The sequence below is a fragment of the Pisolithus orientalis genome, assembly GCF_024613125.1.
Source record: "Pisolithus orientalis strain OTSU chromosome Unknown F5J12scaffold_34, whole genome shotgun sequence".
NCBI lineage: Eukaryota > Fungi > Basidiomycota > Agaricomycetes > Boletales > Pisolithaceae > Pisolithus > Pisolithus orientalis.
The window spans coordinates 1-54,155 of record NW_026260815.1 but is presented as its reverse complement, the minus strand read 5'-3'; the positions used below and the strand labels follow the sequence as shown (position 1 = coordinate 54,155).

The 54,155-nt window shown below is 47.0% G+C and overlaps 14 protein-coding genes across 14 annotated transcripts; 5 read left to right on the top strand and 9 right to left on the bottom strand.

The window, feature by feature from the left end:
* Positions 1–1,452: 1,452 nt before the first annotated feature.
* Positions 1,453–2,044, bottom strand: F5J12DRAFT_785170 (uncharacterized protein; the record flags this gene model as incomplete). Its single annotated transcript, XM_051743188.1, has 2 exons — positions 1,453–1,515; positions 1,592–2,044. The coding sequence occupies 2 exons, from the start codon at positions 2,042–2,044 to the stop codon at positions 1,453–1,455; spliced, it is 516 nt and encodes a 171-aa protein (XP_051596846.1).
* Positions 2,045–3,484: 1,440 nt separating this feature from the next.
* Positions 3,485–4,523, bottom strand: F5J12DRAFT_851470 (uncharacterized protein). The gene has a single exon (XM_051746544.1). The coding sequence runs from the start codon at positions 4,479–4,481 to the stop codon at positions 3,714–3,716; it is 768 nt and encodes a 255-aa protein (XP_051596845.1). The 5' UTR covers positions 4,482–4,523; the 3' UTR covers positions 3,485–3,713.
* A 399-nt stretch (positions 4,524–4,922) lies between these two features.
* On the bottom strand, positions 4,923–5,852 carry F5J12DRAFT_725248 (uncharacterized protein; the record flags this gene model as incomplete). Its single annotated transcript, XM_051741618.1, has 1 exon — positions 4,923–5,852. The coding sequence occupies one exon, from the start codon at positions 5,850–5,852 to the stop codon at positions 4,923–4,925; it is 930 nt and encodes a 309-aa protein (XP_051596844.1).
* A 1,464-nt stretch (positions 5,853–7,316) lies between these two features.
* F5J12DRAFT_772346 (P-loop containing nucleoside triphosphate hydrolase protein) lies at positions 7,317–8,420 on the bottom strand (the record flags this gene model as incomplete). The annotated part of the gene is made up of 3 exons (XM_051742264.1): positions 7,317–8,088; positions 8,141–8,340; positions 8,391–8,420. The coding sequence occupies 3 exons, from the start codon at positions 8,418–8,420 to the stop codon at positions 7,317–7,319; spliced, it is 1,002 nt and encodes a 333-aa protein (XP_051596843.1).
* Positions 8,421–11,243: 2,823 nt separating this feature from the next.
* Positions 11,244–13,236, top strand: F5J12DRAFT_929012 (uncharacterized protein). The gene is made up of 8 exons (XM_051749473.1): positions 11,244–11,476; positions 11,499–11,687; positions 11,877–12,047; positions 12,134–12,189; positions 12,300–12,478; positions 12,739–12,802; positions 12,855–12,939; positions 13,029–13,236. The coding sequence occupies exons 1-8, from the start codon at positions 11,327–11,329 to the stop codon at positions 13,107–13,109; spliced, it is 975 nt and encodes a 324-aa protein (XP_051596842.1). The 5' UTR covers positions 11,244–11,326; the 3' UTR covers positions 13,110–13,236.
* A 2,098-nt stretch (positions 13,237–15,334) lies between these two features.
* Positions 15,335–15,676, bottom strand: F5J12DRAFT_705599 (uncharacterized protein; the record flags this gene model as incomplete). Its single annotated transcript, XM_051740561.1, is given in 2 exon segments — positions 15,335–15,426; positions 15,439–15,676. Coding segments are annotated over 2 exon segments (330 nt in total), but the record flags the coding sequence as incomplete, so codon positions are not given.
* An 803-nt stretch (positions 15,677–16,479) lies between these two features.
* F5J12DRAFT_725363 (uncharacterized protein) lies at positions 16,480–16,731 on the bottom strand (the record flags this gene model as incomplete). Its single annotated transcript, XM_051741632.1, has 1 exon — positions 16,480–16,731. A coding segment is annotated over one exon (252 nt), but the record flags the coding sequence as incomplete, so codon positions are not given.
* Positions 16,732–17,872: 1,141 nt separating this feature from the next.
* Positions 17,873–18,331, top strand: F5J12DRAFT_725396 (uncharacterized protein; the record flags this gene model as incomplete). The annotated part of the gene is made up of 1 exon (XM_051741633.1): positions 17,873–18,331. A coding segment is annotated over one exon (459 nt), but the record flags the coding sequence as incomplete, so codon positions are not given.
* A 1,255-nt stretch (positions 18,332–19,586) lies between these two features.
* F5J12DRAFT_895861 (uncharacterized protein) lies at positions 19,587–19,928 on the top strand (the record flags this gene model as incomplete). The annotated part of the gene is made up of 2 exons (XM_051747880.1): positions 19,587–19,830; positions 19,882–19,928. The coding sequence occupies 2 exons, from the start codon at positions 19,587–19,589 to the stop codon at positions 19,926–19,928; spliced, it is 291 nt and encodes a 96-aa protein (XP_051596838.1).
* Positions 19,929–20,134: 206 nt separating this feature from the next.
* Positions 20,135–20,337, top strand: F5J12DRAFT_895860 (uncharacterized protein; the record flags this gene model as incomplete). The annotated part of the gene is made up of 2 exons (XM_051747879.1): positions 20,135–20,203; positions 20,257–20,337. The coding sequence occupies 2 exons, from the start codon at positions 20,135–20,137 to the stop codon at positions 20,335–20,337; spliced, it is 150 nt and encodes a 49-aa protein (XP_051596837.1).
* A 976-nt stretch (positions 20,338–21,313) lies between these two features.
* Positions 21,314–25,128, bottom strand: F5J12DRAFT_929009 (uncharacterized protein; the record flags this gene model as incomplete). Its single annotated transcript, XM_051749472.1, has 7 exons — positions 24,915–25,128; positions 24,826–24,859; positions 24,565–24,761; positions 24,091–24,508; positions 22,289–24,026; positions 21,858–22,248; positions 21,314–21,650 (listed from the first exon to the last, which is right to left on the bottom strand). The coding sequence occupies exons 1-7, from the start codon at positions 24,983–24,985 to the stop codon at positions 21,314–21,316; spliced, it is 3,186 nt and encodes a 1,061-aa protein (XP_051596836.1). The 5' UTR covers positions 24,986–25,128.
* A 387-nt stretch (positions 25,129–25,515) lies between these two features.
* F5J12DRAFT_338158 (uncharacterized protein) lies at positions 25,516–28,148 on the top strand. Its single transcript, XM_051738955.1, has 4 exons — positions 25,516–25,656; positions 25,712–25,740; positions 25,810–26,006; positions 26,058–28,148. Exons 3-4 carry the CDS (start codon positions 25,915–25,917, stop codon positions 28,102–28,104), a joined length of 2,139 nt encoding a protein of 712 aa, XP_051596835.1. The 5' UTR covers positions 25,516–25,656; positions 25,712–25,740; positions 25,810–25,914; the 3' UTR covers positions 28,105–28,148.
* Positions 28,149–29,425: 1,277 nt separating this feature from the next.
* Positions 29,426–30,202, bottom strand: F5J12DRAFT_851449 (uncharacterized protein). The gene is made up of 3 exons (XM_051746543.1): positions 29,968–30,202; positions 29,512–29,899; positions 29,426–29,447 (listed from the first exon to the last, which is right to left on the bottom strand). Exons 1-2 carry the CDS (start codon positions 30,196–30,198, stop codon positions 29,798–29,800), a joined length of 333 nt encoding a protein of 110 aa, XP_051596834.1. The 5' UTR covers positions 30,199–30,202; the 3' UTR covers positions 29,426–29,447; positions 29,512–29,797.
* A 23,444-nt stretch (positions 30,203–53,646) lies between these two features.
* On the bottom strand, positions 53,647–54,061 carry F5J12DRAFT_895852 (ATPase, F0 complex, B chain/subunit B/MI25; the record flags this gene model as incomplete). The annotated part of the gene is made up of 3 exons (XM_051747878.1): positions 53,647–53,678; positions 53,750–53,972; positions 54,026–54,061. The coding sequence occupies 3 exons, from the start codon at positions 54,059–54,061 to the stop codon at positions 53,647–53,649; spliced, it is 291 nt and encodes a 96-aa protein (XP_051596833.1).
* Between the last annotated feature and the right edge of the window lie 94 nt (positions 54,062–54,155).

The window sequence follows — 54,155 nt, the reverse complement described above, 5'->3', positions numbered from 1 at the left end:
CCTCCATCAGGTGTTGGCTCTGGTGTTACCAAGTTGATCTATTGGGGGTTCCTGTAATGCAACTATGTCCCATTCCTCGGCTAACTGGCTGTTAATTAGTGAGTGTAGTGCTATATGGGAAGTATTAAGGTTTTGTTGCCATATTCATAGTTTGGTCAGTGTGTCATCTTGAGTATGGCTTTCAGACATCATTAGAGGAGGGGTTGGGGGGAGTTTTGGCTGGTGGGGTTGACATCAGGGCAGGTTGGAAATTGGGGTGGGGTGGTAGAGGATGTAGCAGTGAATGAGTATGGATGGGGGGGGCTCCTCTGCCTCCTCGTATCATGTTGTGTTGACCTCATTTGGGGACGTGGGTGCGGATGTTCATGGCCTTGCCTAGGGTCATTTGTCTTAATTGTCCCTGGGCAGCAAGTGGGTTTGGAGGGGGTCTGGTCCATTTTATGGGATCTAGAGGGCGTGGGGGTAGTTCTACTTGTGTCCACTCCTCTGAGGTGGGGAAGTATGGCATCCTGTTCTCCGGGGTATGGTTGTGTAGTGTATTGCAGCATCTAATGAAGTCGGGGCATTGTCTGTCATTGCTGGGGTGGGTGTTGTTTTGGCAATTAACACAGAATACTGTAAGGGAGGTGCATCCTTGTGCACGGTGTGGTAGGGTGCACAGGCCGCATGTGTCTTCCATTTGTTTGCAGTCCTTTGCCAGATGGCCTGTTCGTTGACATTTGAGACACCATATTGGCTCCCTTTTGTCCTTGTACAGGCAGAGCCTGTCTAGACCCCAGTAAAAGCCATCCCTCAGGAGGCAGTTGGCTGTATCAGGTGAGGTGATGAAGGTGAGGGCATGGGCTACTTTCTGGGTGGGTGAGCATTTTGCAGGGTCCTTAATCCATTTGATGCACAGTATCAACCCAGTCTGGATGTTGTTCTTGTTCTCCATCCTGCATAGAGTGTCAGGGCTGTCTAGGTCAGTGGTGATGGGAAGGAATGGGATGACTATACTATACTGTCTGTCCTTGATCATTGCTGTTCCACCTAGTTTCTCCAAGAAAGCATTTCTGTTTGGTGCATCTCTGATCCATGCTGCAGACTCCTGGCTGTTGAGTTCAAGCAAGATACAGTTGTTGCAAAGGCAGGCAATGGACTTAAGTTGGGGGCCTGGACCGTTGATGCAGTCTACCATATCGATCGCCTGTTTAATGAGGTCAATGGATGATTCTCTGCTGGTTGTTTCATTGAGGAGTGGGTGATCACTGTTGAGTTCTGGTAGTAGTTGCCTTTCTTTGATGGCTGCATGAGCCCTAGTGAGTTCTGGGGTGGGACAAGTTCCAAGCAGGATCTGGTTTGGGTTGGCTGATGTTGTTGTGAGGGCATCTCTGTAGGATATGGGGAAGGGAGCCAGGGGAGCATTGGTTTTGAGGAGGGTTTTGACTTCTTTGAGTGCTGATTTAACCAATCCTACATCGTCGGTGAGACTTTGTACTTTATCTTCCAGTTGGTTGTCGTTTGGATGGGCGGTGGCTGTGGGTGATGGATCGATGGTTTTGCTGAGCTTAGCATTGATCAACTGGACATTTTCGCTTGCTTTCTTGTTGACCTTCTCTAGGTTGTCGGCAGTTGCTAAGATCTTTCCTACATGGGGGGAGATCACGATCAGTACTGAACTTTCAAGCTTGTCTGCAACTGCCCTGGTGATGGAGTCGGCCAAAGCCGGTACCATCAGCTCCCTGATGAGGAAGGCTGTGGTGTGAATGATTGAGCGTAACATGTTGTTGACTCCCTTGGCTTGCGAAATGTAGAAGAGTGCTTGGGAGATGTGTTCTGGCGAGGCTGGCCTGCCATGGATCGTGTACGCTTGGTCCAGGAGAGTTCTTGCTGATTCTACGTCTTTGACTTCCGCATCTGGGTCGTTGATAATGTCGTCGAGTGGTATGCCACTACTTCGGGTTGTTTTGCCGGGTGGGGCCACACCAGATGTACGGGGTCCCGGCGGGGGGCCTGACGTGGCGTGGGAACCTGACCTCAAGGACGTTCGTCCTGTCGTGGTCATGGATCGTCGAATGTAGGGTAATTCTACTGATTATGGGAGTTGGGGAGATGGGAGATGTGTTTTTGGGGTTGTAATCCTAAAGAACGCTACTGTACGTCGCTAGTGCCTGCGACGGGCCTCTGCTGGGGCTGGTGTGACGAGGGCGAAAGAGTTTTTTCGGGGTCCTAGTCGGGGTGCCACGCGGAGCGGAGTTGCCCATTGCCTTGTCCCTCTCATTCTCGGGGAAGGCTGGGTGCGATGCCTAGGCTCTCGTAGCTTATTGACCTGAACATGGGGTATTATCATACGACAGTGGGATGAGCGCCGACCGTTTACTGCGCCGGAGCAGAGAATCGACGCGCAATTCGGTCGGGGTGAGCACCCTTGCGTAGTGTTCAGTGAGGTAGATCCCGTTCAGCCAAGGCCTCAAAACGCCCACGTCACAACCCAGAGCTCAGCCTGCTCATGTAGTTCAACCAAGAGCTCCTCATACCGCGCCAGCTTCATCCGAGCTCCTGCTGCTACACCAGTCCACCCGGGAGTTCCTCTTCGGACTCCAGAATACCACGTCCAGTTCTGTTTACACTGTCAGTTTAACCGAGAGCTCCCACAAACGACTTCCCAGCTGCTGATGCAACCGTGCGTCGTATCCAAACTCGGAATCAGTGTCTCGCTGCTGCCCAGTCTTCGGTAACACCACCACCGATCTCATGTACGATCCCTTATTCAGGCCGTCATGCTCTTGCCCCGCAGTATCTTCAAAGTCTGCATCTTTGACTTCGACAATTACTTCGCTGCGGCTCAGTCCTGCCGTACCTCCAAAACCTGTAGGTTTAACTAATATTAGAACTATGGGCACCGGTCCGCCCCACCTCGGAACTTCGGCACTCGAGATGATACCGGCCGCCAGCGCATAATTCACGAAGTGGCTGAACGTCTCCGTGTAGATCACGACTGTCAACAGATAAATAGGAAGTTTCGTCAAAGAAGAGGGAGAAGTGAGCATTGTCATCGTGCGTTGCCGTTGTATTTTTTTGCGAGTGTGCTGTTTGTGCAGGCGGGGAATACTACTGACTATTGTGTATTCTCTTTCCTCAATGATGGTCGTTTGCGATGTCTTCTCCTCTCCTCTCTTACTTGTCTCCCTCGATCGATTTTGGGAGCTAGAGGTGCGTTGGGTGTGAGATGCTGGTGTGTAATCAGTTTCGCCGGAACAAGCTGTAAGAGATCGTATCGGTAAGGTGCCCCCATTTTTTCTTACCAACTGGGCGACGAGAGTGTCATAAGCATGTAAAACCATGACAGGTGATTTGAGGAAAGTTCGAGGACATTGAGCAATGTCATTCGCCTAGTCTCAATCACAAGTCTTTCTCATGTCATGTTCGTTCGTACAATTAGCTATAACCCGCTTTCGACGCTGTTCCCCCACTCAAGTTCGGCTTGCGTTGCACATCGTATAGCCTTCGACGTCGCAACGAGATGAATACTAGTTGCTCATACTTGCGAACTCCATACAGATTCTGGCTACCTGGGTTGACCCTTGCATACAGAAACAGAGGGTCCGACATGCTTTGCGCGCTCGTGGTACCTACAGTACCCTCCCGTGTACAGGTATAAAATGACACACATGCTAGGACAAAACATAAAGGGGCCCTCGGTGATGCGGATAACTTTCGGTAAGAGAGACTTCCTACACAATCTTGGGTATCAGCACTTGACTATCTAGGACACTGACCAGATCCTGAGGGCAAACAGTAATCATACAGTCGCTTGCAACTCTCCTGTACTCATTGTGACGCAACTCCTTGAGTAGAAGTGCGTTGAATGGTTGCTTCAGCTGTTCCAACAGCTCCCACACAGCGTTGTCATTGCTACCGGTTCGCGTCGGGAGCGCTTCTGGATGCCAAGGACGAACAAGACTATATCTACAGGCATCCTCATCAAGGTAGACCGACTGTGTGAGCTCGAGGGGCGTAAGGCGCGATGCATGAATCTCGTATGTATAACGGTCGGAGTGTCTAGTTGAGGTCCCTTGTAGTTTGACCACAGTGACTGGGTGGGCGATGGAGGGCAACACAAGCTTATTGTTGACAAATTTGGCCCGCGGTAATCTTGCAAGGTTATTGTACAATTTTTGTGCTTTTTCCAGATCCAGGTCACTGTGTTTAGCAGGGTTACTGGGGGTCAGCTGGATGTCAGGTACCGTCTGGTACGGTACGAGATTGGCAGGGAAGCAGCTATTGAACGATGATGCCTCCCCAACCCAATCCAGAACCGAAATGTCTCCAGAACGAGAGATGATCTCTGCCAGGAGGCGTCCGAGGGCATTCTCCACAGGTTCGCCATAGAGGACTGGTAAGTGAACCTTGAAGATTCCAAAAAGTGAGTAGGCAATGTCTTCTGGTCGAGTGGTACCACGGCCTGATGCCCAGTGGAGTCTGGTTCGTGCGTCATCCATGCCCGGATAGAAATCCACAAGGTGCCGTTTTGTTATTCCCGTTGCCTTCTGGAGCTCTTCGAGCACGGTAGGGTCTGTTTTGTGGTTCGCAGTGTCACTCGTCGTGTAGAGAGACCAGTCGTACGTAAAGAAGAAGACGGTGTGTGAAGCCAACAACTCTTGAAGTGTCCATCCTCGTGTGAACCAGACACTATTGGCAAGCGAACCAGCATCGAAGACATCGGAAAGGTACACAATTGTCAGGGATGACTGGTGGTACCAAGAAAACATCGACCCAATCGCTTCCTGCAATTCGGCACTGCTATCTTTGTCAATGCAGCAAGTATCGCTCCATGCCCACTGGAAATTCTGCCCCAAAGCGAGAATGCAAAAGTGCTGGAGTTTCGCCAGACCGTCCATGCCGCCTAAGTCATAGATATTTTTCCCTTCAACGTCGCGCAGTCACGGCTCGCGAATCCCCCACTTGTGAGACAGCGTGGCAAATTCAAAGAACTCTGAGAGCACATCATCGATCTCCGTTACAAGTTGCTGGCTGTTGAGCGGAGAGGTGGACAACAGCAGTTGCTTGTACTGATGGCTGCCCTCGAAACGGGATACCTGCGCATCCCGGTTACACAAAAGGCCAGTGGGCGTGTGCAACAAACGGTGGGGAATTTTTTCAACTGTTTTGGAAACAGCCCTCTTGATTAATTGCTTGATATTAAGGGAATTGAAGCCCGAAGAGCTAGCCCCTGGTTCTTTCACATGAGCAGGAGCAGACCCTGCTCTAACCTTCGTTTTGAGATAACTCGCGAGAAGGTCTCGAGATAATACATGATCTGGGTGACCTGGGCGGTGAAGCTCCCACGCAGCTTGCGCGAGGCTAACAGCCTCACTCATGATGTTCGCTGGGCCTTGTCTTTGAAATTGTTCGTGAAGGGCACTAGCGAGGTCGAGAAGAGGTCTGCATCGATCCGGCAGAGGAGTACGTTCCAATGCAGCCCGGCGAAGAGATATGATCTCTTCCAGGTCTGCCATGGAATCCTCCCTCCTGAAGCGTTCGTGAAGGCAGTCGTCGAGTTCGAGAAGAATTCTTTGTCTATGTGGGTCGTTCGGGACCATGTATTCCGACACAACTCGTCTTATCATGATTACTTCGTCCAAATCCTCTTTCGTTCTCTTCTTCTTGGACCGTTCGGAAAGGAGGTCGGCGAGATTGATGAGGGCATAATGGCGTTGTGAGTGTTCTGGTGGCGTACATTCCAGTGCAGTTCGCCCAAGCGTGATTACCGCATCCAAATCAACGTTCCTTTCCCTTCCCCTGAATTCTTTGATAAGGTGATCGGCAAGATCTTTCAGAGCTAAGTGACCGTCTGGGAATTGCGCGGACATGCGCTTCAAGGCAGGTTCCTTCGGGAGGGGGGCGGTCACTTTTGCCTACGTATGCATGAAAATACAGTTATTTCCAAGATGGATTGAATGCGGTGCAGAGCGATGTACCTGAGTCTCAGCTATATCTTTGAGTAGCAACAGTGCCGCACTCCACGCTGTTTCTGGTTGGCCTTTGAAGACTTCAGGGAACATCGATGCATGCCATTTCCTGTTTCCGTTGCCGTTCAACGCTTCCGTCATAGTTTTGAGCTGCGACAACCGTTGGCTCTGCGTTTCGTCGGGAAGAAGCGAGTCCAAGTTGATAGTCGGCACCACATAAATGCAGGGCGGAACCGTGATCTTGCTAGAAAAACGCTTGACAAGCAACTCGAAACGCTGTAACATCAGTGTACGGAAATCTGTCGGATCCGAGTCGAGCGAGTGGAGAAAGAGAATTCCAGAATGACATTTTTCGGACAAGCTGTGGCAGTATTTAAAACGTTATAATCAAAGGGCATTTGTCACACCCAACTTTAACCAACTAATCATCGCATTCTCAGAATCGAGATCGAGATCTTCACGGTTCGAATGGAATAAGGGTATCTTGACAACTACGATATTGACTGGGCCGTTCATGAGGTTGCACCTCAATGCTTTGACATGCTCTGTAAAATGTGGACCCATCTCCGTTACTTTGATACCGTGGCATTCAAATAATCGGTTGGCGAACTAGAACTCATTTAGGAAGTTTTGCCTGTAAATCAATGCCAACATTACCAAACTCTTGCCAGCCTCAGCAGGGTCGACCACACTGCTGACGACGTTAGGCCTGACGTTTAGGGAAGTATGCCGCCACGTACAAGATTACATACACATTCTGAACAGATGAGACGAGTCGCACGAGCTTTCTGGGGATGCCGCAACTGCAAATGTCCTAGCGCATAAATGACCGTGAGAAGGCAGCCACAACACGCAAAGAAAGGGACAGAATACTTGCAATCTCCAAGCTCCGCTTTAATGCTCCCAAGTTATCATCCACGGCGCGGAGGCCCGTTCTTAAGGAGGGTGTCGACTGCAGAAGTTGTCAGTTACAAGCAAACATGAGTGTGTCATTTCACGCACGCGGAGGACATCGCATACAAGCCGCATCGAATTCGCACAGGCCGAAATAACACGAGCATCTGTCGATCGAAGGACCCGTCGTACTTCAGATTGCCTCTGTGCAACACTCTGGACGATTCCCTGCACATCACTCATATGCCTAAGAGGTAGAAGACGGTCATCCTATTTCTGTATATGATCCATTATCTTCTTACTTTGCAAAACCTTTGATTGCTGTCTTTATCTCTGCCGATAACCTCGTCAGTCTTGCTTCAGTTACTGCGTTAACCAGGAGCGTAGCAGTTTGCAAGACTTGAAGAAGTACGTGGTGCGTTCCCGTCATGGCCTGGGACAGGACGGCATGAAGTCTTTCTCGACGCGAAGTCAGCGACGAAGACTCACCTTAATTGACAGAGCAATGCTGAGAGATGGAGAAATCACGTCCTTGAGATGAGGTATACGAACAAGTTCTGCCACGCCAAGAGCAGCTTGCAGAAGAGGAATTACCCGAACCAAACCACCCCGGTAGCCCTCTGTGCTGCAAGTTCCAGAACTGCTAAGGCTTATGATGCCCGATCCAACAGACCGACTATTGGAGGAGGTATCGGAGGAGGTAGAAAATGAACTTCTCGAAAGCAACGAAGTTCTTTGGAGAAGACGCTTGCTATCCGGTGGAACCCGGCTACGAGACCTCTTTGTACTATTCTTGAGCCGCTTGAAAACTCCCTTGACACCCGACATCAGGTCAGTGAAAGTCGCCGTGACGGCTTTTCCTGCCGCTGTCCTATGAAGTGGCACATGTTTATCAACCATTTCTCGCTGGATTTGAAGTGGACGGCGCTGAAGTGGTGGCGCCACGGAAAGGCAACTAATAATTTTCCAGGAAGACTCCATTGTCCCGTCGAAGCGATGAATAGTTGATCCCAAGTTGATCATGGACTGCCAGAAGTCGGACCGCAGTTCGCTTTCGCGTGCTGAGCCAACCTCTTCAGTTACTTCATCCCACATCGTTGTAACGAGGACGATATTCTTAAAGTTCTCCTTTCCACATAGTTCCTTGAACATATTGTAGTTCCTTAACGGTGTTCCTGAAACCCTATTGTCTGAAATTCGGTGCAAATACAACACGCCGCTCAGTTTGAGGTTCTTTTTGTAGCTGAAACGTTGTCAGAATCGAGACTGCTCAACAATCAAGCTGGATAGCTTACGCTGTATTTAACCAATGTGCAATTTCCCTAAGAATCTGGGCATCTGTCATGAACGTATCGTCGAACCCAGGAGTATCAACTAAAACAATGTTGCGGATGCCATCGGAATGAGGATATCGAACCGGGCGAATTTCCTTTGTATACGACATCAAATCATGACCGGCAGTTACAGTAGGTCTTCCAACCGCGCGATCAACAAACTGGGTTCATTCAATTGGAATGAGCTTGTGAACACGCGTGGAATACTCACAGTGCTTTTTCCGGCGCCAATGGGACCCATGACACTAGCATCGAGCATTAGTATTAAACATCCATACGGGGAGTGATGCCTACACACGCGATAATGATATCATTCTCATCAATCGCAATTTCCCCGAGCTGAGACGTCGGGATTGCAGTTAGATCATTTACACTATCACCGAACTGGCATTTGAGGGAGGAGGAGCTGTTTTCCCAGGCCTGGACATCCTGGTCACCCCTTGGTGGTGTATGACGAACATTCCATTCAGGTACGTCACTTAAAGGACATGAGGAGTAGTTGACGTCCCCAAGGGCCGCAAACGGGGTAGATGAAGAGGAAGCGTCATAGGTATTCCCTAATGCAGACCGAGACAAAGAACGAGCCTGTGTCCGCTATTAGCCTAGAGAGGGTATGCAGGATTACTGGGTTACCTTGGAGAGCGACATCAAGAAAAAAGGGAACACGGAAGTCCGCTTCAAGGAGGGGAATCGGCATGGAACACACCCTGAGAACTTGACCTCGCATTTAGGAAAGCTTGATAACGAGACATGACACGAGGACGAGAGCCAAAGCGCCAATCTAGTCGTGGCGAAGACTGGGGGGAGCACAGCCGCTGAGTGCTGAGTCAGCATGGTCAGAGTCGGTTTGCGCGTGACTTGCGCGTGACGCATGTACATTAGCAGCTACATCATCCCACAGCTTGCTTCGAGCTTAGCTCATTGCTCGTGAGGCTCTCTCCCACTGCGCCATCGGCTGTTAGGCGACATGTATATGGTACGTGCTGGTACGCGTGGCTGAAACAAGCGGAAGATAAGCTTCCCTCCTCCCGATGCACAACATAGAGCCCCCCTGAAAACCTCCAAACCTCGACTGGAGAACTTCTTCTAACGGGCTGAAGATGCGGCCACAGTGCTATCGTTAGCAATGTGATTGACTGAGGTCACTGCGGTTGCACCACTTGATGCATCGCTAGCTCACGTTGCACCAAGCTTATGTGTTCTTATTAGTCACCTATCTGCGCTCGTCAAATCACTGTCGTAGCCGTGACGCTCTCGCACATCACACGGAGGTTCCTGCCTAATGTCTGAAAACAACTCCCAAAATGACGACCGTATGCGACGTAACATACGTACGTACCCTTTCCAGGCGTATATCCTTACAACCGGAAGTCCGGAATCCATAACACGTTAGAGGGAAGCATAGATATTTTCGTGTCCATTGGAGGCGTATATTCTTTTTCGGAGTGGTATTTGACCCGTTACCAAGGCACCCTTTTCTCGTGAGCAATACATAATTAAACGAAGAACTCAAGACACTTTTCATCCGGCTCGCAACCTTCGTCCTCCCTCTCCTCGCGCTGTACGCGTACTTCGCACTCGCATATTGGATTCTAGCGAGTTTTCCGCATGTGATGTTCTTTTGTCATCCGCTGAACGTGAGCATCCGTTCACATATTTGTTTCTCAAGAACTTGGCCGCCTCCTCATTGTCGATCGAATAGCCTTGCTTGAACCCATTGGACGCCTTCTGCCTTTCCTGCGAGTCCATTACTGTAAGCCACACGAAGCTGGATCCAGGTTGTTGCATTTGAGGTTTTCGTTCATCTCAAGTCCACATGCACAGGCTCGATAGCTCAATCATCGTCAAATGTCATGACCATCTTGAATAGGTACGAAAGTGTAGCTGGGGAACAGGTTTGCCAAAAACTTACATCTAAGCTCATAGTACAACGAATAATTTGTTTTGATACCGCTCGCTCGGAGACGCGCTCATATTCACTCCTTCCTGTGTTTCTGATAGTAGTGGATGAGACCCGTGGTCTATACAACACTCAAGTCAAACATCTATCGAGATGAAGAGGGTGACAGGACGTACCGAACTATCGTGGCCTTTGACATCTTCTGGCGCATTTAACTGCGCCAAGATGTTCTTCGCGAGGACCTTGCCAAGCTCAACACCCATTCGATCTGGTAGTGTTGGTATCGCCGATCAACGACCAACAACGGCAGACACGCGATACGCACCGAAGGAGTTGATACCCCAGATGACGCCCTGCGCGAGGATCTTATGCTCATACAGCAAAATCAACGCGCAGAGCGTTCTCGGCGTCAACAACGGGAATAAAATACTGTTACTCGGACGGTTCCCCTCAAACACTTTACTCTTCACGACCTCCTCCCTCGCATTGGGGCCGAGCTCATTACGAACCTCTTCTTCGGTCTTGCCAAACGCCAGCGCCTCGAGTTGCGCGAAATAGTTGAAGAGGAGGATACGGTGGTGTTTGGAATGGTCAATCGGGTTATGAGACGTGTAGGGAGCAAAGAAGTTTGCGTTGTCGAGTTTCGTTGTCAGATCGAATGGAGTCACCTGTAGCGCTACAAACTCCGTTCCCATTGGTGAGATCGTAGCAATATGCCCTGATCGCGAATAACAAACTTTTTCCGTAGACTCTTTACTCCTTGCCATCTCCTTCTCCAATCTTTCCGACAACGCACACTGTTCCGATATCCGAAAGGTGTGACGTCAAATATGTCGCGGTAAGCTTCCGAATGGGCCAACGTGGTGCTCGCTCAAGAGCCTCATCGATGAGTCCGAGCGTTTTCTCCTGTGAGTCGATGTGCCAACGTCCCCCCCATAAGTTGACAACCATTGCGGTGTGCTAACGGCAGAGAACAAGGGATCTTCGGCCTCTACAATAGTTCGCAACTATGTTGGTGAGGCTACGCATTCACGAACGCAGAGTATGGCGTGTTCTTGAAGAGACGTGACAGATTCGGGTGAGTATACTTTAGTAGCGGTGACGTCTGCGAAACAGAAATGTGCCGTCGGCTCCCCGCCACACGCACAAAGAAGATGTAATCACCTTTCCTTCACGAATTAGCTGTACCAGTACGAGTTTAATCAACGCTTCCAATTGTATAGCAGCCGGTACAGCACCAGAACTGCATGCGCAGATCTCAAAGTATTCCTCCGCTTCTGCGTCGGAAGAATGTTCTCGTGATGTCGACCAGCAATCTTGCAAAAGCGATAGGTCTATATTATGCGAAAATGCACCCACCGTCTCAAAGCGGCGTATATCATCCCACCCGCATAATGGTACACCAAATTGTCATTGTAGGTCAAATCCGGAAATGGCAAGGTCGATCGTCGTGATGGGATGTGCGAGAACAGGAAGGGCAACTGTGAACGCGCGCGAGGAGACACATATCTACGAACGTCATCAGTCTATCAGCCCGGGAAAAGAATCCCGCGTCGCAGAAAGACGAGCTTCGACACGCTTACCCTCGCGAAGATAGGATGGATGGTTGTGAGATGAGATGGCGATGGTGCATACCGAAGGAGAAGATCCTGCATAAGCAAGATGGCAACTCGGAGCTAGGGAAGGCGATCGTATCATCAGCTTCTTGCGGTTCGGGATATACTATAGAGCCCTTCGTTGCCTTCTTGTTCAGCCGCTTGAGCGATACCCGCTGCTAACTATGTGACTGAATGGCAGGCTCAGCACGGACACGACAAGACGATAGTTGATAATGAGCAGGGTCGTACCTCGATCAAAGGCAAATCGTGCTTGCTCTGCCCCGAAATTACTGCAAAAATCCTCTATGTAATTCAGGGGTGGGCGAGGTGCATTGGGAACATGGAACCGAGCAGATCTGTGAAAGAATGTGTATGTCGCGTCCATCAACATCAAAAACAAAGGTAAGATCCACGAACAAGATGTAGAGGTTGCCTAACGTATTGGCTTGTATTCAGGGGGTTTTGACCTTCGGGGAGCATACTGGCGAGAGCGACTTCTCTGACTTCCTTGGGTGCGATTTTTTTTGAGATATTGACTTAGGTGAGGCGGAGACGTGGCTGTCGTAATGAATGTGATGACGTTCATGAGGGAGATGTCATTGTCAATGCCAACAGGCATTAGGGGTACTGCTCCTGTTGAAGGTGACGGTGGTAGTGCTCCGGGCGTCATCGGGGGGACTACGACTACCGTTAGGGGTGATGTCGCCTCTGCCGCCACTATTGATGCAGAGGCGGACGTGGATGCGGCAGGAGATGTCGAAGCTGGCTCCTCGGGCTCCATCACGCGGGGTGGTTGTTCTGGTGGGCTTGGAAGGCTCTCGTTCACCGTAACGAGTGGTTACAGTGCCTAGTACGGCAAAGATCAAAATAAGAAAACAACTTATTGGTACTTTGTGTCTCGAAGGTTATAATCAGGGAGCCCCTCCACCATGATATGTCGGGGCCTGCTACGAAGGAGAGACGAACGCCATGGTAGGGGGTAGATATACCGATTCAAATGGCTTCGGGGACATTTTCTGGATCGATGATGATTGGCGTGATGAATGACACGGGACTCCTAGAATCGTGGGTCATCATCAGCATCATTATCATCAGTATGAAACATAAATCACGGAGCTCGGAAAGGTGTGTTTACTCACTGCGGCAGCGGGATAAACTGCCCTGTACCAGTTGGTAGTGCCCCCAGTGAGCGGAAGGAATGGGATGGATTATGTAATCCTACAAACTTTGTTGTCGGGCTGCAAGTTGAAGGGCTCCCTCAGGTTCGTGCAGCAGACGTCAAAAACTTATAGGACCCAGAACACCTCGGCGTCGGCCTGCGGGAACAATGTGTATACGTTCATCTTTGAAGACAACGATCGTCACCCAACTGCGGAACTCAAACGTGTGCAAATTGTCGAGGACGACACAGCGGATGGATGCATACATGTAGACAAGATCAAGGTGCCGAATGAAATTGCTGAACGTCTCCGTGTAGATCACGGTCGTCAACACCTAAATAGGAAGTTTCGTCAGGGAGGAGGGAGGAGTGAACTTGTCATCGTGTGTTGCCGTTCTGCTGTATGGCGTAAGATCTGCACATTTATTTTTCGCGGCCGCACCGCCACACCACCGCGCTCATTCGGCCGCGTCGTTACTTGTCGCGGTCGCGCAACCGCACTACCGCGCCCGCTCAACCGCGTCGCTACCTTCCGCAACCACGCCACCGCGCCCATTCGACCGCGTCATTACTTTTCGCGGTTGCACAACCGCACTACCGCGCCCTTTCAGCCGCATCGTTACCCTCCACAACCACACCACTCGACCGCATGTCGCATAACGATACTATGTGTATATTCGTATATGCCTACATAACATAACAATCCATCTCTGCACATTAATGATTGAATTTTGCATGAGGTATATAGAAACAACAATGATTGTATTGGCTAGTAAATTTACCAAGTGGTGGGTAACATGAACACAAATGTCTTCGTTTTTGATGACAAGGTGGTCTCATATCAATATTAGTTGTTTGACATGTTTGGACAGATGTTATTGCTGGAAATCACAAATCACATTGAATGAATCATTACAAACATCAGTCTACTGTTAGGGACAGACATATAGTGAGCAGGGAGGGGAGGGGAAATGGTTGGCAAGTTCACAGATCAATATTGGAGACATCATCATCCTTCAGCAACATTGTTTGATTGAATTGAGCAGACCATGGGTTGGGTGGGGTGTTGTCATCGCTGTCAGACAGGAGCTCTTTCACCATCACTGGCCCAGAAATGGGCCCTGCAGGTTGACAAGGCCAGGTGGGCAGTGCATTTGCATTAACTGTAGATATTGCTCAGTTAGCATGTTGTCATAGAGCTGGGAACACATGACTTATGATCCTTGCATTTCTTGTGGAAGGACTGCCAGGCAAGACCTCTTGCCTACTTGAAGAAAACCCATTAATTCTGTTAGTAAAGATGATAGCGCTGGAAATCATTACCTGTCTCAGCCACAGCATTGATGTTGAGCTCAGTGACAGAGCTTGAGAGTTCAATCACTTCACTTCTGTCATTACTCATTGCCTCGATGTCTGTTCCCACAATGTCTGACTCAACTTTCCACTTGTTGAAAACAGCAAGTGGAACCAGGTTTCAGGTAACTGTTCAAAAAATATGAGTGATTGCAACTATCGCACTGTAGTGATGTACCAAACCACAAGTTACTATCAGCTATACTTGCCTTCTGATGTCCCTTGAAATGAGCAAGAACAATACCATTTGGGCAGACAGCTGTGGAGAGCTCGAGTTTCCCATTATTTGGAACAAGGAGTTGCCAGTCAGGTTGAGTCTGGGAAGCAGTATTAGCCTGCTCATGATGCACATCAAAATGTTTGAAGACTTTGGGGAACCAAGAATGAAGATGGGTGGTGACATCATCATGGGACCACAATGTGTCAATTTCGATCATTTGTTGCAGGTAACATCCATGATCTTTGAGCTGCTGGATGAATATCTTCCTATCTGCAAGTGGTAGGGGTAAGGGGTCTTTCAGCAGCTGACCATTAGCCTTGATTTTGATTTGTGATGTAAGAATCTGCACATTGGAATGAAGAAACAGACTTACATCCAATCCACAAGTTATGATGGCGACAGAACCAACATGAAATTTCTGACTACTTGTGCGCCTCTGAGATGACACCTAGAATAGAATACTTAATCTGAACGATCCAGACATACCACTGGAAATACTTGCCTTGTGCTCAGTAGAAGAAGTTACCTTCTGGACTAGCTTTGAAGTTTTCATTGCTAGCGCCTCATGATGGGGATCCAATTGAGCAACCTGAGACAAGCTGGTGGGATGTTTGTTAGCAAGGCCTTTGAATATTCTCGCCACATTTGATGAGCCAGATATGGCAGGGAGAGGTTGGGTGGCAACTGAGGTACCATCAGCATTGCGATGCTTGCTTATCCCATGCAGACATTCCAAGCAGTGGGTGGCATTGTCTTTTTGGGGGAAGAACACTTCACAGTCACAAGTACCATCACCACCCTGGCAGAGGCCCTCCTTAACTGGCATCAATATGGGCAAGAACAAATGGGGCATAAAGACAGATGAACAGAGCACCATGCAATTTATAATTGGTGCCAGCATACTAGATCAAAGTTTAAGACTTAGTAAGTAATATGACAATGTGGATAAAGCCTGGCACCATAGATGTGCCTGGGAATACCAAATTGAGTCTGCTAACAAAATGTCCATGTCTTTGGCTGCATGTCAACCAATGCAAATAGATTCAATTGTTGGATATCCATCTGAGCCCCACTCCACTGGTGTCAACCCGAAACTCTCTGGTGTGATGTCCTGAGCAATTACCTCACGAAGACCACTGAAAAAGATTAGCTTGTCTTCATCACTCCCAAATGGATTTTGAAGTGAGGGTACATGCATGGCTTCATGGTTAATATGTACTTGCTGTTGACATGCAATCACATCGGCTGTATCTGTTACTTCATCATCAGCAAGGCCAAGTCCCTCAAGCTCTTCATGATCTTCATGATCTTGGTATACGCCAAACTTGATTTGACCTAACAGGTGCATATCCTTGTATATCACGGAATGAGTAGAGTAGTAAACTAACAAAACTGAAATCTTACCTTGGGACTCTTGTTGTTAGCACTTGGGCCACCTATTGGGTGGCAATTCCACTCCTCTCAAAACACCTGACAATCATGATTGATATCGTTGAGGAAAAGTATATGGAGTAACCAGATATGTGATGTGTTGTTGACATCAAGCAAGTGAATATGTTCAAGCCAAGTGAAGAATGTGCACCAGCATCTGGCAAACTGAGATCCACTTCGACCCACAAACGCTCAATATGACAATTTCAAGTTGATCTAGATTCATGTGTGATTAGCAATGATGAATACAGAAATAATGTAAAATATACTTATGTTCCCCAGATAAATGAGCCTCAGTGGTGGCCATTCTTCATAATGACATAGGTTGTGATGTCAAGGTTCTCACCACCATGGTCTCCATGTATGTGGGAAGGCATACTATATTCTTCAATTGCTTGTTTAAATATGTGAAGGATGGTCACCGACCAATTATTATTGCTAGCATGTATCACAGTAACCTAAGAATGAATCAACAAATGTTGTGAGTTAGACAACTGATAAACATACTGTACAGAAAAACCCATTGATGAATCCATGGATAACGATCCCCCACTGAATCAATTTGTGGTGACCATCCATGTGCCATAATGCATTGGGCTGCTTGACATGATACTTGCACCTGGTCTTCATATGGCAGTCTCATAAAGCTTGACCGAGGCAATCCACCCTAGAAAGCAACTGGATTACACAGTGATACTGAATGTGAACCCTCTTTGCCCGCATGAACCCAATGATATAACGAAGTCCAGATTCTGGCCATCTCTTCTTAAATTCCTTGACAAGATTGTCAAGGTCTGCATCACTAATCTCAGTGTACGTATGCTCAATGCCATGGCACCTCATGTAAAGGCACAGAGTATTTTGATGGATTCCAAGAAGGCACATGAGTTCAGTGGAATGAATGTGTCTTGAGTTTGAAACAACCTCCTTGAGAATGTCAATGTCAATGACCTTCCTTGGCCATCCTCATAAACTGGTGTGAACTTCTGCTACTGGCTTTAGCATTTCTATGTTCTCATCAACACTAAGCATGAAGAATGTGTATGTTAGGCTGATAGCATTGGGAACCATTTTTTCAAGTTTGCTCACCAAGTCCTCATGCTGTCTTGATAGCATGCAATCACTGCATACAGCTTCCCAACTAGCTCAGTGGTGTCTGAGAGCCACTCAGACAGGTCAGCACCCACACAGTCTTCTTCAATTGCTGTAAGGAGATGTATTGCATTTCCTTCCAGAAAGCCAAGATGACACTCAAGGTGAATTATATCGTTGTCCTCTTGGGTCCACACTTGGAAAGCACACTGATAGATGTCAGAGAGTGAATCAACTGCCATGATGAGGTTTTCTGGCCACAGTGTGGTACTTGCAGGCAGCTGAGGGATGGAACTGGGAAGCGATGTTGCCATCGATGGGATGGGTCTTCAAGCTTGAAGCCCAAACCCCAGAACACGATGTAACAGTACATGGGATGTATGAGAACACAAGGCAACAAATAAACAATAACATATATAATTTCCCTTACTGTTCCATCAGCCATTTTGCCTTAATCATGACTGAATCAGCACCAGTGACAGTCACCTGCCATCCTGAATTTTATTTCGAAAATGGCACATTCATCTTCCAGGTTGAGAATACACTGTACAAACTCAATCACAACATCTTGGTGAATGAGTCCAAACTCTTCACTGATGTCTTTTCACTTGGCCAATACGTGCCAGACAACCAGGAGGGGAAGGTTGATGGGCAACTGATTATTCTTGGTGGCAAAAATTTGACTGTGCAAACTTTTGACTTGTTCATCAAATTCAAGTTCATGTGGTAAGTCTCTGAGCACTCCCCTGATGGTGACCCTTGCTGAATTCACTCATTCTAGTCCCCATCCTTCCACCAAATATTCCTTGGATGACCTCAAGAACTTGCTGGAATTCATCTGCCATTTCCAATGCAGCACCCATATGCTCAGCTTTGTCACCTCTTGCATCATCAAGAGAGCATACTTCTTCCATCCTTCTGAACTCATTTATCTAGGCATCAAGTACAGATTCAGGCCATCTTCAAAAGAGGTTTCACTAGGCTTTGCAAAGTCCTGCTGACAAAGATTAAGAAGTCTCACCATGTCTGGATGGGGATGGATACTTACATTGCATATGTCTATGTCAGGTCTCATTTGGATGAGTACATCCACACAGTCACTGCAGAATTTCCCCCCATTGTGCATTGTAGCAGCTGTCAGGATCACAAAGGGTGTGCTGAGGATTGGGCTGCAGTGTGGTGGAATGGTATGAGGCAACTCCCCCTTGATGGAAGGAACCTGCAGCATTTGGATGAAGCTAATGATCACTTCAAAGGATTGCAATTTGGCTGGGTCAGTGTGGATTGTAAGAGGCATATGTTTTCACATATAATGAACCTGAACAAACCACTTGCACATTCTCATCAATTCATTACTCACATTAAAGATCGCCTTGTCCACAAAATCATACCTACATAGTCGCTGTACATAGAGATGTAGCATCTTACAATGTAACTTCGGTTTGTCGCAATGTATAGTGTTTCGAGACCTTGTTTCAAATTACGGCCATTTTCAAAACTGAGGGTGTGGCTAAACAAACAAAATCACACACATGTAGTGGCTAAATTTTAGAATCTGAACATCTCAATCAATTCAAGTCAGATTGCCAGTATTTTTGCAGATTCAGAACCAGGTAAATTAGATTCAGGTTCTTGTATAAAAATTAGAATAGTTCTACCACTATACCACTATATAAGTCTGAAAAAAAAAAAAAAAAAAAAAAAAAAAAAAACATAGGCTGATTTTACACATATGACCAAGATTGTGATCCAAGTACTACATATTTCTTCACAAAAAATTCATATTCTTCGAGCCCTGTATATTACCTAGAGGACAGTACAAAAATTATATGTAATTCTGCAGTGTGCTATTGCGATCCGAAGTACTACACCTTGCACTATCTTATCTGCACTTGGTGGCTGCTTACTAATTGCGTGCTACCTCCCCCCCTTCCAATGCCTCCATGCCTTGCATCTCAAGACTTACTTCAAATAAAATCATAGTAGATTATCTTACTATCATAAACACTGAAATGAAAAGTCAGTGGCCAGGTGAGTGGTGCACATGAGCAGTGAGTAACCACCTTTGAGCTGCTGTAGCCATATGGACAACTAGTTGCTGACATAATCATCCTTGTCTGGCCACCAACTTTTCATCTCCACATTCAGTCAAGTCAAGATTACAGTCATCCTGGGATGCGCTGCACAAATCAATCACCAGTATTGTTAACTGAGTCAACATTGCTGACATCAAGCAGGTCATTCCCAAACCATTCTCAGAAAACCTCATACGAGGTTGAGGACTGTTTGCCTGCAGTGTCATGAAAGCACAGGCATCCAGCTTACCCTTTACACCTGTTTTTGCCACTCTGGTGGCCATTATCAACACAAAACTTCCTCAAGTGGGAGAGCTTGTCTTAACCCAGCTCATAAGCCAGTTTTGACATGCATTCAAGTGTAATGACAAAGTAAGTCACAATTCTTTCCCACCTGTTTTGAATCATTGATGTCATGCCAGACAGACCATTTGTCATTCTTCAACAACTTTCATTGCTCACCTTGTCAATCAAGCTGTCACACATGAGATTATTGCACTTGAAACCCTCATCTTCCTCCTTGAGCACTGAACAGATGACTCAATTGAGATTGCAGTTGGATTCATGCATGAGGTCAGCATGTTTCTGGCAGAAAACTCTCTGAAAGCAAATGTGCTTGTTTTCGACTGTTTCCATGATGTTCTCAACAAGGGGACCATCAGTCATCACATACAATATATGATAGAGGTGTTTATGCAGGTCCAGAAAGACAAGTATAAGGACAACCCAATCATACCAGATGGGTTGGACCTTGTAAAGGAAGAGGAGAAAATTACACACCACATATGCCTTGAAGAGGAGTTGCAGGTGCAAGAAGGGCTCAGTGAGTTTCTGTTGTTTGTTACTAGTTTTAGTATTTGAAGCATTCAGGCAGATATTCTCAAGTTTGACCCCAATTACACAGAGAATGAGGAAAAGTAAAAAGCAATAAAAGCTGAGATTCTTGGAGAGGGCTCCAACAATGAATCTGGTCCAGAGGAGTCAAGCAAGGAAGAAGAGCAAAGTACACAACTCTTTCACTCCTCTGTCTTAATTTTGACCCTTTGGTGGCCAAAGAACAAGAAGGTATATCAGATCAGATGGGGACAAACTTGGTCAATCTACAATGAATGATATACCTTACTATCATGAACACTCTCAACTACAAAGAAGTGGTCCACAAGCTCTTGAAGATCCAGTCGAAGGAAGGAGAAGAGGTGAGTATTGTTATTTTAATTACTTCAAAATCATACTCATGACCATTGGTTAGATCAAGCTCATCAACATGATTATTGAGTGTTGCTCACAAGAGCACTCTTACTCCACCTTCTACAGCCTTGTTGGGGAATGATTTAGTTGGCTTAGTCACATCTGGATGGAGTGCATTGAACAAGCATTTGACAACTACTACCATACCATTCACCGATATGAGACATCCTGACAATGTTCCCAATGCTCACCTACCCCACAGAGAGACCAGCAAAGGTCACAGTCAGGGCCTGGCTCAGAGCCCAGACAGCTCACATGACTACAGGCCACATGGATGCGATGGGGAATACACTCGGGAACTTGGTCACAACTACATGCAAGACAAGTACCATGAAGACTTGTGCTCCCTGCCATCTTCCCCTCGTCAGTCTCCCTCACTTCGTCGATCCCACTCTCCACCTCGTCGATCTCCCTTGATGGAGGAGATGAAGGATGCAGCTTGTCCAGGAGGAGATGGCAAAGTTTTTTTTCATTGGAGTTGTCAGAGATTTGAATAACTTCTATGATACCATTCATTGATATGTTTGCATTCGTGTTACCCACCACTTGGTAAATTTACTAGCCAATACAATCATTGTTGTTTCTATATACCTCATGCAAAATTCAATCATTAATGTGCAGAGATTGATTGTTATGTTATGTAGGCATATACGAATATACACATAGTATTGTTATGCGACATGCGGTCGAGTGGTGTGGTTGCGGAGGGTAACGACGCGGCTGAGAGGGCGCGGTGGTGTGGTTGCGGAAGGTAGCGACGCGGTTGAGAGGGCGCGGTAGTGCAGTTGCGCGACCCCGACAAGTAACGACGCGGCCGAATGAGCGCGGTGGTGTGGCGGTGCGGCCGCGAAAAATAAATGTGCAGATTTTACGCCATACTGCTGAGCATTGTGTGTTCTCTTTCCTCAATGATGGTCGTTTGTGATATCTTCTCCTCCCCTCTCTTACATGTCTCCCTCGATCAATTTTAAGAGCTAGAGGTATGTGTGAGATGTTGGTGTGTAACCAGTTTCGCCGGAATAAGTCGTCAGAGGTCGTATCGGTTACCTCCTTTTTTCTTACCAAATTAGCGATGAGAGCACCGTAAGCACGTAATGCCATGCCAGGGGAGCAGAGGGAGTTCGAGCGACGTCATTTGCCTGGTCGCAATCACAAGTCATTTTCTTGTTATGTTCGTTCGTACAGTTAGCTATAAGCCGCTTTCGGTGCTGTTCTCCCCATTCAATTTCAGCTTGTGTTGCACATTGTATATGGCCTTCAATGTCGCAACAAAATAAATACTGGTTGCTAGGAGGTGGCCCGCGACGAGCAATCCACATCACATGATTGTCTGAAACGTCGTAGATGAGATCAACTTCCCTACGGTGTTCCATTTCGATATATGAGGCTTGGTCACTGAAAACCGTTAGAGTAGCTGACATTGTTTTCAGCAACGCCTCGTTAGGTGAGTGCCCTTGGGGAAGCCATTCAAATTTGCAGAAGTACATACATACTCGTGATTGGGTACTAAAAATGCGCTGCTAGCACAGATATCAAATGGGAACGCGCATAGCAGAAATACGACGGGACACAGTGGGAGAGTGCATGACGAGTATGACCTACACAATCCCCAATACCAGCACTTCAGTATCTAAGATACTGGCCAGGTCCTGAACATGGGCGGTAATCATATAGTCACTTGCAATTCTCTTGTATTCGTTGTAATGCAACTGCTCGAGTAGGAGTGCGCTGAATGGCTGCGTCAGCTGTTCCAACTGCTCCCATACAGCCTCGTCATCGCTCTCGGTCTGCGTTTCCAGTGATTTCGGATCCCAAGGACGGACAAGGATATATGCACCAGACTTGTCACTAAGTTGGTGCGACAATGTGATATTGACAGGCCCAAGGTGTGATGCGTGAATCACGTATGCGTAACGTGAGGAGCTAGTCGAGAAACTGTGCTGGCTGACGTTGGTGACCTTGTGGATGATGGAGGGCATTGAACATGAGCTTCCTATTGAGGAATGTGGCACGTGGTAATGCTGCAAGATTACTATACAACTCCCGTGCCTTTGCAGTATCCAGAGCGCTGCGTCTAGTGGGGTCGTTGAGGGTCGAGCAGTCCTGGGGTATCACGCAATACGGTGCGAGGTTGGCAGGGAAACAACTATTGAATGACGACTGCTCCCCGACCCAATCCAGGACCGAAACATCTCCAGAACGTGAGATGATCTCTACCAGGAGACGTCCGAGTGCATTCTCCGCGGATTCGCCGTAGAGGACTGGCAATTGAACCTCGAAGATTCCAAAAAGGGAATAGGCTATATCTTCTGGTCGAGTGGTGCGACGGCGCGATGCCCAATGGAATCTTAATCGTGCATCATCCACGCCGGGGTGGAAATCGGTAAGGTGCCACTTAGCTATTCCCGTAGCCTCCTGGAGCTCTTGGAGCACAGCAGGATCTGTCTTGTGATTCGTGCTATCATTCTTCGTGTAGAGCGACCAGTCGTACGTATAGAAGAGGACGGTGGGTGAAGCTAACAGCTCTTGGAGTGTCCAGCCTCGCTGGAACCAGACACTACTGGCAAGTGAACCAGCGTCGGAGACATCGGAAAGGTACACGATCGTCAGGGATGACCGGCGGTACCAAGAAAACATAGACCCAATCGCCTCCTGTAATTCGGTGCTGCTATCTTTGTCGATGCAACACGTATCGCTCCATGCCCACTGGAAATTTTTTTCCAGAGCAAGAGCGCAGAAATATTGGAGTTTTGCCAAACCATCTATGGCGCGCAGGTTATAGATCTTTTTGCCTTCGATTTCACGTAGTAAGGGCTCATCACTCCCCCACCTGTGAGACAGCATGGCAATTTGAAAGAAGTCTGTAACCGCACTACCGATCGCCGTTTGGAGCTGCTGCTCGGTGAGTAAATGGGCTGTGGACAGGAGCTGCTTGTATTGATAGCTACGCTCGAAGTGAGATAGCTGAGCCTTTCGGTTACACATGGCCCCTGTCGGAGTATGTAACAGGTGCGGCGGAAGGTTTTTAATCGTTTCGAAACAGCTCTTTTTGATGAAATGCTTGATATCGAAAGAACCGGAACATGAAGGATCGATCTGGGGTCTCTTTGGGTGAGCCTGGGCAATCCCCGCTCTAAACTTCGCTTTGAGGTAACGTGGGAGACATCCCCGAGACTGTGCATACTCGGCATGCTCTGGGGGGCACAGCTCCGACAAAGTACGCGCAAGGATAATGGCCTCGTCGATGTCCTCCACCAAACCTTGTTTTTGGAACCTTTCGTGAAGGGAATTAGCAAGGTTAAGAAGAGGCTTGCAGCGATTCGGCGTGGGTGTACGTTCTAATAAAACTCGGCGAAGCGACACGATCTCCTCTAAATCTGCTATGGCATCATCCCTCCTGAAACGTTCATAAAGGCAATCGTCGAGCTGGAGAAGATTTGTCTGACTTTGGGGGTCATCTGGAGCAAAGGATTCTAACGCAGTTCGCCTCAGCGCGATTACTTCGTCCAAATCCTCTTTCGACCCTTCCAGCTTGAAGCGGTCATTTAGGAGATCGGCGAGATGGATGAGGGTATGATAGTGTTCTGCGTGGTCTGGTGTTGATTCCAGCACAGTTCGTTCGAACATGATTATCGTGTCCAAACTGCCATGCCCACTGAACTCTTCAACAAAGCGATCGGCAGAATTTTCAACAGCTAGGCAACTACTTGGGAGCTGCGGGGGAGTAGCTTTCAGGGTAGGTCCCATCGGAAGGAAGATGGGCTCTTTTGCCTACGTACGAATGGAAACAAAAGTTATTCCTCAGAAAGATCGAATGCAATTAGGAGTGATGTACCCGAGTTCCAGCTATATCATCCTTGACCTCTGCCTTCCCAACGGAGCTCGCGAGGTTGTTTCTAGGAACTCTTACGTTTCCATTATCGCAGGATGCCAAGAGTTCCTGGACGATGCCCCACGCCGTCTCGGGCTTTCTATCAAAGGGATTTCCGTCAGGCAAGGTGCTACAAAACTGTACACCTTCATTATTTGCTTGACGTCGAAATTCGGTCACTGATGCTTCGATTCTCTCGTTAGACAACTGTGCGACGTGGGACAAAGTTGGGACGGCGCGAATGACGCTTGGAATGAGATTTCGACGGCATGTGTGCCGGAAAGCACCAAGATGTTTCGAGACCTCCATATTTGCGTCGCCTGCATTGAACGCAAGGTCATGCATGCACAATACTCCAACCGCTTTGCACGGTTTAGTATAGCTAACCGGATGGGTTATTCACTGCATGGTGAGTGTAGGGGCATGTTTATGTCTCACTTTGAATCCATCCACTTTTTCAATGTCTCCTCCCCATCTGAACCTTCGGTGTAAAAAGATGGCGTCCTTACGATAACAACGTCACTTTTCTTTCCATCGAAACGGCACCGTTCTGCATGAACATCTGTGGCGTCGGGATTCCGGCTATTGCTGGCTCGAACACGAACATTTTCAAGTTGCAGAAGGGTTTTCATAAACTGGTGGAACACAAACGAAAGCACAGTAAGCGATGGGATTGAACAGGATATATGTGGATTCTACCAGACTCTTTCCTGAACCACGGGGACCTATGATGCTAGTTGTGCTCTCAGCTCTGCGGCGTCAGCGAAGATAGGCATCAGTGCACTCAAAACACTACGGTATCGGTCGGTAAAATGACAGTCGTCTTTTTGAACCCGGGAAGGCTATCTAACAGGCGCATCTAGCGAACGGCAGCTGAGGATTTCGCATGAATTGCAAGGTCGGATGGCAAAGGGAGACTGGGTGGTACTTGAATGGTGTGACCTCGCCCACAGGTAACACAGGGTAACAATTGCGGCAGCCTCACGCCGATGACGGGAGTTGGATAAGGGCCTAAGGCATTTCCTGACAATGCTGATGAGAAAACAATCCTGAACTTTCTAGCGGGTACTGCTGTTTCTAGAAGTGAGATATGGATGGATGCCAAGCCTGACATGCATCCAGTATACAGAACTGATAAACTGAACCCAAAAAGGGGAATTCTTCCAACACGAGTTTCGCGGGTGCAGAGACCTTCAAGATCTGCAAGCAACTTGTGATCCAACTCAAGTTATCAGCATGACGTTGCCACAAATGTTACCCTGTGTTACCTGTGGGCGAGGTCACACCATTCAAGGGAGATGCCTTAGGCCCTTATTCAACTCCCGTCATCGGCATGAGACTGCCGCAATTGTTACCCTGTGTTACCTGTGGGCGAGGTCACACCATTCAAGTACCACTCAGTCTCCCTTTGCCATCCGACCTTGCAATTCATGCGAAATCCTCAGCTGCCGTTCGCTAGATGCGCCTGTTAGATAATCTTCCCGGGTTCAAAAAGACGACCGTCATTTTACCGACCGATACCGTAGTGTTGTGAGTGCACTGATGCCTATCTTTGCTGACGCCGCAGAGCTGAGAGCACAACTAGCATCATAGGTCCCCGTGGTTCAGGAAAGAGTCTGGTAGAATCCACATATATCCTGTTCAATCCCATCGCTTACTGTGCTTTCGTTTGTGTTCCACCAGTTTATAAAAACCCTTCTGCAACTTGAAAATGTTCGTGTTCGAGCCAGCAATAGCCGGAATCCCGACGCCACAGATGTTCATGCAGAACGGTGCCGTTTCGATGGAATGCAAAGTGACGTTGTTATCGTAAGGATGCCATCTTTTTACACCGAAGGCCCGGATGGGGAGGAGTCATTGAAACAGTGGATGGATTCAAAGTAAGACATACCCCCCCGCAAACACCATGCAGTGAATAACCTATCTGTTAGCTATACTAAGCCGTGCAAAGCGGTTGGAGTATTGTACATGCATAACCTTGCATTCAGTGCAGGCGACTCAAACCTGGAAGTCTCGAAACATCTTGGTGCTTTCCGACGAACATGCCGTCCAAATCTTATTCCAAGCGTCATTCGCGTCGTCCCGACTTGGTACCACATCGCATGGTTGTCGAACAAGAGAATGGAAACATCAATGACTCAATTTCGACGTCAAGCAAATGATGAGGGTGTACAGTTTTGTAGCACCTTACCTGACGGAAAGCCCTTTGATGGAACGCCCGAGACGGCGTGGGTCACCGTCCAGGAACTCTTGGTATCCTGCGATAATGGAAACGTAGGAGTTCCTAGAATCAGCCTCGCTGACTCCCTTCACCAAAAGTTCCAACGGTGGGGTTTAGTGGAAGATATTGATGAGGCCATTAGCCTCGCGCATGCTGCGTTGGGGCTGTGCCCTCCAGGGCACCCCGATCGAGCGTTGTCTCAGGAATGTCTTGCACGTTGCCTGAAAGCGAAGGCCGCCCAGGACTGTTCAAAGGGAGCCGGTTTTGGTCCTTCATTTTTCGGTTCTTCCGATATCCAGAGTTTGATCAAAGCCCACTTTTTCGCAACTGTTGAAAACCTCCCGCCGCGTCTGTTATATACTCCGACAGGGGTCATGTGTAACCGAGAGGCCCAACTATCTTACTTCGAACTTAGTCATCAATACAAGCAACTCCTGTTGTCGGCCTCTTTACTCGACAGCGAGCGGCTTCAAACGGAGATCTTAAGTGCGGTTACTGACTTCTTTCAAATTGTCATGCTGTCTCACAGGTGGGGGAGTGGCGAGCCCTTACTACGTGAAATCGAAGGCAAAAAGATCTATGACTTGGGGGGCACGGACGGTCTGGAAAAGCTCCAACAGTTTTGCGTTCATGCTCTCAAACGCCATTTCAATTGGGCATGGAGCGATACATGTTGCATCAACAGACGCAGTAGCGCCGAATCAGACGAAGCGTTTTGGTCTTTGTTTTCTTGGTATCGCCGGTCATCGCTGACGATCGTGTACCTTTCCGATGTCTCCGACACTGATTCGCTTGCCAGTAGTGTCTGGTTCGAGCAAGGCTGGACACTCCAAGAGCTGTTGGCTTCACCCACCGTCCTCTTCTATAGGTCCGACTGGTCGCTCTACACGAAGAATGATAGCACGAATCACAAAACAGATCCTGCTGTGCTTGAAGAGCTCCAGAATGTTACGGGAATAACAAAACGGCATCTTGTAGATTTCTATCCGGGCATGGATGATGCACGAACCAGACTCCACTGGGCATCAGGCCGTAGAACCACTCGACCAGAAGATATTGCCTACTCACTTTTTGGAATCTTCGAGGTTCGCTTGTCAGTCCTCTACGGCGAATCTGTGGAGAATGCACTCGGACGTCTCCTGGCAGAGATCATCTCACGTTCTGGAGATGTTTCGGTTCTGGATTGGGTTGGGAAGCCGTCGTCATTCAATAGTTGTTTCCCTGCCGACCTCGCACCTTATCGCGTGATACCCCAGCACCGCTCGACCCCTAACGACTCTATTAGCCGCAGCCCTCCGGTTCTTGCAAAGGCACGGAAGTTGTACAGTACTCTTGCAGCGTTACCACGTGCCACATTTGTCAGTAGGAGGCTCGTGTTGCCCTCCATCATCCACAAAGTCACCGAAGTCAGCCAGCCAAGTTTCTCGACTAGCTCCTCACGTTACACATACGTGATTCACGCATCACGCCTTAGGCCTGTCAATATCACATTGTCGCACCGACTTAGTGATGAGGCTGATGCATATATCCTTGTCCGCCCTTGTGGTCCGAAATCACAGGAAACGCAGACCGCGGGCGATGACGAGGCTGCATGGGAGCAGTTGGAACAGCTGAAGCAGCCATTCAGGGCACTTCTCCTGAAGAAGTTACCTCACAACGAGTACGAGAGAATTGCAAGCGATTGCGAGATTACCGCTTGCGTTCAAGACCTGGCCAGTACCTTACATGCTGAAGTGCTGATACCGGAGATTGTGTAGGTCGTATTCGTCATGCACTCTCCTACTGCGCCCCGTCGTATTCCTGTTATGCGCGTTCCTGTTTGATATCTGTGCCAGCAGTGCATTTTTAGTACCCAATCACCAGTATGTACGTACTTATGCAGATTTGAATGGCTTTCCTAAGGGCACTTACCTAGCAGGGCGTTGCTGAAAATAATGTCGGGCTACTCTAACGGTTCTCAGTGACCACGCTTCATACATATATCGAAATCGGATACCGTATATAGATAGTTGTACAGATGAATGTTACAGCGACCTCCGTATTCCCCCCGAAAGATTTCAAGTCTCGACCAGAGATCAAGGACTTATTCTAACAGGCTGGGGATGCGGCCACAGCACCACCGTTAGCAATGCCATTCGCTGTAGTTGTGTCACTCGATGCATCGCTAGCTCACGTTGCACCAAGCTTATGTTGTCACTATCCACGCTCGTCAAATCACTGTCGTAGCTGTGGCACTCTCGCGCATTGCATAGAGATTCCTGCCTAGACTCTCAAAATAACTCCCAAAACCGCGAGCGTATGGGGCATAACATACGTACGTACCCTTTCCAGGCGTATATCCTTACAACTGGAAGCCTGGAATCCATAGCACGTTAGAGGGGAGCATAGGTATCTTCGCGTCCATTGGAGGCATGTATCCTTCTTCGGAGCGGTATTTGACCCGATAATGTATCCCTTTTCTTGTGAGTAATGCATAACTAAACGAAGAACTTAGGACACTTTTCATCCAACTCGCAACCCTCATCCTCTCTCCCCTCGCACTCGCATGTTGGATTCTAGTGAGTTTCCCGCGGGTGATGTTCCTTTGCCACCCGCTGAACGTGAGCACCCATCTATGATTTGTTTCTCAAGAACTTGGCCGCCTCCTCATAGTCAATTGAATGGCCCTGCTTCAACCCATTGCTGTAAACCGCACGAGGCTAGATCCAGATTCTTGAACTCGAGGCTTTCGTTCATCCCAAACTCACACGCACAGGCTCGCCAGCTCAATCATCGTGAAATGTCATAACCATCTTGAATAAGTACCAAAGGTGTGGCTGGGAACAGGTTTACCAAAAGTCTACAGTCTGAGCTCATAGTACAACGAATAATTTGTTTTGATACCGCTCGCTCGGAGACACGCTCGTATTCACTCCTTCCTGTGTTTCCGATAGTAATGGATGAGATCTGTGGTTCATCCAACACACACGTCAAACATCTATCGAGAAGAAGAGGATGGCAGGACGCACAGAACTATCGTGGCCTTTGGCATCACGTGGCGCATTCAACTGCGCTAAGATGTTCTTCGCGAGGACCTTGCCAAGTTCAACACCCATTTGATCTGGTAGTGGTGATACAGATCGGTCAACGACCAACATCATCAACGATAGACACGAGATACGCACCGAAGGAGTTGATACCCCAGATAACGCCCCGCGTGAAGATCTTATGTTCGCTCGGCACAATCAACGCGCCGAGCGTTCTCGGCGTCAACAACGGGAACAAAATACCGTCGCTCGGGCGGTTCCTCTCGAACACTTTACTCTTCACGACCTACTCCCTCACATTGGGGCCGAGCTCTTTACGAACCTCTTCTTCGGTCTTGCCAAACGCCAGCGCCTCGAGTTGCGCAAAATAGTTGGAGAGCAGGGTACGGTGGTGTTTAGAATGGTCAATAGGGTTGTGGAACGCTCAGGGAGTAAGGAAGTCTGCAGGGACGAGTTTTGTTCCTTGATATAGGAGTTGGTAGAACGGGTGTTGGCCGTTCGTACCCGCCGTACCCCAAATGATGGGCTATTAAAGAGACGGGAGGGACATCAGCTGTGAGCCGATCACGAAGAAAATGAAGAATAAGTACATACTCCAGTCTGATAATCGACCACTTGCCGGACTTGGTGACCGATATACCGTTGGACTCTATATCGCCTTGTTGGAAGTAATCGGTGAACTTGCGCAAGTCCTGGTCGTAAGGGGGAAGGACATGAGTTTGAGCGCCGTAGAAGTCGTTGTACTAGATACTGAGGACGGCGAGGATAACGGGGAAGTTGTTCTCCAGAAGAGTTTCTTTGAAGTGCTTGTCCATCCCGATTCATATTCGAGGATACGACGATAGGGTGATGGAGATAACATCAGGAAAATAACACTTTACTATTTTTGGCTGTTTGTGACTAATGTGACTCTTTGGGAAGGAATCTACTATTATTACCCATGTCCTGCAGGGATGGCTCCACTTTTCTTGCTGATTTTGGTCTTGTTCAAACCACCTAATTCATAGCTTTGAGTAGATACCACATACATTCAAATTGATGGAGGTTCCAAAGAGATATTGTGATTTTTCTCTCAGACAGTGTGCATCACACCAATGGCTCAATATCTCTGAATTTTCAGACATTTTCTAGTCTTCTTGGCTTAGATATATCATCACTTAGTTGTCTCAATAGATTCTGTTCTCTTTTCATTCTTCAAAATGCTGTATATGGTCAAAAAAAAGTACAGATAGTAGGTCCCTTCCCAAAAAGTCACAAATAGTCACAATAGTCACAAAAATGTCAAAAAAAAGTCACAAAAAGGTCAAAAATAGTAAAGTGTTAATTTCCTGATGAGGACATCGAGCAATGTCATTCACCTAGTTGCAATCACAAGTTTTTCTCTTGTAATGTTCATTCATATGGTTAGCTATAACCTGTCATCAGTGCTGTTCCCCCCCATTCAATTTTGGCTCGTGTTGCACATTGTATAGCCTTCGACATCGCAACGAAATGAATATTGGTTGCTTACACTTGAAAGCTAGTTGCAAATGTTTTGGACAGAAACATGGGGTCTGACATGCTTTGTGTGCCCATGATACCTACAATACCTGCATCAGTAGACCACTTTGTGAGCTGGTAGTCCTAGGGAATCTGTCCAGTTCTGCACAGCTCTGGACAGCTTTGGCCAGCAAAAGTGATTTACTGATGTGCTGTGCACAAGTATAAAATAAAATGTATACTAGGACAAAATGTAAAGGTGTAGGAACACCAATCCACTGTCACACCCAAATAAGGAAGTAACAATGTGCAAGGGGCATGGGATATATGTCATAACCCCAAGAAGGGGGCAAGTAAAGAAAAATACAAAGGTGGGAGCAGGGGTGGACATGCCCCAACAGATGAGATGTCAAATGCACAACATAGATATAAGGTAGCTACCACAGGGGAATGAATCCCTATGAGACAAGAACATCACCTTGTTGACCTGCATCCCTGCCTGAGCATATTGAGTTCTAAGCCTGCCATCCATGCACATATCCATATCCACACTTGTCCCTGGTGGTTCCCATGTCAGTCTCTGCACACACATTGTTCCTAACAGGTTATGAGCCCCACATGCTTGTAACTGACCTCATCACCAAGCCACCAACATAGAGCCAAGAAGATCCACCCACTTATCTGTCAAAGGGGGAGAAGAGAGATGTCTTCTGAAGGGGTGTTTCCAAGTAGTGGCAGACTAATGAGAGAAGATACTCAGGCTTCTATTGGGAGAAGACTGAGGTGCATGAAGGAAAAACAATGTGCCAAAATGACTGTGCTTATGTAAGATATTACTGGTGTAAGAAATATAATTAATGTGCATCAACACACCCACTCAATGGTGAATATCTCAACAAGTAACACCTAAGCCAATAGAAAAATGAATGTGCTTATCTCTAGAGAGTCCTTTGGTTAAGATGTCTGCCAGCTGCTCATTTGTAGGCAAGTACACCACAGAGATGTCCCCTGACTCAATCTTCTCTTGAATGAAGTGATGGTGAATGGAAATGTGTTTTGTACAGTCATGAAACATTGCATTTTTTGCCAACAAAATTGCTGATTGATTGTCAACATGGAGAGGGGTGGGGTCAACTCATGCAGCCATGTCTATCTCACCAAGCAGTGTGCAGATCCAAATAGCTTCTTTTGCAGCTGCCAAAACAGCCATATACTTGGCCTCAGTGCTCAAAAGGGCAACAGAGGTTTGCTTCTTCAATGACCAGCTCACTGCACCACCACATAGGATGAAAGCATAGCCAGTGATAGAATGTTGATCATTTACATCAGATGCCCAGTCTGCATCAGCATACCCAGCTGGAGTGGGTCCTGATGCTGCAGAATGGTGGAGATGCAAGGTAGTGGTCCCTTGAAGGTAGTGGTAGACTCTTTTGAGGGCCACCCAGTGGCACTCACCTGGAGTCACTGCATGCCTACTATGGATGCCCACTGCATAGGCAAGATTAGGGTGAGTAGCCAACATAGCATACATCAGGGCTCTGAGAGCACTCTGATAGTGTGCAACATCTGACTTGGCCTGATCAAGTTTCTTGAGTTTGAGACTGGGTTCAATAGGTGTACCCACAGGGCACATATCCTGCAACCCAAAGTGCCAGAGTATAGACTTGACATATCTTTCCTGTGAGAGCTCAATTTCTCCTTTATCACAGTCTTGGATGATCTCCATTCCTAAGATCCATTGTGCCTTGCCCAAATCTGATAGGTCATACTCTGAGGAGAGCTGAGTCTTGAGCTGGTCAATAGCATCACAGCTCTTTGACAAGATGAGTTTATCATCCACATAGACAGCGACTACAATCAGAACTCCACTTTTGAATTTGTAGAACAAACTGTGGTCTGCATCACTGCACACAAAGCCTAGGGCTTCAAAAACTTCCCTCAAGCAGGTATACCAAGCCTTTGGAGCTTGTTTTAGGCCATAAAGAGCATGGTGAAGGTGCCAAACTACATCTGCAGATGCATGGAACCTGGGAGGAGGTCAAAGGAAGACTTCTTTGTCCAGTTTTCCATTCAGGAAGGCTGACTTGACATCCATTTGGTGTAACTTGAGGTCATACTTGGCTGCAAGAGTGAGCAAGATTTGAATAGTAGTGAACTTTGCAATGGGGGCAAATGTATCAAGTATAGTCCACTCTGTGAACTTGAGTGAACCCCCTAGTGATGAGACATGCCTTGTACTTCTCGATGTCACCTGTCAGTCCTCACTTTACTTTGTATACCCATTTTGAATCACTGATCTTTTGATCTGAGGGCTGTTCAACCTCCTCATACAGCCTGAGCTTCTGAAACATATTCAGCTTGTCTACCATTGCTGCATACCAATGATTGCCATCAGGGCAATTTACAGTGTCCTTGAACATTGTAGGCTCACCATCACATGCAGAACTTGCTTGGTAAGCTGTGTGGTCTTGTTGATTTGAGTCAGCACTTTTGCCTGACTGCCACACCTCAACCTCATGCTCAGCCACACCCCCACCATGAACCTCTGCCCTTCCATCATCTCTCTCTGCATTCCCCTGGCCCTCATCAGTAAATCACTTTTGCTGTCCAGAGCTGTCCAGAGCTGTCCAGCACTGGACAGATTCCCTAGGACTACCAGCTCACAAAGTGGTCTACTGATGCTTTTCCCTTGTCAACATCAACCTCTGGTAAGCATTGACAAAATATATTGGGTTGTTATCTTGAACTGGAGCCTTTCTGGCCCTAGAGACCTCAGCAGGTGGTACTGGCTGTGGATATGGCACTGGAGGACCTCTGGACATTGTAGGATGTCTTGCCATTGTTTGATTCACCCTCTGGAAGGTTTCTGGGTGAGTTCTAGGCATTTCTACCCCAGAACTTTGCTCATCTGCCTGACTTGGCTCATTTTCAGCCTCTGTGGACTTGAGCATTGATTGCCCTTGATCATGACCCATTGAAGCACCTCCCTGGCTCCCTGTGGCATCAGACTGCCATGCTGGACCTGTAGACTCAACTTGGGGTTGATCCATCACTTCCCCCACCTCATCTGAGCCTCCCTCATCCTCCTGTGTGGTAAGTTGCACTTGCCCACCAGTCATCTGCATGTTTGCAACTGACTGCACCATTTCCTTTGCTACCAGCTCACTCCAACCAAATGTGACATGAGTAGGCTGTTCACTGTCACCCTCATTAAATACAACATCCTGAGACTTGATGATTTGACTGCTTGCTTGGTGCAGGCACACATAAGCCTTGTGATTTTCCATGAACCCAAGGTGAGTACATTCAAGTGATTTTGCATCAAGTTTCTGACATTTTTCCTCTGGAACATGAACATGGGTGACACATCCAAAGACCCACAAATGGGAGATGGGTGGTTTATTTCCAGTGTAGGCCTCATATGGAGTTACTTGCTGTTGGATAGCTCATGTAGGCAGTCAGTTCAGAATATGGGTCACATGTAGTATAGCATCTCCCCAATACTTGTTGGGGAGTCCAGCATCACTTAGCACAGCCCTCACACATTTGACCAAGGTACAGTTCATGCACTCTGACACTCCATTTTCCTGAGGTGTGTATGCATTGGTTTTTTCATGATGCACTCCTTTTGACTTCAAGTAGGCATCAAACTCTCATGAGCAATACTTGCCTCCACCATCTGTCTGAAGGTAGTTTGCCTTCTCCCTGGTTTTGGCTTCAGCTCATGCAAAGTATTCTTTGGTCATTCTGAGGACCTTGTCCTTTGACTTCAGTAGTTTGACCACAAGATGGTGTGACCTCCCATCAATGAAAGTTATGAAGTACCTGTGTCTGGTATGTGCAAGAGTTTCCATCAAACCACAGACATCTGAGTATGTCTGATGCAGAACCTTTGGGTTCTCCACATCTGACCTTTGTGGTATAGGATTCCAATGTTACTTCCCTTTGAGACAACCCTTGCAGCTATGGGTCTCATGACTGTGAGGTCCCACTATCTCCATCCCAGCAACCATATCCTTATCCAGCAATTTCAGTATGTTCCTGATGTTTGAATGTCCAAGGCAGCAGTGCCAGGTGGTGAGAGATGCCTTTGATGTGGCAACACAGCTCACAAGGGCTGTAAGTGGTTTTGACACATCAAGTCTTCCTGGGTCACTGACTATATAAGCAGAGTGACTGCCTGAGACCACTGTTGTGTCCAGGACATACAATGACTTGTGTTTCTCTGCAACTGCTGCAACCTTGTTTCCTGAAAGCACCTTGCAGACATTTCCTTCAAATGTCACCTGGAGACCTCTAGATGTGAGGGATGGAACTGACACCAGATTTGTGTCCAAGGCCAGAACATAGTAGATGTCCCATAGAATAGTTCATCCACCCCCACTACCAGTCCCCTGCATGTCAAGTTTGATCTGGCCCTTCCCTATTGCCATGATGGATCTCCCATCACCAATAATGACTGGTTGTGATGGCTCCAAGACCCTAAATGTGGTAAACCACCACTGCTGGCAGCACATATGTGCTGATGCACCCAAGTCTACCACCCACTCTGAGGGGCTGGTTTCTGGACTTGCATGTGCCATGAACAGCTGAAGAGCTGGATCCTCAACTACCTGGGCAACCTTTGCTGTGAGATCAGCCTTGTCTGCTCCCTTCTCTTTCTTCTCTGATGAGGATGGAGTCTTCTTGTCATCTGCCTTCTTTTTCAGGCTTGGGCAGTTGTTCTTCATATGCCCAACCTCCTTGCAGTTGTAGCACTTTATCTTTGACTTTTCCTTCCCTTTCCCTTTAGACTTTGACTTCACACCAGTTCTGGCTGTGAGGGCTGAGTGACCCTGCAAGCCCTGGCACATCCTCTCCTCTATGAGGACTTGCAAGATTACAGAGTCCACAGTCAACTTGTCATTTGTTGACATGAGAATGGTTCAAAGGACTGAGTGTGAAGCAGGTAAGGAGATCACCATTGCAATTGCAACCAGTGACTCATCAAGAGTCTGTCCAAGTGAGTTCAGTATGAGCACCTTCTGTCACATTGCATTTAGCTGAGTCTCCATTGGGCTATCATCAACAAGGGTTCCATGAAAAAGCTCTCCAATGAGGTAGGCAATTGTCTGTTTCCCTTTGCCCTTGTACTGTTCACCAAGGTGCTTCCAGGTCTCTGATGCAGTTTTTGCATACATGACCCCACTCAGAGGCTCATCCTTGAGTGTCAGGGTAATCTGCACACTGGCTTCCCTATCTTTCATCATCCACTCCACATGCTTGTCTGGGTGAGTGGCAGCATCAGGAGCCTTCATGGCTGAGCCACCAACCACCTCCCACAGGCCTCAAATCTCAAGAACCTTCTGTACATGAAACTTCCACATTTGAAAGTTTCCTCCATCATCTGCAAGTGATGGAATATTGTAGAGCCAACTCAAGGGAGCAGCAACCTTGCTAGATGATGACAGAGTAGTGACTGTAGCAGTAGAAGGACCTGTCTGAGGACCAACTGAGATAGATGGAGTTGGATTCAATATTGTTTAGCATGACCTTGTAGAACTAGAGAGTGACTGGAATTAAAACTGCAGTGGTTAGAGCTGAGTGGGGCTCATAACCTTCTGAAGGGCTGTTTCTGAGTAGTGACAGACTAATGAGAGAAGATACTCAGGCTTCTATTGGGAGAAGACTGAGGTGCATGAAGGAAAAACAATGTGCTGAAATGACTGTGCTTATGTAAGATATTACCCATGTAAGAAATATAATTAATGTGCATCAACAATGTCAAGAGCAAGGGTGCTGGCCAATCCATGAGGCATGATGCCTGAAGGGGATGGATCCCCTAACACACAGCCCAGCAAGCTGACACAGTCCTCACCTGCAGCACCAATGGTGTCAGCCAGTGTCCCAAGGACACCACAGGTAACATCTAACTCACCTATGAATTTGCCTGCAGTTGCAGGACCCTTGTTGCAACTGAGGGGTGAGCCCAGTCATCAAAGGGCCCCTGACACCAGTGACAGTGTTGTTGAAAGGGAAAGGGTGAGCCAGGTTGAGAGAGAGAGGACAAGAGGGAGAAATGAAGATAGTCAAGACAGAGAAACTCACCTCTAATAACTGGGCAGCATGGAAAAAGAAGATTGCTGCTATACTTCAGCTCCAAGATCTATATGAGATGGTGACAGGAAATGACCCACAACCATCCAAGACCCTGCTGGACAAACTGAATGCCTGGCATACTGTAAATGTGATGAATGGTGTATGTGATGCTTATGGCAAACTTAGCTAATGATAGAACCATTGTAAGGAATCTGCATTCCTTGGATGTGTAAGCCCCTATCATTGACCAATCTGTGACTATCATTATGTCCCCAGACCACTTGCATCCACTGCTGTTCATGTGCTGCCCACCTTGCTACCTTTCCATGCCCTTGCTCCCTCTCATGCAATGCTATACCCATGGCCACTGTGCTCTGGTCTCATCCTTTTTTCAGACTCTTTTCTTTTTGCCATGGTCACTTTCCCTTTATGCTAGTAGTATACCCTTGGCCCCTATCCAGGCCTGTCTTATGTGTATGTGCTGTCATGTGGCTTTCCTTTACTTGTACCCTGTCTTACTTAGGTTCTGGGTTTTCCTAGACTATAAAGCCCTGTACTTAGGTACAGAATGATCCCTTTTGGCACTCAGTAGGTCACTACAAGTTTCCTTTTCACTTCATCTACACTGCACATCTCACTTACCACCATGCATGAACTACATATACTGCTTGCATCACCAGTGCTACTCTGCAGATCATGCCACACACATCATGAATCACTACCACTACAAAGCACTGAATCCTGCCTTCTAGTCTCAGCAGTCCAGAATCCCTTGGGATGAGCAATTCATTCCCTTCATTTTATTGTTGTTTCCTGAAGCCATCTAGCTCATATCATACAGCTACTTGGACTTTTCTGACAACTGGAGCCCACCATGAGGGATTCTGCTGTCACTTCCAGAAGGTTGCTCAGGCACACCACTGAACACACTGAACTAGAAAATTTATGCCTGCATTTTTGCAACCTCAACCTGTCAGAAGACTCCAACCTCTTCCACCCTGTTTCACCCATAACACTAAATCATGTGCAATTACCTGCTGACATTCCATGGGTACTACCTGTGATCACTCCTCCTGATATATCAGCAGATTGGATATCCATTGTGTCAGATCACCTGGACCTCACTGCCCCTGAATTTCCCAGTGGCTTTATCCACTCAACTCCCCAAAGACCCAAAACCCCACCATCACCTTTAACACCCAATCACATCATCTGATTCATCATCACCAATGCTGTCACACACCAAAGGTGTTGTGGACACAGTTACGGCTGACTCTGCCTAACTTGTTGATGAGTTGTGTGCAATGCAAGACTGCTGGGCAAGAGCAGTCATCCTTTGCACAAGAATGAGTCATCAGTGCTAAAGAGAAAAGAGGAAGCAAGTTAAGTGTGTTATTCCAGCTCACATTTCTTTCCTTTCTTAGACTTTGTACTTTACTGCTTGTCATGCTTTTGAGTGACAATGTTCTTCTTTCACTCATGAGCTGCCTACCCCTGTAGCCAGACTTGTGTTCTATATGTTTCCTTTATATTTCCCCCTGTTTAACCCATGTTGGACTGTAAATGGACAACTATGCCCATTCACCCTTCCTTCTGTGATCTGCTGGTGGCCCTGATCCATGTGGTCACATAACATGTGTACCCCCAGTGCACATTTACCCCTAATGTCATATATATGGCTACCCCTCCTTTCACCCTGTGTTCACCTCTGTTCCCTTCTGTTCCACAGACTTGGTCACCCTTACACCCTCATCAGGATGACTTGATGATGCCTTAGAAGGAATTTTGGTGTACATTTAAACATTTTCAAATGTTTGGTCCACAGGTACTTTACATATGTATATAAACCCACATGTATTGTACAGCTCCCTCATTTGAAATCTACTTTGCAACCACCCTTAGCTCTGCTCACTGTACCCATGAGGACTTGACAGTATGACTTTGGTTGGCCAAGACTAGTTCCATTTGCTAGTGAAGTTAAATTACAGGTCACTTCTCATGCAGTCATGTGCTTGTACATTGGTACTCAATTTGTGATGCAATACAAGTCATCAGCATAACAGAAGATTTTGAATCACCTGGCCACATCAAAGACCAGACTACTCTTTGGATACCTGTGCTCTGGAATCCTTGCTAGGCAAAATAGCCTGAAAAATGAGCACCTCCTGCCACTTCCACAGGAACCACTGGTTGAATATCAGTGAGCTAGCCCCTAACCTTCAGCACTAACCTTCCTCTTTGTCAATGTGTCTTCATGCCAAGAAGAAGGAAGTAATAGGCCTCCATCAGCAGCCTCTTTGTTCAAACCTCCCATACCTTCTCATAAAGGAAAAGAAGTCCTCCAAGCAAGGCCACTTATTTGTCACCCTTCAGTGCAAACTCCAAACCCTCATATAGCTCTTGAAGACCTGCCAGTAAGGCCCCAACTTGGGCAAGCAGCAGAATTAACCTCACCAATCAACTTTACTACTGACCAAAACCTGCAGCCACTAGGCTTGGACATTGATACATTACCACAAGGGACAGCTGGACCAGTGGACCCCTTGTTATCTTCATCTTCATCTACCAATATATACTTACTGACTTCTACCAATCTGATGGCAGAAGAACTCACTCAACACACCTCTGGACTAAACATCCAGGATCCCTTCTCCAGCCAGACTAGGGCAACTCCTGAAATGGCCTCTGAATTCTACAAAAGCCTTTTTGGCAGAGATGTGGTAAGGCCTAAGGGCCCCTCCCAAGGTTCTGAGGAGAAAGGAAAGGAACACAACTCTAAGGGAGGGGGACTGAAAGAAATTGGCCTTAACAAGCCCTTCTCATACACCAGAGCTCACCAAGACTTTTCTACTTGGTTGAGCAGCATCAAACTGTACCTTGCCACCAATGACCATATCTATTATGAAGATCAATCCAAGATTGCATTTGCCCTCTCTTACATGGGAAGCAGCTTGGCCTGCACCTTTGCTGAGGCCTATGTCAATGAAAATACTACTGCACTTGGAGATCTCAGGCACTGTTCACCCTGTGAATGTGAAGTCCAAGTTTTCAACTTCAGCTTCAGTTAAGAGGGTCATGTGATGTGAACTATCATGTGCATCCACCTGAGGTATGCAACCATTGCCACCCAGTTACTGTGATCATTGAATGTCTGGCTCATCTGCAGGATCAACCTGCTCGTTGCACTTGCATGGCCTTACAATCAATCCTCTAGACCTGCAGAACCCCCTGCCTCCCCCCAGGACTTGCAAGAAAGCTGCAGTATGGACAACAGAGGAGGAAGGTGCATTACTGGATTTCTTGGCCTCTCATCTTTCACAGGCTGGTGATGGGAACTTTAAGAAGGCTACATAGAATGCTGCAGCAGCCCACATGGCTCATAATTATCCACTGGGTCTGGATAACAGCGATAAGACAGCTGAATTATGTGAGTGGAAGTTCAAGGTGGTAAGTTGTTGTATCATTCTTTTTTTTTGCCTTGCTAACAATTATCCAGCTTAAAAAATCCTACTATGCCATTGCTGATCTTAAATCAGTGGCCTCTGGCTTTGCTTATGACAATGAGCATGGTGTGATGGTCTTGCTGGACAATGCCAATCTTTAGGATCAGTATGTAAAGGTAATGTAGTTTTTTTCTTGTCAGATCATCCATTAACATCTAGTCAGGTGCACAAACACATGAAGCCATCTCACAATTCCAGGTTCCCCCACTTTGCCAGCATAGAGCTCCTTCTCCCCTCACATGGCTGAGGTCAGTTTATCTACCAGCCACATGCCACTACCACACCTTCTACAACCACGACCTCTGCCTTCAATACTCCTGCCTCTACTGCACCCCCCACCACTTCGACTATTCCTACCCCCCCTCCCTCCCTCTCCCTCCTCGACATGACACATGCTCTCAATGCTCACCATCATGAAGACACACAGTCCATGGATCCAAACTTCATCCCCCCTTCCACACCATCATGTTTTTTGTTGCATGTGTCAGCCAGGTTGTTGTTGTCATCAGCCATCACCAGCATCAGTCACAGAAAAAGGAAAGCCGAGTCCATTGCAATGTCTGAAGGTGGATCAAAGTGCTCTTGGCCCCCATTGGCCAAAGCATGTGCTGAAGAAGATCGCAGTTCATTCATCACTGCCATCACCTCCAGGCTTGATAACTTCATGCATGTGATTGCTGCCCCATTGCCCCCACCACCCATTACCAATCCCCTTGTTGACACTGCCATGGACTACATCAACAACATGCTGCAGCTCTTGACAGAAAATTGGATTGACATCAGTGACTACTTCCTCAGCACATCCCCAGATGAAGTGAATATTTTCCTCAAGCATCAGGAGCTGGCAAAGCAGATTTGGGTGAAGCATTGGCTGATGAAGTACCAGGATGGGCAGAGATAGGTGTTTGTTTGTTTGTTTTTTTACAATATACAAATGTACCCCCCCCCCCCTTTATACAAATATGTACATAATAAAATGTACATGACTATGACTAGCTTCCTTTTGACAATGGAAGTTATTTTTCTACATGAGTGTGAAACAATTGTAAGAACATATATTTGTACACCATGAAATCTGAATGTTCAGGCTCAGAGAAGGCCCCTAATTGTAAGCTGGTGCTGATAGTTGATCCACATCTCCTCTGCAATGTTGTCATGCCTATTATCAGCCCTTCTCCTCTCTGCAGCATCTGCTGGTCCATCACCAAGGCTTCCAATACCATCACCCTCTCCTATGTCCATGGCAAGTTCAGGGTCAAAGAACTCTTCTGGATCACAGTGCCATATGAAATTGTGGAGGGCACAGAGAGCAGCAGGTACTTGAGTTTGGGTGTGGATGCTATATTCAGGGGGAATTTGAAGAATCCTCCACCTGCATTTTATAACACCAAATATCCATTCAATGGCATTTCTAAGTCCAGCATGGCAAAGGTTGAATAACTCCTCTCAGTTTTGAGGTCTATAAAATAGAAGTTACAGGTACACTGAGCAGGATGGAATAGCAACTTACCTTAATCCATCCTGGCACCATTCTTTCAGATGGTAATGAACACCTCAATAGGGAACCAGAAGTGCATCACAGGTCCCAAACCCTGCATCTGCAAGAAGGTACTTCCCAGGTGGCATGTGCAAGTCATTCCTGTGTGCATCATGCCACATGGTTGCATCTGCAGTTGACCCATCAAAGCCAGTGAGGGCATATGTGAAGAAGAAGTCAAGATCACAGATGAAGAGACAGTTTTGAGATAGGTAGCCCTTCTGGTTCCTCATGTAAGGCTGGTCCTCAGCAGCAGTGAATGCTCAAATATGAGTGCCATCACCTGCACCAATACAATCCTGGAAAAATTGGAAGCATGGGTCACTAGTAATCATAGTTGATATGGGAGTGTTGGTGGGGAATTGCACTTGGGATACATAGAATTGTCCCCCAGAAAAGAAAGCCAACATTGCTTTGAAATATATAAAAAATTGTGAGAAAAATATCAGACAGTCCAATGAACTCCCTACCTAGTGATGGTCCCTGGTGAGTGTTGGAACCTCTCAGCAACATACTGGGATGACAACCCAGTAACACAGGTGTAGAGGAATATCCCAAGTTGTTCCTCCACAGAAATTCCATTGCAAGAAGGCACAAAACCATGATGGGTGGGCACCTGCATCAGGTGATAAAAAACCCCATGGCTGACACCAAGGCAAGTCTGTATCCTGTCTGGATGACCATTCAGGACCTCTAGCATCCACCCCTCACCAGTCAGGATTGAGGTATGGTAGGGGATTGGTTCTGAGTCAGAATGAAAAAGGAGGTCATAGAGGCATAGCACCTGGATCATCACTGCTACTACAAGTGCAGCAAGATGGTGACAATGATGGTGCTGGATCTGCTGTGCTTCAAGATCCATAGCAGAGTTGTTTGATCTGTTATCACAATGTTATCTATTGAACTACAAGTTGTGTTGTAGTCTTATATACTCATCACATGACTAGATTACTGAAGCAGAAGTCCAAAACTTGGACTTCTCATTCACATGGGCATGCACAGCTTATATAATCATCATGTGAATACATTGCTGAAGTTGAAGTCAAAAACTTTGACTTTGACTTTGGAGGGTGAATGGCACCTCAGAATCTTTGATGGCTGGGATGAGTTTGTCACCAAACTCAAGGAAACCTTCCAAGTAGGAGATGCCAAGTCTACTGCCTTTATCTACCTTTCTGCCATCCATCAAGGGGACCACTGTAGGAATAGGTAATAGAAGATACCTAGAAATAGTAATTATCAGTAATGGGCAAGTATAGTGCTTGACCCAAAAGGGAGGTTCTCTCTGGAGAAAGAAGTGTAGTAAAAATGTAAAAATGCAAACTGAAATGAATACTTAGCTCTGCCTGTCTAATACCTCTTGCCAGTCCTCCTGGCCCTTTGTGTACTCCCCAAAGTAATAATTCTAACTTCAAAAACTTGCCAAAATGCAAGACAAAATCACCCTACTACTGAGGGCCTGTGACATGAAATTTTTTTGTGGTAAACTGAACTTATGCAAACACAGCATGTGTGCTTAGTCAGCAATGCAGCTGCTCGTCACTAAGTCCAGAGGTACAAAAAACAAAAACACAAAACAAAACAAAAAGAGAAACAAACTCCTCCACCCCTAAACTCCTGACCAAGACAACTTCTCCTAGGGAACTCAAACTCATTCCCTACACTGCTCCTTAGATGAGTACATCACTGACTTCTGCAACTGCCTCAACAAAGCCAGAATATCTACCAAAGACTTGACTGTGGCAGTCTGCTTTGGAAAAGGCCATAATGAGGAGGTTAACAGATGGATCCCCATGGCTGGCCCTAAGCCAGATACTGTCAAAGATTGGATCCAGAGAGCAATGGCAGTGCATGCAGCAATGGCCACACTCAAGGTCTTTACTGGAAAGGTGACCTACCAAGATTGTTCCTACTTGTGGAAATAAGAACAGTCTTCTCATGGATCAAGATCCTCTTCATCTCCAAAGACTCTGTACCAAGACCCTTATGCTATGGATGTTGATTGGAAGTCCAAGGTCTGATCACAGAGTGAAGCTCCTACCTGTTTTGGATGTGGTAAGACAGGGCATATGAAATCCAAATGCCCCTTGTCCATGACAAACAGTAGGTCTTCCTCAGCCCAGAAGTTCTCTACTCACATCCTAGCAATGCTTGAGGAGTTTGACAAAGCAACAGAAGAATAAGAAGATGATGAACTGGAAGACAAATACAGTGGGGAGAATGATGAACCCACAGACAACAGGGGACTGAAAGGAAACCCAGATTTTTGAATGGCTCCACTGGTGTAGTGTTGGGAAGAGAGCCTATAGTATCATGCAAAATAGAGGTTAAGATAGGAACCAAGAAAGTGTATGATTATGAACAAGATATGTCAATTACTTCTATTGCTGGTTTTGCTTACCTCATCAATCATGAAAATGCTACCATCCAAACCATCCTCAACTCAGGTGCCAAAACAAACATCATTGATCTGGCCATAGTTCAGAAGTATGACATCCCAATGTGCAAAATTGCAAGACCCTGGGAGTCAAGAAGCTACAAAGGCAAGACTGGAGATTGGGTAACCCATATCACTTCCTTCAGAGCAAAGATCTGGGGAAAGACCATGTGCATCCATGCATATGTCCTCAAACTCAGAAATTGGGAATCCCTCCTTCTTGGAATGCCATGGCTCAACAAACATAACCCCATAATCAGCTGGACATCCTGAAAGCTGATTGGATGGGGAGAACTTGACCAGGGCCTTGACAAGAAAAATCATGTTCATGGAACCAACTTCACCTGGACCATGAAAATAAACCACACATCCATTTCCATGAAACTAGAAGCTTCACACATACAAGCTGAAGTTGAATTACCTCTGGAATATTGGGAATTCTCTGTAGTCTTCTCAGAAGAAGAAATCCCTCTTCCACCTCACTGAGGTTGTCTTGACCACAAAATCTGCTTGAAGCCTAGCTTCCAGCCAAAGAAAGGAGCCATCTATCCCCTGTCACTCAATGAACTCAAAGGTCTCAACAAGTTCATTGAGGAGAATCTTAAATGTGGAAAGACCTGTCCCTCAAAATCTTCACAAGCTGTTCCTGTGTTTTTCTAGGAAAGAAGGATGAAAAAAGAAGACTCATTCAAGATTATCAGTACCTAGACTCACATACCATCATTGACTTGTACCCTCTTCCTGATGTCAAGACCCTCCTGGACAAACTTGCTGACTCCAGGTACTTTGCAAAGTTCAACATCCAATGGGGATTCACCAATATTAGGGTAAGGGAAGGAGACAAGTGAAAAGGAGCTTTCATAACCCCCCATGGTCTTTTTGAACCTATGGTAATGTTCTTTGGACAGTGTAATTCACTGCCTACCTTCCAAAGGTACATGGACCACACCTTCGGGGAGCTCAAAAGCAAGAGGAAAGCCATAATATTCATGGATGATGCTACTATACACCCAAAGACCAAGGAGGGCCTTCACACCGCTGTTTGACAGTTCCTTTGCATCACTGCAAAGGAGCACTTACACCTGAAGCTCAAGAAGTGCACCTTCAAAACTGAAGAAATAGAGTTTCTGGGATTCATGATCTGTCAGGGTCAATATGAACCATCAGAGATTAAAATTGAAGCCATCAAAACCTGGCCCACTCTGACAACCCTTAAGGAACTCTATTCCTTCCTCAGTTTCTGCAACTTCTACCAGCAGTTCATCTCTGGCTTCTTGCAAACAGCATGCCCACTCCATGATCTTTTGAAGAAAAATGCAAAATGGACCTAGGGACCTGAACAAAGCTCAGCATTCAAAGCTTTGAAGAAAGCCCTCTCATCCAAGCCTGTTCTTCATCTCCCTGGCCTCTGAAAGCCATTTGTACTCCATACCAATGCCTCCAAGTTAGGCACTGGAGTGGTTCTGTCTCAAGCCAATGACTCAGGAACACTTCACCCCTGCACCTACATGTTGCAGTTGCTCACTGGAGCTGAACAAAATTATCAAGTATATGACTTGGAAATGCTAGCACTAATGTGTGCCCTCAAGCAATGGCACCCTTACTTGCTATCTCCCCCAGAACTGACTCATGTCTATACCAATCATCAAAATATCACCCACTATGCACAACTGCAGAAGCTGACTGCTTTCCAGGCTTGCTGGCAGGCTATCCCCCAGGAGTACCTGCTTCAGTTTGTCCACATAGCTGGTACCAAAAATTCTGCTGCTGACACTCTCTCCCACTGCTTGGACTTCAATGCAAAGCCAGCCACCATCTCTACCCTACTTCCAAAGGCCATTTGGCTTGAGGGGGGGGGGGTGAGACCCTCTGTTGTTTCCCTTTTTAAGATCAACCAAGCCACCTCTGAAGCCCCTAAAGCTTTGACCCTGGTCCAGAAGGTCTCTTTCAAGGAAGCAGAAACACCTGACTGACCAAAAAATGGTAAAGGACATGTTTTCCAGTTGAACACTGACCTGTACCAGGAAGTAAGAAAAGCTTCTATGTCCCTCTCAGTCCCAGGAGCAACAGAAGGCTCTGACAGTATCAGAAGAAAAGGGAGAAGAATATTCATCCCAGAACCTGTCTGCCAAGATGTCCTCCAGCAGTACCATGACACACCCACATTCAGACACCCTGGAATAAAGGCAATGACAAAGAAAATGAACAAGTACATCTGGTGGCCTGGAATGTACCAGTCCATCCACAGCTACTGCAAAGGATGCCCCTCTTGCCAAGCCAATAAGGTCAACATGCATCCAATGACACCCCCTATTACCCCACATGACATAGCCAAGAACCCCTTTCCCTTCAAGCAGGTCTCCATGAACCTCATAATGGACCTGCCCCTGTCTGGAGGAAAATATGACTCCATCCTCACTGTCATTGACCAAGGACTTACCAAAGGCATGTTCTTCCTACTGACCACTAGAACAGTAGACAGTGTTGGCATGACCAATCTCTACCACACATACATCTACCCACACTGGGGTGTCCTGGAAGCTTTCATCTTGGACCATGGACCTCAATTTGTCTCTGCTTTCACAAGGGACCTTTACCAGTCCCTCAGAATCAAATTGAAGGCTTCCACAGTGTACTATCCACAAACCAATGGCAAGGCCAAATGTGTAAACCAAGATTTCAGAACCTATCTTGGCATGTATGTGGACATGGACCCCCACAACTGGCACACCAAACCCCTGGATGCTCAAATGGCACACAACTTGTGTGTACAGTCGTCCCACAACCAGACACCATATTCACTCATGTACAGCTTTGACCCTGCTCCCTATCTGACCAGACAACCCCCAGTTGAGTCACTTGTGGGAGACTGACTCAAGCAGCTGGCTGCCAATCAGGATGCCATAATTATTGCTCGTAAGGAAGCACAGGAGTTAATGAAACAGCAATCAAAAGGGACCTATACAGAGTTCTCCATAGGAGACAAGGTTTGGCAGGACACATCTGACCTAAAAAGGGATGTTCCATCAAAGAAGCTTGTGCCCTGATGACATGGCCCATTTGTAATTTCTGAACAGATCAACCTGGTCACCTACAAGCTCCACCTTCCCCAGGGTTGGTGTATACATCCTGTGTACCACACATCCAAGCTCACCCCTTTTGTTGAAACAAAGGAATATGGCCTGGCACAACCCCTGCCTCCACCAGAATTGGTAGGAGACAAGAACAAATGGGAAGTCAAGGCTATACATAAACACAAATGTGCATGCGAGGTCAAATCATGATCTAAAGAGCCCAGTGTAACCCTGCAGCAAAAATACATCTACCTTGTCAAATGGCTTGGTTACCCACACTCCCAGAACAGCTGAGAGAGTGAGGACAACCTTATAAATGCCCCAGAGGTTCTCAGGAAGTACAAGCGCATTCATGACCTCTGAACTGCCATTTCCTACACCCCAAACACGGAAAACCCCAGCTCTGACTATTTTGACAATGACTTCCATGCTGACATCAATGAACCCTATAATTCATCCCATCCCTACTTCTATCACAATGCCAGTACCCCTCTCTGTCTCTCAGAACCACCAGTACACTCCCCCAGAGTGCTAAGCACCATATCCCCTTTGGTACCTGCTGACACCCCATATGGTGGTGCCTACCAACCCCTTCATGACTCTGTTGCCTCCACCTTGTGCCCATACCCATACCTGGTTATCTGCTCAGTCCCCTCTTCCCAGAGAGCTCATAAGGATGCCTGCAAGGGAAAGTCCAAAGCCTACAAGAAGACACCTGAACCTTGCTATGATGCCTCTTTCCAATCATGAAACACTCCTCCTTTCTCCCAAGCTGCCTACAGGTCACCAACCCCAGCCTCTCACCCTGGCTCATCTGCTCCAGAGTCTTGTGTCACACTGGCCATGCTCACAACCCCCACAGTCACCCCCTTGTCCCCCACCAGCACAACAAACAGACTGGCTCCCAAGGCAAGCCTCTTCCTCAGTTATGTGCAGCTGCTTAATGACTTCAAGCACTGGAAGTCACATGGCTGGAGAGCAGGAGAGTGCCATGAGCATCTATGGATGCTGTCTACAATCTTCAGAAGCACAGAGGTAATCAGAAAGCATGTCTATGACCTTGCCAGAACTGCAGATAATAGCTTTGAGGTGCATATGTATGAGGACACCAATTGCACCAACTCATCCATCCTCCAAGAAGCCTTGAAAACACAGGAGGCCATCATCAAGATTGTCCACAAAGACTATGGCCCCTCCCTCATCTCATCCTTCCATTCCTTTCTCGACTGACTCCCCCTTGACATTGTGGTCCATGGGCTCTTCTCTCTGTTGAGTCAAGCAATGACTGGAGGATTGAGCCTGCCTCTGAACACTGACCAAAAAGAAGCATGGCTGCTCCAGGAACAAGAAGCTGGTAGTGGAGGGACATCACAACCTGGATGAGGAGGAATACCAAAGGCTGAAAGAGATGGTGAACAAAGGTGTCATGATTGCTGGGAGAAGATTATACTGGGCCAAGGCTGAGAGCACTTCCAGGCTGTTGCAGATGCCCTTGCAGACATCCTCTTCAATGGATCACCCTGTGACTGGCTTGACTTCTTCACTCAAGCCTGAGGAGATTTGGCGGGAAGGGCCATCTTCTACACTACTAAGACAACCTGACCTTCTCCAGATGGTCCCTTCATTCCAGTCCCCATTAATTCCCTCAGCAAATGTGAACTTGGTGGGCTTGTACCCCTCAATTGGCAGCATCCCCTTCATCAATTTGCCTGTTACCAATGTTTGTGCCTTGGACATTGGTCATCTCACTGCCCAACTCACAGTGGCAACTAACAGTGAAATCTGCTCATGGGTCATCCAAGGCCTCTACCTGCCTTTGGAGGACCTCAGGCCTTTGGGGGGGGTGATATTATGCCAGCTCACATTTCTTTCCTTTCTTAGACTTTGTACTTTACCACTTGTCACACTTTTGAGTGACAATGTTCTGCTTTCACTCATGAGCCACCTACCCCTGTAGCTGGACTCATGTTCTGTATGTTTCCTTTTATATCTTCCCCCTGTTTACCCCATGTTGTACTGTAAATGGATGACTACACCCATTCACCCTTCCTTCCATGATCTGCTGGTGGCCCTGATCCATGCAGTCACATGACACATGCACCCCCAGTGCACGTTTACCCCTATATGTCATATACACAGCTACCCCTCCTTTCACCTTGCATTCATCTCTGTTCCCTTCCACTCCACAGACTCAGTCACCCTTACACCCTCATCAGGATGACTCAATGATGCCTTAGAAGGAACTTGGGTGCATGTTTAAACATTTTCAAATGTTTGGTCTGCAGGTACTTTACATACATATATAAACCCACATGTATCATACAGCTCCCTCATTCAAAATCTACTTTGCAACCACCCTTAGCTCTGCTTGCTGTACCCATGAAGACTCAACAGTACAACTCTGGTTGGCCAAGACTAGTGCTCCATTCACCAGTGAAGTTAAATTACATGTCACTTCTTGCACAGTCATGTGCTTGTACTTTGGTACTTGATTCATGATGTGATATGAGTTGTTGGCATAACAAAGTGTGCATTTAAAGTTTTTAGTGCCTTTGTATGGCATTCTGGTTTTCATTGTATCTCCACCATTTCCAAAGATATTGACTCTGTTCTCACACTTGCTTGAAGTGCTCAGCCATGCAGTTCTGCCTTCCAAATTTGGAGAGGATCCTCACACCCTATGCATTTCTACAGCACTCCATCCATCAGACACTCATTTTGCTAAGTCCATCAATAATGGCTGCCTCTTCATCAATCATCTCACTTGTCTCATTTGCCAGAGACAGTGGCTATGTATGTATATCTGCCAGGCATTCCCACCAGCTTCCATCCTGAAGCCCCCTGGTTCATTCCATTGTTGTCAGCCCCATCTCATCCCATGCAGCTTGGTCAGCATGTTCCCCTTGTCAGTATGACTTCCAGAAGGACATTCTTTGGTCACCTCAGGTCTGTCACTTGGTTGGAAGGGTCTTATGTGGTTGTTCTTCTCTGCTCCCTGCACCATCTTTATTCCAATCTCATCCATCATTCTTCCCACATTGTGACAGCTACAGCATAGTCTACTGTTCTCCAGCCTCCCTGATCGCATTCATGATGAGTATGACATGCATCTTGCCTTCTTACTGCAAGAATCAGCAGAAGACATCCCCCCTTCTCCTCCTCCATCAGAGCCCTGTTCATGAAGCTTTTGTTAACTTCACTGAGAGGATGAAAGGGTGGGAGACATGATTGCTTATGCTCCCATTGCCCCACAGACCCCCAATGCCCTAGCCCTTTGACACCTGACTCATGCCCTTCAATTCTGGAATTAATACTTCCCTATCTGGAAACACCAACCATCTGTCATGCCATCTTTGGATCTAGAGATGTCTCTGCTGAGATCTGACTTGCATCACCACCCCCTAATGTGATACCAGTGTGCTTACTCAGTTTCTGACTCCATTTGGCTCATTTTGTGATATTTTGACTGTCCTTGACTTGTTTATTGCCAATACTTACCAATCTTCTTTGCTTGCTTACTTTTCATTTCTTGCTTACTCATCATGATTACTCAGTCCTTACTCATTACTTACCAAGCATTTGTGCCTTGTTTGTCATAAGCTGCACTCCCCCTCATAGTATATAAACCCCCATGTACTTAGCTACAACCCACAAGTGAAGAAGCAATCCAGAAGTCAGTCAGCAGTCAATTCAGTGCATAACTCATCATCAACAGTTGAGGCTTCATGAAGGGGTCTATCTACCTCCATTCCTTATCTGAAGCTTTATCCCCACTTAGTCAGCAGTTGTGCTTAGTCATCCTCCCACTCCTGTGTAACTTGTCATCAACTTGTGCCAGGAGCACATTTTATCAAAGTCCGCAGATGAGAATGCAGACGTTAAGGATACATCATGTCTCGAAGCTGGAATTGATAATCCCATGAACAAGGGCTAGTCAGGCTTACTACACACTTTTTGTAGCATCGTATCAGCTCGTGAGTGGCACGCTACGTGCACTTTTCAATCCATCCCTTACAATGCATGGGTAGAGATGGCTTCAACTTTGCTCGTGACTATAGTCTGGTTGTTATGGTTAACATGTGATATACGCAAGAGAGCTCGGAGGAAGACAACATCCTATGGATAGCTGTTCAATTTTTCAGGCAGCAGAGTGTAAAAGGCAAGCGTACACTGTGAGACCATTCAGCTTCCTCCATCAATATTAAGCCTCATGATATCTGTCCCGACTTAGCCAGTATCCTGTATTGTTGAAGACGAAGATGTTCGCGTTCGCGCCACCTGCCATTTGATTAACAGCTTTCGGCTCTCCGCGTTGGCCAAAACCGTGTCCGCATCGTCTTAGCTCCCAATGGAGCATGTATGCACCCTATCATCGAAGATGTCCACATTTGCATTTGCTTCGCGTTCACGTTTGCAACACAGTAAACAACTTTCGACTTTCCACATCAGCCAAAACTATATCCACATCATCTTAGCTGGGGTACTCCCCAATGGAACACGGTCCACCCTATCGTTGAAGACGACGTCACCCGCGTTTAGTAAGTAAATTCCAGCTCTCCTTGCTAGCCCAAAACTGTGTCCGCATTGTCTTAGCCAGGGTACTCCTTGATGGAGCACCTACATACCTTATTGTCAATGACAAAGTTTTGTTCACATTTGCATCACCCGCCATTTGATCAGCAATTTTCAGCTCTCTATGCCAACCAAAAATCACATTCACATCATCTTAGCCAGGGTATCCCTTGATGGAGCATGTACATACCCTATCGTCAAAGACGACAATGTTCACCTTTGCATCACCCACCATTTGGTGAATAATTTTCAGCTTTCCACATCAGCCAAAACCATGTTTACATTGTCTTAGCTGGGGCACCTCTTAATGGAGCACGTACATTTTGCCAATATTAGAATTGTTTCAGTCCGCCCCAATGACACCCACGGTATTCACCTATGTCACTTTCCCTCTCACTGATGTCACTATGGTACAGTCCACAGTCACCCTCCTTCGGTCCCACATCTCTGCGGTATTTACCAACTAGTCCACCCTTTTAGCCCCTTGTCTGCTAACTACGACACAGCAAAGCAGCTGCATCACCAACAAATGTCACCCGCCCTCGATCGAATTCACCAACCAGCCTGTGGTATTTATTCATCCATGTCGCCGCCTTCCTTCTCATTGACGTCTTGAATGGTATGTCTGCAATCGCCTTCCTCCGTCCCACACCTCCGCAGTATTCACCAACTAGTCTATCCATTGAGCCCCATGTCCCCTAACTACAACAGCAGCAGAGCGACTACATCACTGACATACTCCCCAACGTCACCCACAACCAGTCCACGGTATTCACCTATGTCACCTTCCCTCTCACTGATGTCACTGCGGTACAGTCCGCAACCGCTTTCCTTCAGTCCGATATCTACACGATACTCACTAACTAGTCCATCCTTTAGTCCTGCCTCTCCTAGATGTAAGTCACGTTTGTCCGTCAGCGAACCAGTCACTAACTTTGCAAGATCCACCCAGCACAACTTTTCATTCGCTTTGCCAACCATCCCTTTCTCGTGCTATCCTCACTGCAGCTTGTAAGTAATTTATCTCGCTTGCATAGTTACATTACTCACGGCTCTGCAACCCCTGCACAAATGTCACTCCTGTCTTCAAAATACTCGCCCACATCACCAGTGTCACCCCCTCCGCTCAACCAAATATTCTCCACAGCTCCTGCCTATTGCAAGTGTAGCCTCTGTCCCCCCTGCATACAACTCAACATCTCCACGATGGCCACCTTCTAGCCCTACCCATGTGATACAATGTATCATTGAAAACAAAGATATTTGTAGTTTGCGTCACCTGCCGTTTGGTAAACAAATGTTGGCTCTGGAATGGGTCGTCAACACTGTCGACGGATGAGGTGCCATGGTTGACTTTAAGGGCGAAACCTAATTAAACTTGCATGTATTTTCACTAGTATCACAAATCCTCATTCATTACACTCGGCGGTATGCATGTACCTTGATCAGATTTATTTATTGTACCCTTCTAGCGAGATTTGTGGCGAGTGGGTCATGGGGTGGCAGAACTGATTTCATGGATGACTACACCAATACTCAAGATAAGTCTGATAAAAAAAAGGGCGTTGATGTGCTACATTTTCTATCAGTAATCTAGCTAGCCATGACCTCCCTAGATCGCTTTGCTTTTCACGAGTTCTGTTATTGTCCATCGTCAGAGGTAATCTGTGAGGAACTCGCAATGTGATCGACTTACACTCAAGCTCCGCCATGGCATTGGCCAATATCTCCTCCTGCATCTTCTCATCCCTGAGATCGGATGTAATCCTTGCAATGATAGTTTTTGCAAGCTCAACCTGCTCACTCTCCTTCAGCCGTTGCTCGTAGCGCACCCAGCTGTCTGGGACGGTCTTGAGCTCAGATGCCAGTGCAACCTTTTGATGCTGGATAAATGCTTCTGCCTCCAACCAGGCAGTTTCCTATATACATCATATCACATTGGATCTAAAATACTAAAAGACCACACCCCAACCTTTGAAATGGGAAAGAGCCCCTGCATCAGCGACATGACGTCCTTTATCTGTTTGACAGAGTGGATGCGGTCTTTTACAGCCTTGAGTATGCTCAGCACGCGAGTTTTCCAAAGCGGTCTTGACACGTTG

Coding starts and splice junctions, on each gene's coding strand:
- F5J12DRAFT_851470 (XM_051746544.1), bottom strand. CDS start 4,481: ATGGATGACGCACGAACCAGACTCCACTGGGCATCAGGCCGTGGTACC.
- F5J12DRAFT_929012 (XM_051749473.1), top strand. CDS start 11,327: ATGCGCAGATCTCAAAGTATTCCTCCGCTTCTGCGTCGGAAGAATGTT. Junction 11,688..11,876: donor CGAAGATAGGATGGATGGTT/GTGAGATGAGAT, acceptor ACTGAATGGCAG/GCTCAGCACGGACACGACAA. Junction 12,190..12,299: donor GACTTCTCTGACTTCCTTGG/GTGCGATTTTTT, acceptor AACAGGCATTAG/GGGTACTGCTCCTGTTGAAG.
- F5J12DRAFT_338158 (XM_051738955.1), top strand. CDS start 25,915: ATGCAAAGTGACGTTGTTATCGTAAGGATGCCATCTTTTTACACCGAA. Junction 26,007..26,057: donor AAACAGTGGATGGATTCAAA/GTAAGACATACC, acceptor CCTATCTGTTAG/CTATACTAAGCCGTGCAAAG.
- F5J12DRAFT_851449 (XM_051746543.1), bottom strand. CDS start 30,198: ATGAATCGGGATGGACAAGCACTTCAAAGAAACTCTTCTGGAGAACAA. Junction 29,900..29,967: donor TGGTCGATTATCAGACTGGA/GTATGTACTTAT, acceptor TCTCTTTAATAG/CCCATCATTTGGGGTACGGC.